This window comes from Caretta caretta, chromosome 14 (assembly GCF_965140235.1).
Source record: "Caretta caretta isolate rCarCar2 chromosome 14, rCarCar1.hap1, whole genome shotgun sequence".
NCBI lineage: Eukaryota > Metazoa > Chordata > Testudines > Cheloniidae > Caretta > Caretta caretta.
The window spans coordinates 27758872-27830138 of NC_134219.1; the positions used below are offsets into that span (position 1 = coordinate 27758872).

A 71267-nucleotide genomic window follows, 5' to 3' on the forward strand; every position below is an offset into this window, starting at 1 on the left:
CTACTGAAACATTTACAAACAATGGCTCTCATCAGGAGCACTGAGGTCACATTACGCAGAGAAACATCCAGGCCTGCAGGGTTCACATTCTCCAAGACATAAACCGCCCCAGGACGGGAATGTCACACACAACACAGCGTGACTGGCCCGGGTTGGTTAGGTGCATGTTTTGCTGTTGCTGGCAAATTGTGCTTTTCTGAGGGTGGGGGGGAGTTATATTTGAAAGGAGTTCTTCATCCTCTCCCACTCTCATCCAGGGGTGCTGGAACAGGGGAGACCAGGGCCCACCACTTTTCACTGGCCATAAGTGTGAGCGACTGGATGATGGGGGAGAGAAGGGAGTGGGGAGGGCAGTGTTTTGGGGGCAAGGGGCGGCATGAAGTGGGAGCTCAGGGAGAAAGGCGGTGTAAGGGGGGGCCTCAGGGAAAAGGGCAGTTTGAGGGGGCAGGACCTCGAGGAGAAGGGGTGGCACAGGGGGTGGGCCACAGTTTTTGTGCCAGCAGCCCCCCCCCCACTTTTAGGAAGCTTTTGCCCATCCTGCCCTCATCCCAAATTAATTTGTTGCAGTAAGAAAACTTTGAGCAACAAGGGGACTTAGAGACCCACCATATAACCGCCAAAATCCTCACCCGCCCCTCGAGCTGGGCAAACAGAATTTTTTGGTCACTGGCAATTCCAAAAAAGAGATGGAAAAAAAACGGTTTCAGGTTGAACAAAACTAACATTTTTCCAAATTTTTGATGAACCAAAAAGCTTTAAAAAAAAAAAAAGACCCAGGAACATTTCAAGGGTTATAACTTTTTGAATTTTTAAAATAAAAGTGAAGGACATTTTTAAATAAAAAATTGTTTCAAACTGAAAAATCAAAATGGTTTGTTTGGAAAGTGTCTAAATGAAATGCTTCGACTTTTTAAGAACTGGGGGAAGGGTCTGGACGTGAACAATTCAGCAGACTGGATACGAATTCGCAAACAGGTCTCCTTCCCCATTCTCCAGGGCTGGGTCTCGATTCCTGTTTCTGGTTCCCTGGGCCTGATCCCCATCCCTGTCACACACTGCGGGGAACTCAGATTCCTGTGAATCCTGCGGACTTCCAGGCGACTGGGAGGGATGAGTCAGCAGCTTCCTGAAGACGAGTTGCGAGTAGGCAAACACTTTCCCTCTACCTTTCCAAAACCCACATAGGTATAGTAAGACTAGCACCCACACCACTGCCACCGCTCCACGCACCATGAGACGATTCCAGGATGCTGGCTCTGAAACAAAAGAGAGAGAAAGGCCCCATGACTAAGGGACTCCGTTAAATCATCCCACTGCTGCCATGAGGATCCCAGAAGATGAAGACGTTCCTGGGGTACAGTAAGAGCTGAGTTGGGTAGAGTGCACATGGGCAGCACTCAGAGCAGCGGGAATGAGATCTCCAGGCTCATTATCCCCATTGGCCAACCTGACGGAGGGAGAAAGGTGAGCCCGGCAAAGCAGCCCCTGTTCCAGAGTCTGGGAACTGGGATTTTTAAGATGCTCCAAGATGGGGTCCCTCAGGTTCTTAAGGTTAGAGGGGATGGTTAGGATCATCTCCTCCAGCGTCTCCTGAAGCGTGGGGAAGGGCTAGCCATGGTGGGAAGGGTGGGGTTTGAAGATGTATAGAGGAAAATGGGGGGTGGGGTCACTAACACATTGCTGATGGGTGAGGGGCACGATTGGTTTCTTTGCCTTGAGGAGGGGGCTCAGCTTTTAAAAGTTTTGGGAAGAATAATTTAGTCTGAGCCCTGGCATAACCCAGGCCAGAGAACGTCGCCTACTGATTCCTGCACCCAGTCCAGTGATTTATGGCACTGACTTGGCATTGAGAAGGATTTTATCATCGGCTTACATCCAGCTGCAGAAGAGAAAGGGCATTAGAAGCTGAAAGACCCCAGAAGTGGCTCTGGTTTTCTACTCAAAATAACCACCCGGGGCTGATTTTCCCCAGCCCAGCGCCTTGCAGTCATGCACCCAGCACCTAGTGAATTTGGTGTGCAGGCAGGCTCCCAAATCCAGACAGTGGCACGTCACATCCGCTTTGCCCTGGTGTCAGGGACTGCCCTGAGCGCCCACCCTGCAAACACTTACGCACCTGAGCCCTCCCACTGCGATCCAAGGCTACTCCTACAGATGGAGTTAAACATGTGGTTAAAGCGTTTGCAGAGGTTCCAGAGAGCTGAGGCTCCATGTAAAAGGAACTATACTTCAGTTATTCCAATCTTGGGTTTATGAGATGCTCCTGCCCGTCCCCTCCCTTCACAGCTGAGTCTCCCACCCAGTGGAATTCTCCAAGGAACTTCCCACTCCGAGACCCTACACACTGTGTCCAGCGCTAGCTGTCCCTCTGGCCCAATCCCATGCTTCAGGACATAGTCTGAACGCCACCGAGGTCAGTAATTAATTCCCCACCTGCATTTACAGCATGGTAAAACTAGCCATGTATGTTACAGCGGGTTCTTGCTTTTCCTGGAAGCATCAGATATTGTCCCCTGGGCTGGACCAGACAGGACAGCAGCCTGAAATGCCCTGCGGCATTGACTTGAACTCAGACTGACCCTGTGGAAAACGGGCTCAGCCACCTGGACAATTAGGTAATCTTGGCGAGCTGTGAGATTTCAAACAAGTAGTATTTGAGTTTGGCTTGGCAATCCTGGGTCAGGGACTGACGTGAGGGGTTGGGAGACAATAAAGGGAAAGGGTCTGAGAAAGGGCGTCCCTCACAATAAATCGTTCAACCAGTCACTGTTGAAGTGAGATGCTTTACAGATGCTCACAGACAGGCTCTCCCACCAGCTAAGAATTTGGACACTCTGGCTCCCTGCTGGGACCAGCTTTGCTATTCACTTGCAAACAGGGTGGATAAAAATCAATGATTTAAAAAAAAAAAATAAAAAAAATTGGATTTTTTTGATAAAATGGTTTTTGCCCCTCAAAAAGCTATCTAAAGATAGTTTTAATTAAGATACATTCTAGCTCAAAGATCTCTCATCATGGAATAGGGATGATAAATTCTAATTCTATAGTATGAGACAATATATTCATGTAATGTTTAAGAAAAGTTTTGTAAATGAGTTCCAATACTTCATGGATTAAGGACCCAATCTTATGGGGTTCCACAGGCTTCTGTATAGATTGTGTAGGTTAATCTTTCTATCTACCCAATGGGATTCAGTGCTCAGTCTAGAAGATACCATCAGAGATGTTTGGTTTTGCAGTTCTCAAACTGTGGATTTGTGTCTCCAGAGGTAACATGCTTGTTAACAGCAAAAATGTTTTCAAATAAATAAATAAATACATATGGAGAGGTGATATACAGCCTGGCAAGAAAATCCTCCAAATATTAACGATTAACCTGTTGAATTGGAGATATTTATGAAGTCATTGGGAGGGGAACTATCTGCTTCAATAACCTTGGGTAAATGAAATAACCAAACAATCATTCATTTTCTGAGATAGCTGTAAAACTCATCTGAAAAGTTTTCAGAATAAATCACCCTTTAAAAATGTAATGTGTGTATATTCTAAAAATGAAACCTACATCTATCTCTGAGTTGTGAAGAACATGTATTAAGGTTATAACAACCAACAAGAATACACTTTTATGTAGAAATCCATGATTAAATGGAGTCATCCTGACTAGTGATTTAAATCAATTTGATTTAAAATCAAATCCACCCTGTTTTTGCTGACCAACAGGCAGTTCTGCTCCCCAGGCCCTTCCGGGGTGTCACTGCCCCAAACTCAGCTGTTAGAAAACCAGGAAATGCTCAGCTGAGATCTTCCCCATGTAACACTAGGAAAGAATCTTAGCACTACAGCGGAAAACGAACCACAGAGCTCTGCTAACCAGGAGGAGCTCAGTTATAGGTGCCAGTTCCCCCATAGAACCTTAACTCTGTCCTCTTGGAATGCCACTTTATTGTATCTTGCAGAGTTTTGCCAACCCACAGCCTTCAAATCTCAGCAGGATGCTTTAAAAATCATGAAATATTTAAAAATAATAAATTTGTGGTGGGGTCTGCTTTTTCATCTTTTGAGTTTTGAGCCAGGGCGGGCGGGGGTCGGGAAAGAGAAGGGAGCAGGGGAAGTCACTTTTTTCAAGTCGTCCTACATAAACCCCATATTTTGGTTTAAACAAATGGATGTGCTTATCACAGGACTCCAGGCTCTGGGGCTTTTAGAAAATCAAACACCAAATACCGTGAGATGCATGACAAAGATCAGGGGAGTTGCCAACGGTGGGAATGAGGAATATTTGCCTAAGTCACAGGGAACTAATTGTAGGGAATCCTCTAATTAATGCATCGTTAGGCTCTTTAGCTCTTCCCCCTGTGGAGGTAGAGGCCATGGGTACCCCGGGAACATCAGTGGTCTTGTGCCTGAAGGTACCTCTCCCCTTGACAACCCTCCACTCCCCACCCATTGCACTTCATGCCATTCTGCTGCAGGGCAGCACAACGGGAAGCGTGCAATGCAATCATTCTCATGTCTTTCCGTCCATTCTTGGTCCTGTAAGGACACTGAAGTGCCAGGCCTTCAGCAGCTGCAGTTAGAGCGAGAAGGTCTCACACTCTTGTGCATCAGGCCACGTTTATAGAGCCCTGTGCGGGTACAACATTTGTTTCTGCACACGATCCACGGCTACGAAGCGGATCTCTGCAGATTTTCAGGGCGCTGCCCATTTATACCTGGATTTAGGAGCCGAACTCTGGGCATTAAATTGCAAAACCTGCTCAAGACTTTTAGAGCTTTTTCGAAGCAAACCATGGCGTTTTTTAAACCCCCGACATTCCATGACTGAGCAAAACATCTCCAGGAACATCAACAATGCTGGCTCGAAGAGAGGTAGGACTCTTCTTAAACAAAATGATTTTAAACGAACAACTTGCTACCAAAAAGTTTGAGATATTTGCTGTGGCAGAACAAAGGGGGTTTTGATCTAAAAGAATGTGACCCCAAGCTTCTTACAATTCGTTCTACAGGCATGGGGCTTGTGCATTTTCTGCTGGGGCTTGTCCGGACAAAGAGCCAGAGCTCAGCCCTAACAATCAACCGGGAGAGCGGAGTCAGAGGTGAGGAAGGCCTGGGAAGATCCTGAGACAGGGAATGAAGGGGTGTCCCATCCACCTGCTCCTTCCTGTAGGTAGATCACAGAAAGATCTAGAGGTGAGTTCTGGGGTTTCCCTGCCATGAGTGGGCAGCGTGCAATTAACAAGGGCTGCTTCTCATACTCACACACACACCCCCCATCATGCCATGCACACCTCTCACGCCGGCACCAGATCTGATTTCATCTCATGCATTTACACAGCACATCTCTGCAAGCAGATTATAACCCCCAGTGTCCATAACTCCAGTTAACTCTGCAGTGAGGACATGCTCCCCCCAGCCCCAAGACCTTAAAACCCAAGGTCGACTCCCCCTGCTCGAGAAGACACACGCTTCAAACCTGCCCCACCCCGCACCCCCAGTTCCCTAACCTGGGCCTTGCCAGGGGATTCTCTGCTTGTGATCAAGTGGGGCTGGCTGGATGCAAGGCGCTGGCCAATCCTCTCTGTCTCCAGCGGCTAAACTGCATTCAAAGAAAGTTTACAAAATAATCCCTCTCCCCCTCCTCTGTATGTTCTTTCCATGCGCTCTTCCCTCCACCCCGATTCTCTGCGTCTCTAAGTTTCACCTGCTCAGCCAGCAGCTGGGGATTTGCAAATAAATAAATAAAAATAAAAAAACTGGACAAAAAAACCCCCAAATATTTTCTGTAAAATCGACATGGGCAGGACCACCAGTGCTGGACCTAGCAGGGCTACCCCCCCCCCCCCCCGGCCTGAAGCGCTTTCCATCCTATCCAGGGTTTACAGTTTGGCTCAGTGGCTCTCTGCCCCCTCACTGTACAAATTGTTCCAGCGCCCCTGGGCGGGACAGGGCCTGAAGAAAGGGGCATGCGGAGGTGTTGGGAACACATGGGCCCTGCAGCTGCCCCCCGGCCATGCACCCCCCCCGCCCCAGCTCTACCTTCTCTAACACCCAGACAACACACCTCCCCCTCCCCTTTTCTGCTTAGGACTCCAGCCCCACTGAACAGTCCAGAAGGGAGATGGAATCTCTTACCTGAAGTGCCCTCCAAAAACCCAGAGGGGCGGGCTGGAAGGAAGAGCCCCAGAAACACCCCGACCCACGGCATGTCAGAGGCGCAAAAGGAACGGGCGAGATCGGCGGCAACTTCACCAAAAGCTAAGGCCAGCCCACCATCACCTGACTCTACGAAAGCGCAGTAAGCTGGTGGTGTAAACGGTGCATGGGCAGTTCCAGCAGACGATCAACAGAGCCGGTTAGAGATTCATTTAACAACTCTGGAATGGCTTTGCAATGGGAGGCGAGTTTTCCGAGCCATGCTTTGCTTCCTGAGGCGGTCAAGATTTGAGCTTTACTAGAGGATTGTACAGGATTCAGGCACTCTCTAGTTCCTCCTTTGTCAGCCCCTTGCCCTAACACCCTGCCTGCCCTGGGTGCTCAGCTGAGCTCTCCCTCGCTGCACGGTGCAAAACCAGAACTATCCCATTACTCTCCCCTGCTGTGTCTCTCTCCCTCTCTCCCCTCAGGCCAGGCTGCTGCTGCCCCAGGGGAGCTCACTGGGGTCGGGGGTGTCTCTGTGCTGGGTCGCCGGGGCTGTTGCAGACGCTTCCTCCTGCTGGGGCTGGAGGCCCTGTTCAAGCTCCCCTTGGAGAGAAGCGCGCTGTGTTCACAGGAGCAGGACCAGCCCCGCAAACCGACCGCCCGGCTGTCCCAGAGGTTCCCGAGCCCAGCGCTCACCCCCAGCCCAGCCGCATCCAGCAGCTTCTCCCTGCGCCAAGGCACCGCAGCCCGTGGGGCATCTTCAGGGCAGCGGAGCTCCAGGTACTGCCGCTTCTCTGCCCAGGAAAGGGATGGGGAGAGGCTGATGCTGACCCTGTGGGGCTGAGCTGAGCAGCAGCAGGTGCAGCCAGTCCCTGTGGGGATCCCCGATGGCTCCCTGGCTCCAGCTGCTGTTTGGGAGGCAGGGAAGGGGCCCTACAGCCAGGCAGGCTGCACAGCTGCACGCCCCATAGGTGCTGGGGCTGGGGCTGGTAGGGAGGTATGAGGAGGTGGGGATTTCACAGCAACTTTAACTAATACACTGAAATGTTTCCATCAACATTTTGTGCTAGGGAAAATTGGGTGTTCGATTCAAGACAATTTTTTGTGGAAAGTGTCATTTTAACAGGAAAAAATCAATTTTTTGTTGGAAAATTCAAAAACCAAAAATGGTTTGGATGATGTGGGGGTTTTTGTTTTGTTTTTTCCCCAATTTGGGACTAACTGTTTTCCGGTGCTGGTAGAAGGTTTTGGCGGGGTTGGCCATTCTTGGCAGAAGTTTTTCATGATCTTGCTCTCCTGGATGGGGAGAAAAGCTTGAAAAGGTGACACCCCCCCCTCCCCCCGCAAAAGGCTCCAACACCAGGAGCTGGAGAACAGAACCCAAACTTGTTGGCTTAAAACCAACAAGACTTTAAAAACAATTGTTTTTCAGGGGGGCTCTGACTTGTGATTTTTTTTTTTGGTCACTTGCAATTGGCCACGTGGGATAGAACCAGCTTGGGCAGGATCCAGATGTTAGCCCATCTAGAGAGGCCTGGCAGTGGCTCATACACAGCGGCTGTGGGAGTTAGGGATAGGAGAATGATTTTCTGAAATTACACCTAGCAAGGGAAGGAGCCGGGGAAATGCAGTATACCCTGGGGAATCAGGGACACTCAGGGGGAGGCCACAAAAATGACGCTGCTCAGGAGTTTTGCTCTGACACGCTCAGCCCTCGTGGAACAGAGCCCCCGGCCTTCCCCTCCACGGGCACTGACTTATTTTCCACCCCTGTTCGGCCCTTAGCCCCTACTCTTGTTCCACCTCTTTCCCAGGGCACCAACTCCTCACCGTGCTCTTCACCCTTGTATCTCTCCAAAGCCAGCCAGCCAGAGCGGGGTGGCACCTCCTCCCACCCCACAAGGACCCCTTGCTGCAACTGTCATGAGTAAGTATCAGGGAGTGAACCCCTCTGCTAGGGCTCCCCCAGGCCGGGATCTCGGTGTCTGAGGGCGGGGGGGATTTGCTGGGGGGTGTCTCTGTTTTGCGCTCTCCCAGCTCCGCTCTTCTTTCTCTGTTAACCCTGCTGGGTTGGAAGCCACCTTCCAGCTCTCCGCTGACCTGCCTGTGCCCCTCTCCTCTCTCTGCCAGGCCTCTGCCTTCACTGGGAGCTCTCGCTGGGGTGGGGCTGCTGCGGACTCTGTTCTGAGCTCTGCCTGCGTATTGGGGAGCTGCACTGGAGCCCCTGGAGGGGTCAGGGACCGCAGGGAGAGCCAGCATCTCGCAGGGGTTCCTATTTCACACCGATCTCTGCACCATTGCTGCACCCAGGGCCCACTGCGCTGGGAGAACCATTGAGGGCCTGACTCTGGGGGGTGGCTTTGCCAGGACATGCGTCCTCCAAGAATCGGCCCAGAGATGTCTGGAAACTAGGCCACGGTCTGAGATTGACTTGCTTATTCTGATACCTGTTGCTCCCAGGCTTCCCCCAGGTGCTCTTGGCCAGCGGATGCAGCTCTTTGTCCCCATCTAGTGGCCACATCCCAGCTTTTCGCTCCCTCTTGCTTTTCTGTCAGTGAGCTCAGCAGTAGGCAAGGCGCTGTAGAAGACACTGTGAGGGGAGGAGAATTAAATTCATGGAGGTGTTGCCGACACCCAGTGCCAGAGGCGAACAACAGCAGGGGGGGTTTGTTACCCGGTGTGCGTCACTTAATAATCACAACGGGGTGGAGAAGCAGAAAAGTTTATTTGCAGCTGCAAACAAGCTACAGGGGGAATAGAATTTTAAATTTTGCACATTAGAGCAGGTCATTACACACACTTTTATATTCCTTAATGCGACTGCACTACACATTAGCTAATTAAAACTTTGCACAAATATTTTGCTTTTTTTATATGGGTTACAACAATGTTTATTTTTTGCAACTTTTAACAAGCATTTTTAGCAACTTAAACAACAAGCACATCTTGTTTGGCCTTGTAGCTGTTTTTTTTATTATTTTTAACTTGGCGCGAGCAAACTTTACACTATGAGGCATTATATGCGGCTGCAACATTGTTTTAAGAGCAAAAGAGCTTACTCAAACCAGCCAGGCCTGAATTTTATTAAGGGGGGTTGAGAAGAAGCTCTTAGGGCTTTCGCAGGGAGACTTTTTTGACCTTTATGGCCTTTTATTTTTTTAATTTAACTAGTGGCCATGCCCTGGGGTTTTTAACATTTTTTTTTTTGAGAATATTTATTTTTATTGCTTGAGGTTTTTTATTTTTATTTACTTACTAGCGGGCTATGCATAAAATTAAGATTTTTAAAACTATGCAAAATAAGCATTTTTACCAGGACTATATATAACATAGTAAATATAACATGATTCATACAGGAAAAAAAAACTTAAATAATAGGCTAAAGAACTTATTTAGCTACGGGGAAAGGCTTCAACTAGAAAATAGAGAGCTTAGCTAATTTTCTCTGGTTTGCTGATGAATGCTCTTTGCTAGCTGCTTTAGGCGTTGGAAATCAGCTTTTACGGATGTCTCTGCATCTGCTATATTAAAGCAACACATGCTTGCAAACTCCTGGCATAGGTGACCATGGCGTAGAAGTAAATAGTCTACAGCCAGCCTGTTCTGTAGCACACCCTGACGTACTTCCCCGAACTCATGTGAGAGTTGGGCCAGGACGGCTGAGGTTAAATTAATGGCCTTTGCCACTGTGCAGGCAAGGTGCTCTACTGCGTGGTAATTATGCACCACAAGCCCAGGGATACTAACTAAAGAAAAGGCCAGAGCTGCTGCCTTAGTCTCTGAGAATAAGGTTCTCTGAGAACGACGTTGCGTTCACTGCACTCTGGGCCAGTGCCAGCCAGGTATTTACGGGTACAATGCTTGAAACAGCAGTACCGGTTAGGCACATGGCTAAGAGGGGGAATAAAATATACTTTTTTATTTATTTTTTTGCTTTTTTGGTGGGCTGCTGTTTAAATAGTAATTTTAGTCTAAGATCTTCACTGGAGGGGGCTGAATGCACGGTCTACCTTTTAGCCGGGGGGCGGGGGGGGGGGTTGACACGTCTTTCAGCTGGGTATAATGAATCTAATTCTTGTGTCCCTCGACCTTTGCTGCCGTGTGGGAGACCAGCAGGACGGTATAGGGTCCCTTCCACTTTTTCTGGAGGGGCTCGTCTTTCCAGGTACGTATGAGCACTGAATCACCAGGCTGTAGGGAGTGGATGGGTGAGTCCAAGGGTAGAGGCTGGGAATCCTTAGTATACCTGTGAAGAGACAAAAGAACAGCAGATAGGGAACACATATACTGAGAGAGAAACTTGTTTTTTAATTTTTACTTTTTTTTTTACATAAGCGGTGTACTATTTATAGGCCGTGTTTTTTTAAACATAATTTTAAAGGGACTGAGTTTTAATTTACCCTTCGGGAGAGCACGGCTGCGGAGCAGAACTAGGGGCAGGGCATCAGGCCACCGTAGGGAGGCCTCCTGGCATACTTTCGAGAGATGTCGCTTAAGGGTCTGATTGATCCACTTCACTACCCCACTGGCTTGCGGTCTCCAGGGTGTATGGAGTTTTCAGGGAATCTGTAAGGTGTCTGAGATGCTTTGGACGATTTTTGACGTGAAGTGTGTTTTATTGTCAGATTTTATTCACTGGGGAAGTCCAAAGGGAGGAATAATCTTTTTAACAAACTTGAGAGCCACTGTCCTGGCAGTGCAATTGCGACATGGAAAGGCTTCTGACCATCTGCTGAATCCATTTACTATGACAAGGAGATACTTGAACTTTTGGGTGCGGGGAAACTTAGCAAAGTCTATTTGCCACACCCGTCCGGGGCCTGGAGTGGGTTCCAGGGCCGCTGGTGGTACTGGGTGTCCTGATTGGGGGTTATTCTTTTGACAGACTAGGCATTTTGTTTGTACTTGGGCAGCTAGGGCTCTGAGTCTGGAGGTTATGAAGTACTTTTTTATTACTTGGATAAGTGCCTCCCTGCCAGCATGAGTGGTTTGATGTAATTTTTGTAATACTGGCAGAATTAGGCCCTTTGGTAAGAGGACTTTCCCTTCCGGCGAATGAAGCCATCCCTCCTTTTCCTGGAGACCAAGTTTGTCAGCTAGCTGTTTCTCCTCCCCAGAATACTGAGGGGTCAGGAGCTTCCCCACTGATGGGATAAGGGCATGCATATAGGTGTTTTTAGTCTGAGGGAACATCAGGGTGGCAGCATGCTTTGCCTCTTTATCTGCCCTGGCATTACCCCTGGTCACATCTTGATCCTCCCTCTGATGGGCCTTATAGTGTCCCACTGCCACTTCCAAAGGGAGTTGCACTGCCTCTAGAAGCCGGAGGATTTGGGGCCCGTACTTGACTGGGGAGCCTTGGGCTGTCAGCATTCCCCTCTGCTTCCACAGGCCAGCAGGAGCATGCAGCACCCCAAAAGCATATTTGGAATCAGTGAAAATATTGACCTGTTTTTTTTTTGGACAGTTCGAGTGCACAGGTAAGGGCCACTAGCTCAGCCAACTGGGCAGAGGTCCCAGCGGGCAAACTTTCAGCTTCCACGGTGTCACTGAGGGTTACAATAGCATAACCCGCCGTTTTTTGCTCATTTATTACCATGCTGCTACTATCAGTGTACCACTCATAATCTGCATTTGGGAGGGGCACATCCTTCAAGTCCGGGCGACTAGAATATTGGGCGGCGGCTAGAATATTGGGCATCTATGATTTTTAAACAGTCATGTTTCTGTTTCTCAGTTTTTGGTAAGAGGGTGGCAGGGTTAAGGGATGGACAAGGCTGCAGCGTGACCTCAGGGTTCTCTAAGAGCTTTGCTTGGTATCTTGCCATACGCGCTTGTGTGAGCCAGAGGCCGCCCTTAACATCCAGTAAAGCGCGTACCATGTGTGGTGTAAAAACCTGTATTGTTCCCCCTAGTGTCAGTTTCTCTGCTTCTGCCAGGGTCAGGGCGGTGGCTGCCACTGCCCGCAGGCACGCTGGCCAGCCCTTGGCTACTTGGTCCAGTTATTTCGAAAAATATGCCACCGGACGTTTTCATGCTCCTAGCAGCTGTGTGAGTACTTCCAGGGCCACCTCCATTCGTTTATGTACATACAACTGAAATGGCTTGGAGAGATCTGGTAGACCTAGAGCCGGGGCTTCCATTAGCTTGTTTTTTAGGATTTTAAATGCCCTGTCAGCCTCTGGGGTCCAATGAAAGGGGTCATGGTCTGCTCCTTTTATACAGTCGAACAGGGGTCTAGCCTATAGTTCAAACTCTGGGATTTATATTCTACAGAAGCCTGCCATCCCCAGAAATGCTCTGAGCCGCTTGCGATTACTCGGGATAGGAACTTGGCATATGGCTTTTATTTTTTTATTTGAAAGCTGGCGTTCCCCCTGCTGTATGTAGAACCCGAGGTACTGTACCTGCGGGAGAGCAATCTGAGCCTGACTTCGTGCTACCCGATATCCTTGGAGTCCCACAAAATTCAGGAGACTCACGGTGGCTTTAAGGCAGGGAGTTAAGCCTACAGTGGCAATTAACAGATCATCTATGTATTGCAAAAGGAGGGCTTCTTTATTTTCCCAGAGTCTTAACCCGTTCATTAACTGCCCTTAGGTCTTGTAGCAGACGGTACGTGCCATCAGGTTTCTGTACGGGTAAAATGGGAGTGTTCCAGGCTGACTGACATTCCCGGAGAATACCGTACGTTAGAAATCGATCTATGGTTTCCTGTAACCCCTTTTTGGCTTCCTTCTTGATTGGCTATTGCTTTACCCGCACCGGGCCTTTCCCGGGTATGAGCTGGACATGAATGGGGGTTTGGTGAGTAGCTTTTCCTGGGATCCCTGATGCCCACACAAGGGGATACACTTGGACTTCCCACTGGTCCCATTTTGGGGCTTGCATAGCCGAGGGTTCAACTGCAAGGGTCATAATCTATGCATTTTCAGGGGGTAAGGTAAGGGTTATTTCATCTGGAGTAAAATGCAGGGTGGCACCTAGGCGACACAGCAGGTCTCATCCCAGCAACGGTGTTGGGCATTCAGGGAGCTATACCAGCTTATGGGATATGGTTTTGTTTCCCAAAGCACATTCTGCTGGGGCATACACTAGGCACTTGGTATCTTTGCCTGTGGCTCCTGTCACAGTGAGGGAGTTTTCTACTGGCAAGTAAAGCGGTTGATTTACAGCAGTTCGCGCCGCTCCAGAGTCCACTAAAAAATCTATTTCTTCATTTCCCACCCGCATTTTTACTCGGGGTTCTGGGGGTTGGATGATCTGTTTTCCCTGACACCCTTATTTTTGTTTTTTTATTGCCATCATAGAGGTACTTCCCCTTTTCTTTTTGTTTGGGCATTTATTTTTTTAGTGTCCCTCTTGCCGACACAGGGCACACTGATTGCGCCCCAGTCGTCTTTTTCGCAAGCCTGGACGTCCGTGTCCACGGCTCCCTTTTTTTTGTTTACTTTCCTTCGTGCCTGCCTGCACTGCCGCTACCATTAATTTTACTTGCTTTTTTTTTTTACTTTTTTTCAACTATGCATTTGATTTGCTGCTTCCAAAATCTGTGCCATGCTTATCAAATCCTCCTTTTTCTGTAGCTTTCTCTTAATGTCGGGGGCTGCCCTGCTTGTAAATACTCCTTTAATAATTGCCTCAGTTTGTGGATTATTAGGATCTGCATTGGTATATTGTTGGATCGTGTTTCGAATGCGCTGCAAAAAAGCTGCCGAGCTTTCCTTTGGATCCTGCACTACCTTCTATGGTTTAGTTTAATTATTCTGTCTGACAGCTGCGTGATGGAGTCTATACAGTAGCAGCTCCTTATAGGAGGTGAGGTGGGTCATAGCCTGATTGTCATTTGGGTCCCACCTAGGATTTTTTATAGGAACTTGATTATCTGGGATCGGGACATTGTTACGGTCTTGGTCATATCGCCTTTTCGCTTTTTTCCTTGCTTTAGCTATGACCTGTTCTTGTTTAACCTCAGTCAATAATGTTTGCAGAAGGACATTACAATCATCCCAGCCTGGCTTGTAGCTGCTAAGACATCCCTCAAAAACCGATACCAACTTGCTTGGGTTGATAGAAAATTCTCCAGCCTGTGCTTTGAAAGCAGCCAGGTCCATAGGATTAAAAGGTGCATGAGTATAGACCTGCATGGTAAGAGCTTGTCCTTTCTATTGCATTAGGGGCGATTTTAGTCTTGGTAAGTAAGGGATATAATCCAGCAGATGGAGCCTGAACCTCACTATGAGCTTCACTAGGAATCTTACTTTGAGCCTTGCTCTGTGTGGGTGTAGGGGCCGAAGGAGCCTCCCTCTATGTGGGTGTAGGGGCCGAAGGAGACACCGGATCTGCCATTACATTTGGGGTGGAGATCCGGGGACTGACATTAATTGCTACAGGGCCAATCAGGGTTAAATTACAGCATTGTAAAATATCAGTACGAGACTATAAGGTTATAAACAAGTAAGCATACGAATGCTTATTCTACTTCGCCGTTCGCTGACAGAACAGGAGTAACTGGAGGATTGTATTATGATTTAGTGATCCTCCGGGAGGCCACTGTTCTTGGTCCTCTAATTGGTACTGAGGCCAGTCAACCGTACAAAATCGCTTCAATTTACCCTTAGCCACTGGATCTGATCCAAATATCTTCCAATTTACTAAAATACACTCTAGGGGCGTGCATCGTACCGTACCTCCGGGGTACCTGTCCCATACCTACAGGGTAACTGTGGGCGTCCCCAGGTTCCAACAGAGCATATAATCCGGATTTCAAAAGGTTCCCACTTTATCCAAGGGACCGGTTCCCCAACATCGCCCGCAGCTGCTCCTCCCCTATATCCAAGGAACCGGTTCCTCACCGTCTCCCACAGCTGCTTCTCCACCATGTGAGTGCGTTGCACCGTCGTGCCCTCCGGGGTCAATCAAACTGCGTCTCCTCTGAGGCCCCCAATGAACTCACTGGTGTGTGCTGGGCGTCGGTTGTCGCTGCAATCCTCCACCTCCAGAAGCGATCTGGGCAAGGCTAAATTGCATCCTCGTCACCCCACGTTGGGACTCCAAAAGCTGTTGCCGGCACCCAGTGCCAGAGGCGAACAACAGCAGGGGGGGTTCGTTACCCGGTGTGCATCACTCAAAAATCACAACATTGTGGGGAAGCAGAAAAGTTTATTTCCAGCTGCAAACAAGGTACAGGGAGAATCTCAAATCCTGCACATCAGAGTAGGTCATTACACACACTTTTATATTCCTTAACACTACTGCACTACACATCAGCCAATCAAAACTTTGCACAAATACTCTGCCTTTCTTATATGGGTTAGAACAATATTTATTTCCTGCAACCTCTAACAAGCATTCCTAGCAACTTAAAGAACCAGCACATCCTGTCTGGCCTTGAAGCTCTCTTTCCTATTATCTTTAACTTGGCGTCAGCAAACCTTACACTATGGGGCATTGTCTGCGGCTGCAACATTGTTTTAAGAGCAAAAGAGCTTACTCAAACCAGCCAGGCCTGAATTCTGTAAAGAGGGGTTGAGAAGAAGCCCTTAGGCCTTTAGCAGGGAGACCTCCTCGACCCTTATGGCCTTCCATCTCCTCAACTTAACTAGTGGCCATGCCCTGGGGTCTCCAAGAGAGGTAAATGGAAAAGGGGATGTAACCAAAGGTAGATGGGGCCAGACTAACCTGAGCTCTTTCTTTGAGCTGAGAACTGGTTGTTTAGAGAAGGGAAATGCAGCAGATCTAATATACTTGGACTTCAGTAAAGCATTTGATACGGTATCACGTGGGAAATTCTTAGCTAAATGAGAGAAGATGGGGATCAGTACAAGAATTGTAAGGCGGGTAAGGAACAGAAAGGAAGCCCTGCTGGAGCTGCGAATGGGTTTGGCTGGTGTGGGGTTGCAATTGGCGTGTTACTAATGAACGGTGAAGCCTTGAGTTATGGAGCTCACTCGAAGTGAGTGCCAAGGAAACCCGCACACCGCCCTGCTGTGTATCCTGTATCTGCCACAGAAGGAGTGAAGAGAATCAAGAGAGCTGTGTGGGGTGACCTAAGGCCAGAACCGCAGGGGGCTCTGGGGTGGGACTGAGGAGTATTGACAAAACTGGGCTAGCAGGGAGCTGCTGGTCGGGATTGAGGGGCATGAGATCTTTGTCTACAGTGAAATGGTTGTCCAATTTGGTTCCTAGTTTGATGTTTTTGCCTTCATCCCTCCACCTGCATGAGCAGCACAAACCTCTGTGCACTTGGCCTCTAACCCAGCCGCGGGGCTCTGTGCTTGTAGATTTCAACCATGCTTCGTACTTTGCTGTGAATATCACATTGCAGCTGCCAATGGGAGATGCTGCCAGGGATTTCTATGGAGCAGCAGATAGCCCAAAAGCCAGGGCTCCGACGGAGCCCCAGGACGACCCTGACAGCAGCGACATGGAGGAGATGGAGGTGGAGGAGATGGGAGAATGGGAGGGCAAGGAGATGGATGTGGATTAGAACATCTCGGATTTGAGAAGTGCTGGGTGTGCATATGGCACCATACGATGCACCCACACGAGAGGGGCTTCCTCACCTCTCACTGTTTAGAGAGCTAGGGGTTTCCTTTTCCGTTGATCTATAACTCTTGAGCTTTCCATTGGGGATGGGGGAAAAAGAGAGTGTTGAAGAAGTTCCTTTGTGAAAGCATGTGTTCCTTGTTTGTAACCCTCACGTGACTCTCCCAGAGTTCATCTGGTGTGGAGGGTGGAGCTCTAGGGACAACATGCCTCTCGGGAGATTTGGGAGGGTTCAGCACTGGTTTTGGGTCCTACAGCAGCTGATCTGCAGGGTCCCACATCCTAAGGAGCATACCAGACAGGGAGTCTGTACTCCAGGAGAGTGCCACAGAGGCCCGAACTCAGGACAGTGTCTGGTAGCTCTTCAGACCCAGTGAGGCTGGAAGCAGGTGGGATCCAAAGGTTGGGTCCAATACAGCAGAATGGGGACTGTCCATTGGGGAGCCCTGACCCAGCGCCAAAAGAGCCTGATTTTTCAAAGTACTGAAGTAACCCAGACTAGAGAAGTGGGGGGGTTTCCATCCCCCTCTAATGGCTGGTCTGCAAAAGAGCTTTATCAATGGGGGGGGTTTCAGTTAAAGAAGTGGATTCTTTCGCTCCTATGGCAGAGGCTCATGCTTCTAGTCCTGAAGTCCCAGGGTCCAAGCTGCGCTGGTTTTGTGATCACACTTGGAGCCCACTGAAACCCATTGCGGGGTGTTGGCTGGGCAGCCATCACTACTGTACCCCGTTCCCGTGGGAGCCCCAGGCGTCCAGCACCTGTGAACCGCAGGCTCCTTTAACATCGGTGCCTTGTTGCGGATTCAGAGGCCTCACCAGCCAAGTCACTCAAACCTGCCGGCTGCAATCCCCAGCGGGACCTGCACCTGCCATGCAGTGCTCGGCATGCTGCCCTCTCTAGCGGCCACTGTTAACCTGAGCTCCCTGCTGCCTCCTTTCCCCGGGGGGGGTCAGACACCCCAGGGACCTTGCTGAAGAGGGCTGGGGGAGAACAGCGAGTGTCCCAGCTGAAATCCCAGCGCGCTGCGAGGGCATCTCTGGCTGTGGCGGGCTCTGTCTCCGGCCCAGCACCGTGCTGCGGGGAGGAGCCGAGAGTTCAGGGACACGCCGGCTCCCATCGGTCTCCGATACACGCAGGACGCGAACGGACCAGGGTCGTGTCTGGTTGTTTCACTAGCACTGAGTGGTGGATCTACCTGAGCTCAAACAGCTCAGACACCAGAATCCCAAGCCCAGGGGATTAGTCCAGAGGGGCGAGAGAGACTCACAGGTGGTTGAATTTGGTGCTGTTGGTCCATTTCCAGGGCTGACCCTGTTCCCTCCGGAGGCCGATCCAGTGGTCCTGGACACCCTTATGGCGCAGCAGGAACGCCTTCAAGAAAGCCGAGGGACAGCAGGTATCAGCCCCAGCTCCGGTGCTTCCCCACCCCCACCCCTCCAGGGCTCTGTGCCGCAGAGAATCCCAGTCGCATATTCATAGAGTATCAGGGTTGGAAGGGACCTCAGGAGATCTTCTAGTCCCACCCCCATCCCCAATTAAATCATCCAACAGATTTTTGCCCCATATCCCTAAATGGCCCCCTCAAGAATTGAACTCACAACCCTGGGTTTAGCAGGCCAATGCTCAAACCACTGAGCTATCCCTCCCCCCATATTGAAGAGTGCTCAGTTTATTTTATTTTGGGGGGGGGTGTTCCCCTGCCTTTTGCAAAGTACAAGATCACCCAGGCAGTATTAACCCTCCCCCTGCACAGAGCAGCCCCACCCCTGTGCTCCCAGTCACCCACACCCCAAGTCCTGAACTGGCTGGGTTCTCAGTCCCACTCCCGCAGCCAGCAGGCCAGGAGATGCCTGAGCCAGCCCTGCCCTAGACAGAAGCTGTCTCCCTATTTGGGGAGGGGGGCAGCTGAGAATGGGCAATCCCTGTGATCACACACAGACAGTAGGGCCCTGGGCCCAGCCAGGGCTGGCGTTCAGCAGCTGGAAGTTCATTCACTCTGGCCTCCCAGCACGGGAGGGCTCAGAGCTGCTCCTCACCCCACGGGGCAGAGCCCAGGTCCTACTGCAGCAGCCACCACTGTGCCAAGATCAGTGTATGGCAATTCGAGAGTCTCTCACCATTTCCTGCTCACTGTCGATCCCAGCCAGGGAGGCACCCGGTGCACAGCAGCGGCTCCGGCTGTCGGTCCAGCTCCCTTCCATCTCTGAGAAATAGTAGCATTTCCCTCGGTATCCCATCCAGCCGTCCGGGCATGAGGGGCCAGCAGGGGGGCACAGATCAGCTGATGAAAGCTGAGATGTCAGCACTGAGAATGAGACAGTCACATGGAGGGTAAGAGTTACACCTAGAATTGGGCATTTGACTGGTACAAAAATTGGTCAACTGACCAGTCAAATCTGTCAAAGAGTGGTCAGATATTTTAAAATACCAATTTATCAGAATTGTTTACCTCCCGCCAGGAACAAAAAAGAGCAAGATGTCATTCTCTCCAGTAGGTTTAGCTTTCGATAGATACGGATCTACCTAATTTTTTTTAAAAAATGTACTTCACTGAGTTATTTTAGCTCAGAAAAAAAAGGCAAAACAATGAAACCAGGTTCCGGAAAACACAAGTGAGGCTCCAAGACGCAATCCGAAAGGCAGGCTGCCTCCTACCCCCAGGGCTCTCGCTGGAGTATTTGACTGTGGCCAAACAGGCAGTCAGTTGACCGGCTTGCCAAGCCCATTGGGACCCCCAGCTGGGGCTGGACCATGGCAATCAGACGCAGGGGGACGGAGACGTTTGTCACTGTAAATTTGCCTGGCAAGAAGGATTCCAGGGACACTCCCAGCCTGCGAGGGACTGACACAGCTCAGAGCATTTCACCCCAGGCACAAGATCAACAGCTGGACGTTCAACCTCGCAACAAACAGCAGGTGAACAACTGAGAAGAACTTGGGAACTTTCACACAGGGACATGAAAGCCACAAGGGGGCGCCAGAAACCACAGCAACCGGAAGTGACCTGTTGCACTGTGGGCCAGGAATGATGGAACTTAATTCACCTCCTACCTGCAGACTTTTCTCTCCCCAAACACAGCAGCAAGAAAGGCACTTTCTGGAAGCCCTCACGGCAGTGTAACCCTTTCAGAGCCATGAAAGAGCAACAGTGGGGTCACCCATAAGTGACACCAAAGAGGATTTGAAAGACCTGTCTAGTGGAGAGGAGTTGGACTCAAACCCCTCCAGATGTTTTTGTGCACGTCACTTTTGTTTGCACCACAGTAACTTGGTAGCTGGTTTTCAAGCCTTCTCATGTGGCTGGCGCTCAGCGAGGAACAGACACTCTAAGTCTGGAAGAGTTAGGAAACGTGGCAGCGGTGATCAGAAAACGAGCATGTGTTCGCCTCACGCACAAGGCATGTCTGACCCTGTAGATTTAACTGTCCAGTGCACGGTAGCCCACACCCCTGCCCTACTGAACTGAGCAGAGAAGTCAGTGACTAACAGTTGATGGCACAGGCTGTCTCCACCATCCATCTCCAGGTCAGATGCCACATGTTCTGCAGAGCTCCCTGCACCTGCAGGTGTGTAACCAACCCTAAGCTCACAGATTCCCACCTTACACAGTGAGAGCCAATACTGCCCATTGCAACAGCCTGCCATTACAGCAGGGAGCTGGGATTCAGGGCCCATCTGTATCAGAGCAAGCTGCACCAGTATAATCACAGTGACGCAGTGACATCAGGGCAAACACCTCCTGGAGATGCGCTGGAGCAGTGCGGCTCGCTCTGGTAACTTCCTGCAGCAAACTGCACCAAGGCAAGCTCCTTTGTGCACCAGTGCAGTGCGTCTGCTTTAGCGGTTTGCACCAATTCAACTGCACGGATGTCATGACATCGGCACAGAGGATTCCTAATGCAGACAGACCTGGATTCAATCCCCTCTGCCAGCTGCTAAACCCTCCTGGGGCCCAGTGATCAGATCCCAGGGCAGTAGAGAAATCCCATCCCCAACAGTCACCAGCACGCCCTGCCCCCGACGACGGGGGATACAGCAGGGTTCATGTGCACGGCAAACAGACACCCTCTGCACGAGCACACGCTGTCTGTCTGTGCAGCCCGGGGGTGTGAATGGTGCTAAGGGACCCTTCATGGCCAAGCTCAGCGATTGGTGGGTTTCCACACTGCGCTGGTGGAGGGGTCTAGACTGACTTCTACGGCTCATTTCAATAACACTGCAGCACCTGCCGCCCGGCCACAGGCGTGACCTGAAGATCCAGGAAGGCCAGGCTGGTAACCTCAGAGCAACACAGGGAAAGCAAAGGGCTCAGGGATGCGCTGCACCCTGTCCCATTGGACACCCTGGACAGGGACTGTTTCATGGCGCATGGCAAAGGCGACTTGGGTCCAAAGTGCTCAGAGGTGGGCTGTGGGGCTAATGTCAGTCAGATCGTCCCGACACAGAGAGTGCCCAGGTGCAGGGGTCTGGGAGGGAGCAGGAGGAGGGTCGGGGAGGAACATCCCCCAGGAATCCTCTGTCTAAGGGGCAGAAGCCGGACAGGCCGGGAGGAGAGAGTAAGCGTGGTAGGTCACGGGGGAATGGGATGCACGGAGATCGTAGATGGAGGGGAAGGGAGCGGGGCGGAAGCTGGGAACTCACCTGCCAGAGCAATGATGGCAGCGATCAAAGGAGACGATACAACTATCAGTGCAACCACAACTCTACGGGTTGGACTTTTCTTGCAGTTACAAGGAGGGTCTGAAACAGAAAGACCCGTCGGGCAGGGCTGGGAGGACACGTCTCACTGACAGCACCGGGGCTGGAGCTGCCCTGGAACATGCACCGTTCTGTCGATTGCTCCTTCCGTCAGACACTCTGGGAGGGGAGCCCAGAGGGTCAGGCAGAACCCCCCACCAAGGGCAGATGGAGGGTCCATGACTCCCTAGAGCTACCCTGGGGCTGTTACCAAGATCCAGCTCTGGCTGGGTAGCAGGGCCTCAGAGCAGCAGCCAGGCCGTGGTAAGACGCAGCTGTGGGGAACTACAGACCCTCCCCTGCTCTGGGCAGGGAGCCTGGGGGGAGGGATACGGACCTGGGGCTGCTCTCAGCCCCCCACCCCAGGCAAGTGGAGGATCATCCACGGCTCCCCGCAACTGCCTGGACTCCAGCTGCCAGCCAGAGGTGGGGTGGGGGGACCTCAGGGGGAAGAGGAGGGGGAGGGGCGGGGCCAATGACAAAAAGTGGGAGGGCCACGCCCCCTTCCAGCACCCCAGGCAGTCTCAGTGTCTCTCTCCAGCCTGCCCCCAGGCAGAGATGCCCCATTACCTGGGTTCCCTCCAGTCTCCAGGTGTCCATTGCCATTAACACACAACTCCTACAGCGGCTCTTCACTCTCAGCAACCCAGCTGCTGGCCCCATTGTCCCTCTCAGCGACACTCAGGCCACAGACGCTGCTGCAGGTGCTGGGCTGGGGTCGGTTCCTCTCGGTCTGAGTGGGTCCGATTTGGCAGCAGCAAAGCCGAGGCAGAGGTCCTGGCCCTGGCTCCCCTTCCCTGCTCCAGACTCTCCAGCCGATCTGAACCCGAGACAGACCAAGCAGGACAGGTCAGGGGTGGGGGAGGCCATTTGTGGTTTCTTGTTCCCTGCCCAGCAGCCCAGCCCCCTGCCAGAGGCGGTGCCATGATGATTAAAACCCCTTAACTCCTATCGGCCCCTCCGCCCCCAGGGCCTCAGAGACCTGATGTCCTACGGGCCCCTCCCACCCGTGACAGGCACCCAGCTGGGGGGTGGGGGAGAAGACCCTCCTCACACACACAATCCTCCTAGAAGTAAGTGTGAGTCGGATATCAGAAGGGGAAGGGCTGGGGCTCAAAACAGCCTTGTCCCTGGTCCAGCCCCCTCCTTGAAGGGCGGGACTTGAACCAGTGTCCGGCGCTCCTCTGCCCAGCCCCTCCTTTCCCTTCCGGGGGGGCTCTCCCGAACCCCCCCCCCGCTCTTCGGCCCAGGGCCTGCCCCCCGAATCACCACCCTTTGGCCCAGAGTCCCAGCCCTTCGGCCAAGGACCGGCCCCTGCCACTGCGCTGCCCTCCCCATGCGGTCCCCAGGCACCGCCCAAGCCCCGCCCCCCCTTTGGAGCCCCGCCCCCCATGCGGTCCCCAGCCCCGAGCCCGAGCCCCGCCACCCATTTGGGCTCCGGTCCCTCCCCCTCCCCATTTGGTCCCTGAGTCCGAGCCCCGCCCCCCGTTCGGGCCCAAGCCCCGGCCCCTCCCCCTCCCCATTCGGGCCCGCGGTCCCCCCTCGCCCCAGTCCGGCGGTGGCTGGAACCGACCCGCAAACCCCGCCGCACAGCGAGCCAGCCACCGCCGAGCAGCCAGCAGCACCCACCCACCTGCGGCCTGGGCAGGGACCCCTGGGACCCGGAGTCTCACCCGCGGGAAGAGCGCCCGGCGCCGCAGCCAAGGGAGGAGCTGAGGTCCCAGCAGCCAGGCGGGCTCGCAGCGGATCCCGCCCGGTGAGTTCGCAGCCGCAGAGCGACCGAAGAGCGACCGGCTTCCCTGTGACCCCCGCGCCAGCTTCATTCCCACGTGGGTCTGAACAGCGGAAACGTCCGTGCCCGGGGGTCACCGCAACAGCGGCCGATCCCCGCCCTCAGCCCCGCCTCCATTTATCCCCACGACTCCCGGCCACTCCACTCCCCACAAACCTTCCCCCTCTCTCCCGGGCTGGCCGGGTGCCCGAGCGGCGTCCCGCTCAGCCCAGGGCAAAGCTCCGATCGGGGCTCAGTCCTCGCCCTCCCTGACCTGCCAGCCCTGCCCGCCCTCCTCCTGAAACCTTGTCCTCCCTCTGCCCTCCCCTGCTCTCCCCACCCCCGACCCCTCTGATCGCTGCTTCCCCTCCTGCCAGCTCCCCGGGGCCCTTCCATAGGCTCTGTCCTTGGTCCCCTGGGGCTGACCAAATAGTATATAAACACATGGGGCGGGGAGGGTCCTGACTGGTTTGTTTCGGTGTAACAGTGTGTGACAAGGAGGGGGGAGGTCTTGAGAAAAAAAAACAAACAAACCAGTAAATGTGACATGGTTTATGTCCAGCCTCCCTCTTCTGTTCTCTTCTCCCTCTGCCCCTCGTCTCTGGGTTGTCTCCTCTGTAAACACAAATTCAACTCCCCTCTCCATGCTGACAACTCACCCATTTGCCTCTCTGCACCAGCCCCATCTCCTGCTGGCCAAATGAACACCTCAGCCTGTCTCTGGGACATCTCCTTGTGCCTACCTAGCTGTCAGCTCAAGCCCAACATGGCTAAAGCAGAGCTCTCTGTCTCTCCCCTCCTGTCCAAGCCCTCTCTATTACCTCCTTTCTCCATCGCTGTGGACAACGCCAGCATCCTGCCTGTCACTCAGGCCCATAACCTGTCATCTTCCACTCACACCTCTCTCTAGGTCAGGGGTGGGCAAACTTTTTGGCCCAAGGGCCACATCGCGGTTGCAAAACGGCATGGAGGGCCGGGTAGAGAAGGCTGTGACTCCCCAAGTAGCCTGGCCCCCACCCGCTATCCACCTCCTCCCACTTCCCACCCCCTGACTGACCCCCATCCCTAACCGCCCCCTCTGGGACCCCATCCCCTAACCAACCTCTGTCCCTGAGTGCCCCAACCCCTGTCCACACCCCTGCTCCCTGACAGCCCCCCCCCCGGATTCCCACACCTATCCAACCCCCCCTGTTCCCCATCCCCTGACCGCCCCCCCCCAGAACCTCCACCCCATCCAACTGCCCCCTGTCCCCTGACTGCCCCTTATCCAACCCCCCCCCCACCCGCTTACCACGCTGCTCAGAGCAGCAGGAGCTCGCAGCCACGCTGACCGGTAGGAGCAGCAGGCCAGAGCACCAGCGGCACAGTGAGGTGAGGCCGCAGGGGCGAGGGGACAGCAGGGAGGGACCTGGGGCTAGCCTCCCCTGCTGGGAGCTCAGGGGCCGGGCAGGACAGTCCCACAGGCTGGATGTGGCCCGCGGGCCGTACTTTGCCCACCTCTGCTCTAGGTCCTCACATCCAGGGCTGTGCTTAAGTCTTGTGGTGTTTTCCTGCATAACATCTCTAAGATACAGCCTTTCCTCTCCATCCACACAGCTAAAATTCCCATCCAGGCTTTGATCACATCACATCTCAGTTACCGCCACATGCTTCTCTTTTCCCTCTTCCCCAGCTCATATCCATTCAGAATATTGCAGCAAGCTGCAAAAATCATTCTCTGAGCCCACTGCTTTCACCATGTCACCCCTCTTTGCATCCCTCCACTGGCTCCCCCTTCTCTGTTGCATCAAACAGAAGCTGCTTGTCTTCTCTTTCAAGGCCCTTAACGTACTGTCCTCTCCCAACCGGACATCTCTCATTCACTGTACCAAGGTGTTGACTCCCACCTCCAATCGGTCCATGCTGCCAGCAACACCCACTTGTTAAATTTTCAGACAACCACCTTCATGCTTTTTGCCAATGCCCTTCATGCTCGGAAGGAGAGCCCCTTAAACATTTGCAAACCTACCTCATTATCCATCTCCAATTCCCAAATCAAAGCTCTTCTTTGCCCTGGTGTCTACCAAAAATTCAACAGCCTGTCTCCTGGGGCGCTCAGACCACTGCCTATCATACCGACCGATACAGTCTCATTATTTCCTTGCACTCCCCTTTCTGTCTGTCTCCATCTGTCTCTTGTCTTATACTTAGATTGTCAACTCTTTGGGGCAGGGACTGTCTTTTGTTCTATTTTGTACAGCACCTAGCACAATCGGTTCCTGATCCATGACTGGGGCTCCTATGTGCTAAAGTAATACATATAACACAGGCTAGAGAATGTCACTATTATGGCTTCAGTGCCCTCCCCCCCCACCACCAAAAAGCAGCAAAACAAAACAAAATCAACCCCCCAGCTCAAAACGTATGTGTTTACACTCAGCTGGCGAACTCAATGTAAAGTACTAGTAGAGGTGAGGGAGAGGTGTCTTTTACCTTGATGTAGCTAGTCCAGGAATGCTATACGCTCAGCCTGGTATTTACCTGGACAAGTGACACAGAGGTTAAAGCCACCTGTGCCTTGTCTCCACTCGGATTTTACATCAAGTTAGCTATCTCCTTGTAAATACACTTTTGCAGTGAAGACAATGCCTGGGAGACTCCTACCTCAAGCCCCGAACTTCTGGTTGAGCTAGAAATTATTTGCAACATTTAAGAGCCCACTGATTGAAAGAGGTTAAACACACACAACATTTCTCCATTTTATCTTTGTGCAACTGACAGCACTCTGTGTAGTCAGTTTCACTGCTTCCCCCAGAGAAGCATTCATCAAATCTTTGGAAGCTGTGCACTGCTTCAGGACAATACAATCAGTCATGTCTCTCTCCCCCCACACCCTCCACATGTGTATTCATCAGGACCTAATCATTTTTATTTATACCTCCTCTGTACCCCTCTAACTAGTGCTTCATACACATCCCCAGGGGAAGGAGAGGGCAAATGAGTGCACCCCACGCTCAGAGAGACACTGACCTGGGAGCGATTTCTAGACACTGTTGAAAATCTTTTCCAAAGGAAGGATTGTCTGTAGAAAAGTGACTATTTTTGGAATGCAAGGGTTTTCAGGAAAGATTGTCAAGACTATAGGACTTTCCTGTTTTCACAATATTTTTCTGACACTTTTAAAATCAATCTTTTGTTCACTATATACTCTCTTTCATGCCTCCACCCCCTTTGACCCAAAACCTGAGTTTGTTCTAAGTGGAAAAAATGCAACTAAATTTTTTTGCGAAAAATGTTGATATACATTTAAACATTTGATGAGTCCCACCCCAGAGATGGCTGCATTTCAGCACTGGATGAACGATCGCTGCGCATTGTAACCATATAGCTGTCAACCAGCTTCTGCACCCAACCCCAGAGGCAGTTATATTTCAGTACTTGGCAAGCAATTGTTGTACCAATAAAATAAAAACCAGCAGGATCTTATAAAAGGGACAAGGCAAAATGCCATTTTTATTGTAAATATAATAAAAAGAAATATAAAACTCACACTGTTGTATTGTTACTTATTCCTTACTTAAATATATATATATATATATATATATATATATATATATTCATTCATTCATTCATTCATACCAGTTCTGCATAGGGGTTATTGTTTCCAGCCTAGAAGTTGCTCGTGACAGAGTACTGGCCAGGTAACCTGTACACGAGAGTGGAGCCGAGTCCGTGTCAGATGCGCATCCGATGCTCCTGAAGGGTAGTGGCAGAACTGGAGACTCAAAGTTCTCAGTCCTTAGTGTCCATTTTTGTAGGAATTTCTTCCTATGCCAGTCCGTGGAATTTGCTTTGTCATATTCTTAGTCATGACTGCTCCAGGACGGCTGTCAGGTGCTCATCAGCTTTCTTCATCCTGTGAATTGGTCGGGTGGATCCTAGTTTGCCCTCCGGTGGGGTTCTCTGGTTGTCTCCACCTGGCGTCTTCTTTGGCCAATTGATGTTAAATTCCTAGGCTGGCACTTCCCTGATTATTCAAAACCCACCATTCATTCACATACATTCCTTACTTTAATAAAAACACATTTCTCATTTCACCGACTATTGTTATTTTATTTGAGACTCCCTGTCTCTTAACATTCCTTCGGTATTGACTTTCTTTTATCATACGAAGGTGTTATTTATTTGATACTCCCCGTTTTTTAACATTCCTGATCCAAACTATAGAGGGTGGGAGTCTCTATGTGGCATTTCTATGAGCGCCGCTCCAAATCGCGGCTCTTCGCCCTGTTACAAAAAATCATGTCAATCTCCATCACAAAGTATCCCTTTGCAAAGTAGAGCCAATTGAACATAACCATTTAAGAAAGTCACGTTAATTGATTAGTTTACATTTATAAGCGTCAATCTCAATTACAATCAATGGAAAGCCTCAATACAGAGAAAGCAGAATCAATTGAGTGGTTTAGTTTTACAAGCGTCAGTCTTAATAACAAGTGAGAGAAAGTATCACTTCAGAGAAAGCAGAGCCAGTTAAGCAGTTTGCAAGGTACGGTTTGCAAGCTTTAATACAGAATTGTAAATCAATATTGCAGATTTACAATTATGTCAAATGGAAGAATTATAAATGTTATAAATGCAGATTTACAAATACTATAAATCAATATTGCAGGTTTACAATTTATTATGAACAGAATCACAAATATTAAGAATATGCCTACACAATCCCTGGGCAACCTTGCTGCATGGCTATTGCCAGCTGCCCCAACCCAGAGGTGGCTGCATTTCATGCACTGGGGCTGTGATATACCATAGGGATTAGGCAAGCTGAAGACTCAGAACAGAGTACTGGCCAGTACTGGTCTAAAAAACCTGTATCTATGGAAACTGAGTCAGTAACACACCTATCCTCCTTTCAGGTATTTTGTTCATCCCTTTCCTGGTGACACATGTGAAACTGGATCATACCAGCTTCAGGGTAGAGACCATGCAGTTCTAACTAAGTGTCTCTACAGCACCTAGCACAGCTCTTCAGGGCAGAGACGGTCTCTTACTACATACAGATACAGCACCGAGCACAATGGGATTCTGTTCTGCTGGGAGCCATAAATCACTGAACATTAAATCCCACCAAATGAGGGTAAATCCAGCCTCATCATGGTATCCACTCATTATACTCCACACCTGAACATACTCATTATATGAACAACATGACCCCATATCTCAATGTCTGTACTTTGACCCATTAAACTTTTACCCCCAATCAGGGAGATTGCAGATTATGTATTCCTTACGCCATCTGTTCCTAAACCAAATTTCGCACCCCTTGGTAATCTGTACCTTATTCCCTGATAACCAGAAACTTCTATGCTTAAACTCTGTACCATTTTCTTTTTTCTTCAACATCATCTTAATAAAATTATTAAATCTGCAAATAATAGTACATCATTCATATGTCCTGGGAGGCCCTTTAGCCCACCTTTGGGGGCTGTAAAAACAACAATAGGGCTGCTGCAATATCAGGGTCTCCCAAAGAACCTCTGATCTCCACCCAAGCCCATGTCCCTCTTTGCAGAGCAGGGGGTTGGGAGTCAGTGTCACAAGCCACTGCTACGTAGGAAGATCACAGCTTCCCTCGTCCAGGGACTTCATGGCTGCAGCACTCCTTGCAGCTCAGGTCCCTGCTCCATCTCCCCCTCTCTGTGCATTCGCTGAGGGGGGAGCCCGAACTCCCCCCTTCACACACATCATGTCTTCCCCCATTGCTAGGGCAAGGAAAAACCCGCGAAAAAAGCCAGCCGCAAGGGGACTGCAATACACACAGGGGCGTGGCCATATACTCTATTAGCATCCTGATCCTGGATTGGACAAGGCCCCAAGAGCCTTAACTACATCCGCTGTTGAAATGAATGAAACTTGACCGGCGTGGCGGGACATTTGTAATGACACTGATCAGATTAGCACAAAGCGCGCCAAATCCCTTCAAGGGGACAGAGCCCTTTGGTTCAGCCCTCCTACGTGTGCAGCAGGAAACAGACAGCATGGGCCATTGCAGTGTCTAACAACCTGCCACGGCAGTAAAGGACCCAGGCGGTCAAGCACGTGATTTAGAGCCGTGATAGGAGCCTCGCGGCTCATGGCCACTTCTTGCTTGCTGGTTGCCAGGAGCCAAAGAGGACCAGAGCATGCAGATCATACGCAGCAGTCAGGCAATGACCAAAACCTGCTGGATTATGCAGGGCCCATGGGTGGCTGGCGGCAGGGCTGGGACAAAGACCCAGGATGGGCTAACAGCCGCGTTGCAGCCACTTGACCTAGGGGGCAGTGTGCGGGGAACGGGGGAGCGAGAGAGGCTGCTGGGGCTTGCAGGCTGAGGCCCTGAGGCGAGGGCAAAGAGGATGCTGGGGCCATGAGAAAATGGCCAGACAATACGCTGCAGTAGCCACTAAGGGAAGTGGCTGACCAGCAGCCTGCAGGTCCCCCGGAAGGGGGAAGCACAGAGTGTGACACAGGCACGAGGCTGTGTGGTCGAAGAGGACGCCCGGCCCGTCACATGTGCAGACTTTTGTTTCTCCTGGTGGGTGCTCCACCCCGAGGCCCAGCCCTCGCTACACCTCTTCCTGCCCCCTTCCCCCGAGGTCCCTCCCCACATGGCCGCCACTCACTCCTCTCCATCCCCTCCCCCAAGGCCCCTCCCCCGCCTGCCACTTGCTCCTCTCCGCCCCTCCCCCGAGCGCCTCCTGCTAGCCGATCCAGCCCCGGGGCTGCTGGAACAACTGGTTGGTGGCCAGCCAGGGAGCCCTGGAGCCACGGCTCACATATCCCACCTGGGCGTCTCTGGCTAGCAGCAAACACCTCCCTGATTCCAGGCAGATGTGGGGAGCTGGTTTAGGTTACATGGTGCATGGAGGGGGGCCATGCTGAAGGGTGCAATTTGACCCCCCAACCCCCCTCAGTGGTTCACCTCTCAGAGGTGCACTTTGATTCCAGGGGCCGCGACTGTGGGTTTCATTCCCACCTCTGGGTTTTCTTTGTCGCAGTCGCTGGGAGCTGCTCCCACCTTCCCTCCCTGATTCTTTCAGGTTTTTCTTCTTCTCCCTCCTCTCTTCTCTCTCTTTCCTTCTCCAGTTCCTGCTTCTACCCTAGTTCTTTCTCCTGCGTTTCTCCTGTTCCCCCTTTTCTCAATCCTCCCTCCTTCCTTTCCTCACCTCAATTTCAATCTCTCCCGTCCCGCCCCGCGTGTTCTCCCCACCCCCTCTCCTGAGTCTGCTCTGCATGCAGCCCGTTCTCTGGGGGTGGGGATAGGAGGCTTTCAAGGGGAGCCCTGCTCTCTGTGATGAACAATGTGCTGTCCTTTGGTTTCCAGTGGACATTTTGTGTTACGGTTGTTACAGCCAGAAACCTTCCCTAATACTCTGTTTACATGGCTATCAACGCCACGCCACCCTCCCCTCCTCCTCCTCTTGTGCCCCCTGGCCCTGAGGTGGGCGGGACCCCAGATCCCACCCAGAAATGGCGGTTACAGGGTTTGAGTTTTCTCACACTGTTTTCAAAGATCAGTCTGACTCCATTTCATGAATTGTTCATTTCCCTCCCCCGCCCACCGGAGGAGGGCCGGGTAAGGAAGGCGGTGACTCCCCAGATAGCCTGGCCCCCACCCCCTATCCGCCCCCTCCCACTTCCTGCCCCCTGACTGACCCCCATCCCTAACCGCCCCCTCTGGGACCCCATCCCGTATCCAACCCCTGTCCCTGAGTGCCCTGACCCCTATCCACACCCCTGCTCCCTGACAGCCCCCCCGGGAATCCCACACCTACCCAACCCCCCTGTTCCTCATCTCCTGACCGCCCCCCAGAACCTCCACCCCATCCAACTGCCCCCGTCCCCTGACTGCCCCTTATCTAACACCCCCCAACCCCTTACCATGCTGCTCAGAGCAGCAGGAGCTCGCAGCCCCGCCACCTCGCTGCCCGGTAGGAGCAGCGGGCCAGCGCGCCGACGGCGCAGTGAGGTGAGGCTGCAGGGGCGAGGGGACAGCAGGGGAGGGACCGCGGGCTAGCCTCCCCTGCCGGGAGCTCAGGGGCCGGGCAGAACAGTCCCACAGGCCAGATGTGGCCCGCGGGCCATAGTTTGCCCATCTCTGCTCTAGGTCCTCACATCCAGGGCTGTGCCTAAGTCTTGTGGAGTTTTCCTGTGTGGATGGAGAGGACACAGCCTTTCCTCTCCATCCACACAGCTAAAATTCCCATCGAGGCTCTGATCACATCACATCTCAGTTACCGCCACATGCTTCTCTTCTCCATCTTGCCAGCTCAGATCCATTCAGAATATTGCAGCAAGCTGCAAAGATCATTCTCCTAGCCCATTGCTTTCACCATGTCACCCCTCTTTGCATCCCTCCACTGGCTCCCCCTTCTCTATTGCATCAAACAGAAGCTGCTTGTCTTCTCTTTCAAGGCCCTTCACGTACTGTCCTCTCCCAACTGGACATCTTTCATTCACCGTACCAAGGTGTTGACTCCCACCTCCAATCGGTCCATGCTCCCAGCAACACCCACTTGTTACATTTTCAGACAACCACCTTCATGCTTTCTGCCACATGCCCTACATGCTCGGGAGGAGAGCCCCTTAAACATTCGCAAACCTACCTCATTATCCATCTCCAATTCCCAAATCAAAGCTCTTCTTTGCCCTGGTGTCTACCAAAAATTCAACAGCCTGTCTCCTGGGGTGCTGAGACCACTGCCTATCATACAGACCGATACACTCTTATTATTTCCTTGCACTCCCCTGTCTGTCTGTCTCCATCTGTCTCTTGTCTTATACTTAGATTGTCAACTCTTTGGGGCAGGGACTGTCTTTTGTACTTTTTTGTACAGCACCTAGCACAATCGGGTCCTGATCCATGACTGGGGCTCCTATGTGCTAAAGTAATACATATAACACAGGCTAGAGAATGTCACTATTATGGCTTCAGTGCCCTCCCCCCCCACCACCACCAAAAAGCAGCAAAACAAAACAAAAAAAATCAACCTCCCAGCTCAAAACGTATGTGTTTACACTCAGCTGGCGAATTCAATGTAAAGTACTAGTAGAGGTGTGGGAGAGGTGTCTTTTACCTTGATGTAGCTAGTCCAGGAATGTTATACGCTCAGCCTGGTATTTACCTGGACAAGTGACACAGAGGTTAAAGCCTCCTGTGCCTTGTCTGAAGCACTTATCCTGAAGCACTTACATGAGAGGAAAGTGATCAGGAACAGTCAGCATGGATTCACCAAGGGAAGGTCATGCCTGACTAATCTAATTGCCTTCTATGATGAGATTACTGGTTCTGTGGATGAAGGGAAAGCAGTGGATGTATTGTTTCTTGACTTTAGCAAAGCTTTTGACACGGTTTACCACAGTATTCTTGTCAGCAAATTAAAGAAGTATGGGCTGGATGAATGCATTCTAAGGTGTGTAGAAAGTTGGCTAGATTGTCAGGCTCAATGGGTAGTGATCAATGGCTCCATGTCTAGTTGGCAGCCGGTGTCAAGTGGAGTGCCCCAGGGGTGGGTCCTTGGGCCGGTTTTGTTCAATATCTTCATAAATGATCTGGAGGATGGTGTGGATTGCACTCTCAGCAAATTTGCGGATGATACTAAACTGGGAGGAGTGGTAGATACGCTGGAGGGCAGGGATAGGATACAGAGGGACCTAGACAAATTGGAGGATTGGGCCAAAAGAAATCTGATGAGGTTCAATAAGGATAAGTGCAGGGTCCTGCACTTAGGACAGAAGAACCCAATGCACAGCTACAGACTAGGGACAGAATGGCTAGGCAGCAGTTCTGCGGAAAAGGACTAGGGGTGACAGTGGACGAGAAGCTGGATATGAGTCAGCAGTGTGCCCTTGTTGCCAAGAAGGCCAATGGCATTTTGGGATGTATAAGTAGGGGCATAGCGAGCAGATCGAGGGACGTGATCGTTCCCCTCTATTCGACATTGGTGAGGCCTCATCTGGAGTACTGTGTCCAGTTTTGGGCCCCACACTACAAGAAGGATGTGGATAAATTGGAGAGAGTCCAGTGAAGGGCAACAAAAATGATTAGGGGTCTGGAACACATGACTTATGAGGAGAGGCTGAGGGAACTGGGATTATTTAGTCTGCAGAAGAGAAGAATGAGGGGAGATTTGATACTACCTGCTTTCAACTACCTGAGAGGTGGTTCCAGAGAGGATGGTTCTCAACTATTCTCAGTGGTAGAAGAGGACAGGACAAGGAGTCATGGTCTCAAGTTGCAGTGGGGGAGGTTTAGGTTGGATATTAGGAAAAACATTTTCACTAGGAGGGTGGTGAAACACTGGAATGCGTTACCTAGGGAGGTGGTAGAATCTCCTTCCTTAGAAGTTTTTAAGGTCAGGCTTGACAAAGCCCTGGCTGGGATGATTTAATTGGGGATTGGTCCTGCTTTGAGCAGGGGGTTGGACTAGATGACCACCTGAGGTCCCTTCCAACCCTGATATTCTATGTTTCTATTCTATGTCTCCACTCGGATTTTACATCAACTTAGCTATCTCCGTGTAAACACACTTTTGCAGTGAAGACAATGCCTGGGAGACTCCTACCTCAAGCCCCTAACTTCTGGTTGAGCTAGAAATTATTTGCAACATTTAAGAGCCCACTGTTTGAAAGAGGTTAAACACACACAACATTTCTCCATTTTATCTTTGTGCAAATGACAGCACTCTGTGTAGTCAGGTTTCAGAGTAGCAGCCGTGTTCGTCTGTATTCGCAAAAAGAAAAGGAGGACTTGTGGCACCTTAGAGACTAACCAATTTATTTGAGCATAAGCTTTCGTGAGCTACAGCTCACTTCATCAGATGCATAAAGTGGAAAATACAGTGAGGATGTTTTTATACACACAGACCATGAAAAAATGGGTGTTTATCACTTCAAAAGATTTTCTCTCCCCCACCCCACTCTCCTGCTGGTAATAGCTTACCTAAAGTGATCACTCCTTACAATGTGTATGATAATCAAGGTGGGCCATTTCCAGCACAAATCTAGGGTTTAACAAGAATGTCTGAGGAACAGTGGGGGGAGGGGGAAGGAATAAACAAGGAGAAATAGGTTACCTTGCATAATGACTCAACCACTCCCAGTCTCTATTCAAGTCTAAGTTAATTGTATCCAATTTGCAAATGAATTGCAATTCAGCAGTCTCTGGTTGGAGTCTGTTTCTGAAGTTTTTCTGTTGTAATATCGCAACTTTCATGTCTGTAATTGCGTGACCAGAGAGTGAAGAAGAGTGAAGCCTGTTGATGGTTCTTTAGCCACTTGGATGTGCAGCAGTGCAGCTGCTCACAATGCACATAGAGGCAGGGGTAGGAAAATGGCAGTCCAGCATCAGAGTTACTCATGCCAAGCCACTGGCCAAGTGGCCTGGACATGAGGAGGGAGCAGGGCCTTGTCAGATGCACATCTGATGCTCCTGGAAGTTGGTTTGCAGAATCAGACCCCCAGAGAAGCATTCACCAAATCTTTGGAAGCTGTGCACTGCTTCAGGACAATACAATCAGTCATGTCTCTCTCCCCCCACACCCTCCACATGTGTATTCGTCAAGACCTAATCATCTTTATTTATACCTCCTCTGTACCCCTCTAACTAGTGCTTCATACACATCCCCAGGGGAAGGAGAGGGCAAATGAGTGCACCCCACGCTCAGAGAGACACTGACCTGGGAGCAATTTCTAGACACGGTTGAAAATCTTTTCCAAAGGAAGGATTGTCTGTAGAAAAGTGACTATTTTTGGAATGCAATGGGTTTTTCGTGAAAGATTGTCAAGACTAGGAATTTCCTGTTTTCACAATATTTTTCTGACACTTTTAAAATCAATCTTTTGTTCACTATATACTCTCTTCCATGCCTCTACCCCCTTTGACCCAAAACCTGAGTTTGTTTTGGGTTAAAGTGGGTGGAGGCATGGCAGAGTAGCAGCCGTGTTAGTCTGCATCTGCAAGACTAACACTGTTTCAGAGTAGCAGCCATGTTAGTCTGTATCCACAAAAAGAAAAGGAGGACTTGTGGCACCTTAGAGACTAACAAAGACATTTGAGCGTAAGCTTTCATGAGCTACAGCTCACTTCATCGGATGCATGCAATGGAAAATACAGTGTGGAGATTTTATATACATAAAGAACATGAAAGAATTGGTGTTACCATACAGACTGTAACAAGAGTGATCAGGAAAGGTGAGCTATTACCAGCAGGAGAGAAGGGGTGGGCGGGGGAGGGGGCGGAGGGTGAAGAAAACCTTTTGTAGTGATAATCAAGGTGGGCCATTTCCAGCAGTTGACAAGAACGGCAGAGGGGGGAATAAACAAGGGGAAATAGTTTTACTTTGTGTAATGACACATCCACTCCCAGTCTTTATTCAAGCCTAAATTAATTGTATCCAATTTGCAAATGAATTCCAATTCAGCAGTCTCTCCCTGGAGTCTGTTTTTGAAGTTTTTTGTTGTTGAAGAATTGCCCCTTTTAGGTCTGAGTTCGAGTGACCAGAGAGATTGAAGTGTTCTCCGACTGGTTTTTGAATGTTATAATACTTGACGTCTGATTTGTGTCCATTTATTCTTTTATGTAGAGACTGTCCAGTTTGGCCAATGTACATGGCAGAGGGGCATTGTTCGCACATGATGGCATATATCACATTCGTAGATGTGCAGGTGAACGAGCCTCTGATAGTGTGGCTGATGTGATTAGGCCCTATGATGGTGTCCCCTGAATAGATATGTGGACACAGTTGGCAACGGGCTTTGTTGCAAGGATAGGATCCTGGGTTAGTGGTTCTGTTGTGTGGTGTGTGGTTGCTGGTGAGTATTTGCTTCAGGTTGGGGGGCTGTCTGTACGCAAGGACTGGCCTGTCTCCAAAGATCTGTGAGAGTGATGGGGCGTCCTTCAGGATAGGTTGTAGATCCTTGATGATGCATTGGAGAGGTTTTAGTTGGGGGCTGAAGGTGATGGCTAGTGGCGTTCTGTTATTTTCTTTGTTGGGCCTGTCCTGTAGTAGGTAACTGCTGGGTACTCTTCTGGCTCTGTCAATCTGTTTCTTCACTTCAGCAGGTGTGTATTGTAGTTGTAAGAATGCTTGATAGAGATCTTGTAGATATTTGTCTCTGCCTGAGGGGTTGGAGCAAATGCGGTTGTATCGTAGAGTTTGGCTGTAGACAATGGATCGTGTGGTGTGTCCTGGTTGGAAGCTGGAGGCATGTAGGTAAGTATAGCGGTCAATAGGTTTCCAGTATAGGGTGGTGTTTATGTGACCATCGCTTATTAGCACCGTAGTGTCCAGGAAGTGGATCTCTTGTGTGGACTGACTGGTCCAGGCTGAGGATGATGGTGGGACGCAAATTGTTGAAATCATGGTGGAATTCCTCAAGGGCTTCTTTTCCATGGGTCCAGATGATGAGGGTGTCATCAATGTAGCCCAAGTAGAGTAGGGGCATTAGGGGACGAGAGCTGAGGAAGCTTTATTCTAAGTCAGCCATAAAAATGCGGGCATACTGTGGGGCCATGCGGGTACCCATAGCAATCCGGCCGACTTGAAGGTATACATTGTCCCCAAATGTGAAATAGTTATGGGTGAGGACAAAGTCACAAAGTTCAGCCACCAGGTTTGCCGTGACATTATCGGGGATAGTGTTCTTGACGGCTTGTAGTCCATCTTTGTGTGGAATGTTGGTGTAGAGGGCTTCTACATCCATAGTGGCCAGGATGGTGTTTTCAGGAAGATCACCGATGGATTGTAGTTTCCTCAGGAAGTCAGTGGTGTCTGGAAGATAGCTGGGAGTGCTGGTCGCATAGGGCCTGAGGAGAGAGTCTACATAGCCAGACAATCCTGCTGTCAGGGTGCCAATGCCTGAGATGATGCGGCGTCCAGGATTTCCAGGTTTATGGATCTTGGGTAGCAGATAGAATATCCCAGGTCGGGGTTCTAGGGGTGTGTCTGTGCAGATTTGTTCTTGTGCTTTTTCAGGGAGTTTCTTGAGCAGATGGTGTAGTTTCTTTTGGTAACCCGCAGTGGGATCAGAGGGTAATGGCTTGTAGAAAGTGGTGTTGGAGACCTGCCTAGCAGCCTCTTGTTTATATTCTGACCTATTCATGATGACGACAGCACCTCCTTTGTCAGCCTTTTTGATTATGATGTCTGAGCTGTTTCTGAGGCTGTGGATGGCGTTGTGTTCTGCACGGCTGAGGTTATGGGGCAAGTAATGTTGCTTTCCACAATTTCAGCCCGTGCACGTCGGCGGAAGCACTCTCTGTAGAAGTCCAGTCTGTTGTTTCGACCTTCAGGAGGAGTCCACGCAGAATCCTTCTTTTTGTCGTCTTGGTAGGAAGCTCTCTGTGGGTTAGTATGTTGTTCAGAGGTGTGAGAAATATTCCTTGAGTCGGAGACATCGAAAATAGGATTCTAGGTCACCACAGAACGGTATCATATTCGTGGAGGTGGAGGGGCAGAAGGAGAGGCCCTGAGATAGGACAGATTCTTCTGCTGGGCTAAGAGTATAGTTGGATACATTAACAAAATTGCTGGGTGGTGCTAGATAGTTTAGTGTCCTTTTTCGTGTCCTTTTTCTTTTGTAGAGAAACAAAGTGTGTGTTGTAAATGGCTTGCCTAGTTTTTGTAAAGCTCTCCAACACCACTTTTACAAACCATTACCCTCTGATCCCACTGAGGGTTACCAAAAGTTAGTGCCTGTCTCACCTCCCACAACCTGCAAGGTCTCGTGCCAGCAAAGGGAAGGTGCATTCTGCAGATCTGGAGCTGCATTCGCATGTTCTGAGGGCTGTCCTGCACCATGGTCACCACGGGCAGGTAGGTCATCAACCTCCATCTCTGTCCCAGCTGCAGGATGGCCTCTGGTGCCTGCTTCCTCAGGCACCTGGAGATGCTGAAATAGGGGTAGGGTTGGCAGAGCAGGAGAACACCCCATGAGGTTAAGAAATGGCAGTGAGAGCCTTTTCCCTCCCTGGAAGATTACGGTGTCCCTCTGTGGGGACTCCCTTTCTGGCAGGTGCTGTGCTTTCGTTCCTGGACACTGCCAGGAGGCCCAGCTCCCAACCCTAGCAGCTTGGCTGTTCCATCCCCTACTGTGTACTGAAACTGACTTGAAAGGACTATCCAAGCCCCTCCCAGGCCTGCTCCCATTGCGGGTCTCTCTCGTGGCTGAACACAGGCTGTTCTTATATCGCCCAACAGGCCTGGATCCTAGTTACATGCTGCTCCTTCCCATGTGACCCCTGCACTTATTCCCTTCACCTGGGGATAGGTTCAGTTGAGCTACTACCCCTTTCATGGCCATCTCCCCCTGGGACAGCCTGAAACTGGAAACCTGTGCTCGAACAGGAACTGTTTGCTAGGAAAGGTACTGAAGACACACTGGAAAAGGAAATCCTTTGGACTGGATTGAAATTATTCCAAAGGAAAGTGAATGAGAGAAAATGTCCAGCGTTATCCTCCTAGCGAAAGAAAAAAATGAAGGTTTTTAAGCATTAGAGCCAGCTGGTCAGAAACAATCTTTCTTCTCCAGTGACGTGAAGTTAAAGGACACGGAGAGGAAGAAAACCTCCACTCGGGTTGTTACTGGAGCTGAAGCAGAGAGGCCAAGACAAACACGGCTAGGGCCCAGGACTGACTATCAGCAGATTGGCCATTTTCTATTCCTGACTTTTTGACCATGAGCGAATCTCTTTGCTTCTGTGTGCCTCAGTTTCCACGACGATAAAATAAAGCTACTCAAGGTTATGTTTTTTTGTCTTCTGTTTTTCAAGGCGGGACACTTAGATACATTTGGGGCCTGTCTATGCTACCGGTCTAGAGTGTCTTTGTAAGCTGATGACCCCCACATGTTGTTGAGAAGCTATGGATGACACAAGCTCCTACATTTGTTCTGTGCTTAGCCCCTAGGGCACAGCTGGGCTGGGCGGCCTTTTCTCACTGTGCTGTGTGGAGCAGGTTATGGGCACAAGGGATATGAAGAGGCTCTCAAGGACTAATTCTTGAAAATAAATATCAATGAACTGCAACCCAAATAAAATATCACTGCTGCTAACGTTGGTGGGTGATAAAATAGTAGCAGAGTGGTAATTAATGATGAGGAGAGGGCAGTGACACAGAGCAATCGGATCCCTTGATAAAGTGGAGCCATTCAAAGAAAACAAGTTGGAAAAGAACCAAAGGAAGGGTCCTATAGCGAGCAACAAAGCATGCAGGCCACACCTACAGAGTGCGGAAGTGTATCCAGGAAAGCACTGACTGTGAAGAGGATTTCGGGGCCATGCTAGGCAAGCCATTCAACATGAGCACCCAGGGTGATGCTGTGGTGAACAGGGCTAAAGCCATCATTAGATGGATGAAAAGAGCAGTGAGGAGCATAGGGAGGTGACACACCATGAGGAAGAAAAGGAGTACTTGTGGCACCTTAGAGACTAACCAATTTATTTGAGCATAAGCTTTTGTGAGCTATAGCTCACTTCATCGGATGCATACTGTGGAAAGTGAAGAAGATCTTTTTATATACACACAAAGCATGAAAAAATTTGGATTTGTGCTGGAAATGGCCCACCTTGATTATCATACACATTGTAAGGAGAGTGGTCACTTTAGATAAGCTATTCCCAGCAGGAGAGTGGGTTTGTGTGTGTGCGGTGGGGGGTGGGGGGTGAGAAAACCTGGATTTGTGCTGGAAATGGCCCAACTTGATTATCATACACATTGTAAGGAGAGTGATCACTTTAGATAAGCTATTAGTAGCAGGAGAGTGGGGTGGGAGGAGGTATTTTTTCATGCTTTGTATGTATATAAAAAGATCTTCTACACTTTCCACAGTATGCATCCGATGAAGTGAGCTGTAGCTCACAAAAGCTTATGCTCAAATAAATTGGTTAGTCTCTAAGGTGCCACAAGTACTCCTTTTCTTTTTGCGAATACAGACTAACATGGCTGTTACTCTGAAACCATGAGGAAGACTGATCATGGAATCCTGCATGCAGTTTTGGCATCCACCTTTGAAAAAAGATTTGGAAATATTGGAGATAGGGCAGCAAAAAGCAATGAAACCTTTTGAGGGCTGGAGAAAAATGCCTGTGAATAAGCTATTGAAAGAGCTCAGCCTGTTTAGATGATAAAAAAGATTGGGAGGTGACGTCATTGAAGTGTTGAAGTGACTTCATGGAGAGAAAATATCGGGTACGAAAGGGCTCATTAATCTAGCAGAGAAAAGAATAACAAGACCCAGTGGCTGGAAACTCAAAAGAGACCAATTCATATGAGAAAGAGGGCACACATATTCAACCGTGAGGATGAATCACCAAAGGAACAAACCAGAAGGGGAAGTGGTGGGGATTCCCCACCTCCTGATGTCTTCTAATGAAGACTAGATGCCTTTCTGGAACGTGTGTAGTCAAAAACTAGCTCCTATGCTCTACAGAAAGCATGTGATATGCAGGGGGTCGGATGACATGCTCTAATTGTGTCTTCTGTCCATAAAGTCTGCTAATTTATGAAAAACTGAGCATAGCATGGGGAGATGCCTCTGATGTTTTACTGTGTTCAGCTTGAGCCCACAATGAACGCTCATTGAGAGGGGTGATCCAGGGGAAGCGGCTGAAACATCCAATGTGGCTGGACAGGGGCAGGACATCAGCACTGCAGGGGAGGGGTGGGTGTGGCAGTGACATCACAAGGGCCTTTGGCAGGACCTCAGCCTATTGGACAAAGGTGGTGGGGAGGCGATGATCTCACAGAGAGATCTTGACATCAGCCAGGCAGGACAGGGATGCAGGACAGGGGCAAGCTCGGAGATCCCTGTGGCTTTGCTTCAGCACGTCTCCTTCTCGAGGTCTCTCCTGGAGGACTGAGAGAGCATTCACTTTCACATTTGTGAGCGCAAGGAGGACCCTCTTCGGAGTTTTCTCCTTTTCTTGTAGTGGTTTTGCTCAAAAACAGACGTTCCTGTATAGAAGGTAAGAGCCTCGGAGAGGTTTGGAACCTGACCAGTCTGATCCATCAGGTGCCAGCTGATTTTTAGGAAAGGAAAACACTAGATTGTGGGGGCAGCATTTTAACTCAGACCTAGGACTTTGTCCCTTAGAATTACTGGGGACACTGGGGTTTCTCCTTTTTGTTTTCCCTTTTCCTGTCTCTCCCTCCTTTCTCGTCTTCTCTTGCATCTTTGTCCTTTTCCCCTGCTTTCCTTTTACCACCAGGACCTGTCTGTGCATGTGGAGTTGGGGATGGGGGGTTGCTCCCAAAGACATGTGGCTGGAATGGTGCTCTAAGAGTGACTCCCTCCGGTGGTGACCCGGGACATCTGGTGAGGACTCTCAGCTTTCTGCTTCTCAGAGTCTCAATGCTGATTGGGGGAGCTTGGGGCTATTGTGAGGGAGGAGACTCAGGTCCTCCTTACTCTCTTTTAAGACCAAGGAAATAGGCCATAACCAAACATGTATTTGATTGCTCTTGCCACTTTTCTCCATTCATTGTCTTGGAGTAATTCACGATTCTCTCTCTAACGGGCTAGTTCTTCTAAAATACTTACGAAATAATTAGGTTTAAATAAAGCCAAATGCAACCCCATAGCTTCAGTAACAAAGGAGTCAGGTGGCACCCTACAGAATGGGGGACAATCCGCTGGAAAGCAGGGACCCTGAAAAGGATTTCGGGGCCATAGAGGACGAGCTGCTCAGCACGGTCTGTCAATGTGAAACTGTGTTAAAAAAGGTTAAAGCCATTCTTAGCTGGATAGAGTAGTGAGAATGGAAAGGGAAGTGAAAGAGCATTGGTGAGACCGATGCTGGAATGTTGAATCCAGTTCTTGTGTCCACATTTTGAAGATTATGTTAAAACAATTGGCGAGGGTACAGAAAAGATTCATAATTGAGTGATGGGGATGATGCCTTCTAATGAGACATTGAAAAAGCTCAATCTGTTTAGTATACACAAAAGACAAATGAGAGGTGAGTTGCTTGACTTCATGGAGAGAAAATGTTGAGTATAAAAGGGCTCTTTTATGTAGCAGAGAAAGGCATGACAAGACCCCATGGATGGAAGCAGAAATCAGAAAAAGTATAATGACAATAAGACCCGGATTTGTAAGAGGGTGATTCTTCATTGGCACAAACTGCCAAGAGAAATGATGGATTCTCCATCTCTTGATCTCTTCGAATAAAGACTAGATGCCTTTCTGGAAAACATTTGAGTAAAAGAAAAGCCCAGCTCTTCTGATATACAGGAGGCCTTAGGATACGCAGGGGATGAGATTAAATGCTCTAACGGTTGCTTCTGGCCATAAAGTCAACTAACTTGTGAAAACCTAATTGCGGCCTGGGGAAGAAGCTCTGTGTTATACTGTGTAGTGGGTGTCATCCCCACAAGGAATAGTGATTGAGTGGGGTGATCCAGGGGAAGCGGCTGAAACATCCAATGTGGCTGGACAGGGGCAGGACATCAGCACTGCAAGAGAGGGGTGGGTGTGGCAGTGACATCACAAGGGCCTTTGGCAGGACCTCAGCCTATTGGACAAAGGTGGTGGGGAGGCGATGATCTCACAGAGAGATCTTGACATCAGCCAGGCAGGACAGGGGTGCAGGACAGGGGCAAGCTCGGAGATCCCTGTGGCTTTGCTTCAGCACGTCTCCTTCTCGAGGTCTCTCCTGGAGGACTGAGAGAGCATTCACTTTCACATTCGTGAGAGCAAGGAGGACCCTCTTCGGAGTTTTCTCCTTTTCTTGTAGTGGTTTTGATCGAAAACAGACATCTCTGTATAGAAGGTAAGAGCCTCGGAGAGGTTTGGAACCAATTCAATCTGATCCATCAGGTGCCGGTTGATTTTTAGGAAAGGAAAACATTAGATTGTGGGGGAAGTATTTTATTTCTGACCTAGGACTTTGTCCCTTAGAATCACTGGGGATGTTGGTTTTTCTCCTTTTTGTTTTCCCTTTTCCTCTGTCCCTCCTACCTTTCTCTTCTTGCTTCCTTTGTCATTTTCCTCTGCTCTCCTCCCACCACCAGGAGCTCTGTGTGTGGAGCGGGGGCCGGGGGGGGTTGTGGGAGGCCCTCACAGAGAGGTGAGACTGGAATAGGGCTCCGAGAATGATCGCCTCGGTGGTGACCAGGGCCATTCTTTGGGCTATTTGATGAGAACCCTTAGCCTCCCACCCCTCAAAGTCTCAACCTTGATTGGCTGAGGAGGGAGCTATTGACAGGGAGGAAACTCTGGTCTTTGTTGTTCTCTTTTATGACCAAGCAAATAAGTCACAACCAGTTATATGTCTGGCCAATGTGGATGCTGCTCTCCATTCATTGTCTTGGAGAAGTTCAATGTCCTCTCGAACAATCCAATTCTTCTCAAATACTTGCTGCATAATTACTATGAACAATTGCTGGTCTGTAGCTCATTTGAGAGCAATTCTGCTACTGACTGGCAGCATCAGCTAAGACAAGTCCCTGCTCCTTTCTCACCCTTCGTTTCTCCTTCTGTCAAGTACGAATAACAATCCTCTCCCACCTACCTCGCCATGGGTGGATGCTGGGGATCCACTGAAGAGTGTCACTTGGAGCAGTACAGACTAGGAGGTGTCCGATCACACTGAGCCATATCAGATTATGACCTAATATTCTCTTTTATTTGTATTTTATTCTTTTGAAATTGTGAAGAGCAGCAACTACTTAGCTCAGACTGAAGCCTCTCATCTAATTTTCTAGATCATAGTTGGTTTCAGAGTAGCAGCCGTGTTAGTCTGTATTTGCAAAAAAGAACAGGAGGACTTGTGGCACCTTAGAGACTAACCAATTTATTTGAGCATATGCTTTCGTGAGCTACAGCTGTCGTGAGCTACAGATGCATCCGATGAAGTGATCTGGAGCTCACGAAAGCTTATGCTCAAATAAATTCGTTAGTCTCTAAGGTGCCACAAGTACTCCTTTTTCTTTTGCTAGATCATAGTGTCTCCCCTTTGTGTACGACGAGACAGTTGAATGCACTGTGACAAACAGGAGATGCTCTTGTTTTGCAAACAAATATTTTTGCAAAGAATTTTCATCCGACTTCTTATGATTTCAAGAAACAAAGTGGTTTTATCTGAATGGATTTTCAGACAGAAAACGGTTTCCATGAAAATGTTCACACCTTATTTCCCGGGCTTTATCCCTGCCTCCGGGGGGGTTGTTGTCTGTTAGTTAGAACAGGAGTCAGGATTGTTGTCTTCTCTTTCTGGCTCCGTCACGCTTTGCTGTGTGACACCTTGGGTAGGTCCAGTGGGAATAGGGTCAATTCTCTAATTCCAGGCAGCAGGGAGCCTGGGTGAGATAAGGGATGTTAAGGCCGTCTGCGAAGGAGAAAGGGATGTTTCCAGGTGTTGAATGTCAAGAATTCTAAACTTTGCTGAAATGGCTAGTCTCGAGAAACAAGAGCTAGTTGGGGCCAAACTTTAACCATTGTTTTTCTTAAAGCCCATTCAGGGATGTGAGTCCCAGAGAGCCATGGAGAGGGGGAGCAACTTGCCCAAAGTCCCACAGATCAAGAGGCAGCAATGGAAGCAGGAGTGACCCTCCCTCTCAAAGGCAGGGGGACCAGCCATTAGGGCCTTGTTGCAATTGCCAGCTGTGGAGGGAGTGTGCGGCAGTGGTTAGTGAAGGGGTCCATCCATGGCTCTGACACTCAGTGTGACCCTGTGCTCCTAGCTGAGGCCCGTTTGCCGTCAGTCGGGTTGGGGTCCCATGGCTACAGCTCAGTGGGTTTGGGAGGCTCCAGGAAGGTGTGTAAAGTGCTGGGATGTCAGGATCCTGGAGGCGCTGTCACCTCTGCCGTAGGGCAGTGTTCTGCACCCCCCTGCTGCTGGCTGAGTTTCTCCGTCCCTTGGCAATAAGACAGACTCTTGTTTTCACAGCTAGTCGATCGCCCTAGTGTCATCACCCTGCCTGCTGGCTGGGCAGGGTAACTCCTGAGGTCACCACCCTCTCCAGCCTGCCTTGGGCTTGGAGAGTGAGGAGGAGGGCGTGGGACGTCTGCTGACCCTGAACATCCGCCATCCATCATCCCATCACTGAGAGCAAGTAAGTGGCATTCGGGTTCCCCGGTGGCTTCCCCTGTCTGTCTAGTGAGAGGCAGAAATGGGGAGAGACGATCTCCAAAGGGGGATTTCCTTTGCAAACAGCCCCCAAGAGCCCCTCACTCTTAAGCCAGGCAGGGGCTTCTCCAGAGCCGTCTCCAGTGTGTTTGGAAAGGTTCCAGCAATGGGGCTCCCAGCCCTTCCCTTGTGGGACACCGTTCCCCAGGCTGAGAGTCTTGGAGCTGGGCCAGACCCTGTGAGCTGCTGAGTCTGGAAATAAAGCGGGAACGAGGAGGGCCCTGATCTTCCTGTGCCTAGGGTCTTTGTGACTTTGACGTGGGGAATGGTTTCCCAGGAGAAGTCCGGACTCCTGGCTTCTGTTCCTTCTCTAGCGTGGGTGGGAGAGTGGCCTGGGACGACAGGAGGGGACTGCTTGTCCAGAGGAACCGATGGTCTTAGAGACTGATCCCATTGCTGGAAAAGGATGAGACTTCCTGGATATTGCAGCAGCAGGGATTAAGAGGGGGAACGTTGGGAAAATATCATGCAATGAACTCCTGCCCGTGTGTGTAGATGGCACTCCCTGCACTCCTGTGGGGGCAGAAGGGGCTGCTGTGGTTGGAGGAGGGAGGAGGAGGGACGGAAAAGGGCCAGGAGTGAAAGGCTGCCTTGAGCCCAGTCTCACCCCTGCTCCCCGCTCGGTTCCAGGATGGCCAGGCTCCTGCGGATGTTGCGGAGGAAGGCTCTGCAGGTGGCCCCAGAGCCTGAGGGAAGCAGCTGCCACCTTCCCAAGGGGCAGAGCAAGCCCTGCGTCCCCGCTGGCGGGGAAGCAGCTCCCGTCCAGGCCAGACGGCGGAAGTGCCCGGCCTTCTGGAAAAGGAACCCAGCTCCCGGCGCAGGCGCCGAGCTGGGAGAGGCCCCGACCAGGCCCCAATGGAGCTGGCCCAGGCTGCGGTTTTGCAGACAGGACCCAGCCCAGGAGGGGCGCCGGGCAGGGTGGCTCTGGGGCTTGTTGTGTGGGCAGCAGCGGCCCCAGGAGCCCAGCCCTCCTTCCCATCAGGAGGCATCGCCCTGCCCGGTCTCTGAGGCCCTTCCAGCCCCCGCCGGCCAGGAGGGGGAAGGTCCCTGTCCCAGCACGGGCAGCTCAGCATGGGACAGTGGCAGCACCTGGGCCTCTGGCAGCAGCCAGGCCGATGGAGGCCACTGCTTTGTTCCAGGTGAGGAGCCAGGCTGGGCTGCGGGAGGGGTGAGGACGGGGATGTGAACACCCTGGGCCCAGACGCTCTCCCTGGGATACGGGGGGGGGAGGTCCCCATCCCAGGTGTCTGGCCTGAGCCACGGGAACCCCACGGACAGCAGCAGCGGTCACACAGCTGCCCCTTCCGCATGGGGACCTGGGGATGGGGGCGTGAAGAGCTGCTGCCACATAGGTCCTTGCTGCTCCGGGGCTGGGGGAACAGGCACCTGCCCTGGAGTCCTGGCCAGTGGAGGAGAGGCTCTGCTCTGGGCTTCTGAAGCTGTTGGGGCCTGAAGGCATCCCTGAGAGGGAGGTTTGGGGCCCGATCTGCCCTGGGTGCCTGAGGTGGGAAGGGGGGTCTTGAATCCTGCTCTGCCCACCACGCCCCTGTCCTTCCCTCCCTGGTGCAGGGACCCCCCGGGATTCGGAGCAGGAGGAAGGGGTGCACATGGCCAAAGATGAAGCTGCTCTCAAGGTCATCCGAGAGCAGCTCCAGTGCAGAGATAAGGTACAAATGTTCCCCACCTGGGCTTGAACCAAGATTGCCCTGTCCCTTCCCAGCATCCCCACCCCCTGCCGAGGGTCTTGTCCCTCATGATCCACCACCCCTAATGGGGCCCTTTTACATCCATGATGTGGGACCCCCAAGATGGGGGTGTTTGTCCCACAACAGCCGAGGTCATTTCCCCCCACAGGCACTGTCCCACTTCCTGATCCTGCTTGTGTAGGAGTGGTGGGGGATTTGGACAATAGGCGGGTCCCCACAATCCCCCATTGAGGCCTGAGCCCTGGAGCTGGTTTGGGTGGGGTAGGAAGGTCCCTAGCTAACAGGTTCTCTCTTGCTATACCCCACTCCCGGTGGGTACAGGATGAGGGGCAGCAGCTCCTGTTCCTTCAGGCCATCTACCCCGCATGTCTGGCTGCACGGGAGAGAGGGGAGGACACGCTGGAGCCGCCCTGCTGCAAGGCGGCTGTGGTGAAGAGGATTGTGGTGAGTGAGACACGCCATACGGCAGCTGGAGGGAGGAGAGAGACATGGGTTTGGCAGGGGTATGGCCGGGCTCATGGGTGGGGACTGGGTGGTGTTGGAGGGGGCAGCAGAGGACAAGGATTCCTCGGGCTGAAGACTTGGGAGAAGAGAAGGGAGAAATTGTGAGATTGGTCAGTAGTGGGCAGGGGGGGAATTGTGGGGCTGGAGGACAGCTGAGAGTGGGGGCCAAGGAATCACATGGTCCCAGCTCGGTCATCGGGATGGGGCTGAATGGGGGCATTTTTGACAGGGAGGAGGAGAGAAGGAGATTGGGAGTGAGCTTTGCAGGAATCCGGGAAGGGGGACAAGTTTGATGGGCAGGAAGGAATGGGAGGAGCGGGAGGTGGTGGGGAATCCTGCTGGCCATGTGGGGCACTGGCTGTGTCATCTCGTCATTGGGAGGTGTGAGTCGGGCCTGAATCTCATACGCTCCTTTGTCTCCTTCGCGTCTCACAGGAGCTCATCGAGGAGCTTCCCGATGACTCGTCACCCAGCGGTGTCCTCGCCCACTCCCTGGCTGCAGTGGGCAACCTCTGGTACCGAGACAGCCCCACCCCTCCACCCCGCCGGCTCCCCTCACCCCAGTGCTGCTCAGGCCCAAGGCTGGGAGTCACCGTCACTGTCCCTCCCAGGTCACCTCCCAAGAGTGGCGCCTCTGGCAGAGATGGTGGCGTGGGAAGGGTCACTCTCTCCTTGTGGGGCTCTTCTTTTCACTCCCATAACATGACAGGGGCCTTGGGGAGGAGCTCACTCTGGGGATCAGATACAGGAGGGGCAGCAGGCTCCAGGGAACAGCAGCTATTCCTGTCCTGCCACTGTCTGTCTGGGACGCCTTGGCCTTGTCATTCCCTAGCTAAGTGCCTCAGTTTCCATTCTCGCCAGCCTGTGCCTCTATCCCTGTGGCTTGGTGTCTGTGTTGGCGACAGTCCCACCCCCATACTGCACAGTCCAATAGCAGCTCCTCTCTCTTGCCAGCACCATGAAACCTGCCCTGGAGCCAGCCCTAGAGACCCACCTCTTGCGAGCTGCCCTTCACTCCGTCTTCACCCTGGGCACGGAGAAGGACACCACCGGCATCCAGGTACCTCCTCCTCCTCCATCCTCCTCCTCTTCCAGGGTGGTCCTTGGTCCCTGCTCTCTTGATTCACTGGAGCTCCAGCTTTAGGGGTGAGGGAGTGGAGATGGAACAAGCTGCAGGCTTGGATCCTTCCCTCCAGCAGGGAAGAGATTACGCCACCCTGGGGGATTGCTTTCTTTCTTTCTTTCTTTCTTTCTTTCTTTCTTTCTTTCTTTCTTTCTTTCTTTCTTTCTTTCTTTCATAAGCCGTGTTTTGCCCAGAAGCCCAGCTTCCATCCATAGCAACTTGGCTGTTTCCTACTCTTCTGCCTACAAGGCCCTCTGCAGAGACCTGCTAAGCTCATGGATCAAAGGTCCAGGGGTCATCAATTCTTGCGAATTGCCTGCAGTGGGATGTGAAGGAGAGAGGCTGGGAGATGTGTTTGGGAGTCTCCCCAGTGCTTCCCAGAGACCCCTCTTCCCATCCTGTGGCAGGTGTAGGCCCAGGTTCCCTAAGTCTGACCCATGCTTTGCAGACTCTGCACAAAGTCATCCCAGAGGTCCTGGATGCCATGCTGGGGAACCTGCTGGCAGAGTCCCCAGACACAGACAGGCTCCACTTCATCTTGGAGGTGAGCCCCATTTCACCGTAACTCTTTGGGGGACTGGTAAGGAGAGACTGGAAGATCCATTTTCTACTCTGTCCTCCTAGCTGGGTCCCCAGTGGGCCGTCCTTGCTTGGGGAGGTCAGTGCAATGTAGTGTCAGGTCCTTCCTTTTTGAGGAACAGAGTAAGGAGCTGGGACTCCAAGCCAGAGCTCTGCCTGGTTCTGCTGAGCACTAAGCACAGGGCTCCTGGCTGTCTTGGGGAGTGAGAGTCGGAAAATCCACCCTTCCCCCTCCTCTCCAACACACAGAGCCCATGAGATTAGGGAGATAGTTCTCAGAGAAGAGGCACATGCTCCTTCCTAGAGAAACAGGAGGGCCCCAGGGAATCAGCCCTTCCCTCTGATCTGCTCTGAAATTCCTGGGGGGATTGTGCTCTCAGGCACTCCCTACATCCCCCCAAGGATTTGCATAGCAGGGAAGGGCCGAGGGTTCAGTCTTCTTTCTGGTGAACTGTTCAGGAATCAGGAATTCTGGGAGGATGGGACCAGCCCCGACCCCAAACATTGTCCCATCTAGAGAGACGCAGAGAAGTTGTGACCTGAAGGGTACAAGCTGCATCCTGGGGGAAAGAATCCCCTTCTAAAGCTCTGCCATCAAGGACTCAGATATTCCCCCCTGCGCAAAATGTCTCAGGCCCCTGGGGCTGGGGGCGTGGGGGGCTCATTTGCAAAGCAGGAGAAGCTGGCCACTGAGTCTGACCTGCCTCCTTTCCCCACAGCATGTCAACCTCTGGGTCGTGTCCAGGGTGTCCCAGGAGCGAGCCAGGGCCATCAGGAGCAGCACAGCCCTGCTGAGATACACAGTCACCCTCCCTGAGTTTGATGTAAGTGAGCTCCGAGCCCAGCTTGCTGGCTCCAGGCGGAGGTGGGCTGGCTCCAGCGGGCTGCAGGATCTGCTGCTGCTGCCAGGGCTGTGGCTTAGGAGGGTTCTTCATGGGGAGGCAGAGTCAGAGCAGGATTGAGCTAGCCTTGAGTCAAGTTCTTCTTGTCCTGGTTCAGTGTTGTCCCTGGGCCTTTAAGGGGACCATGCTCCAGCCCCTGCTTGGCATCCCGGGCTCCCTTGGCAGCAGAGCAAATGAAGGCTCGATCTCAAGCTCCTCTCCCCCAGCATCTCCTGCAGAGGGGCTAAGGGGAAGGAGCCCTCTGGCCCAGGGCGGACAGGGAGCTGAGAGGAAAATGCTGATGGAGTCCCCTCTGCTCTCCCTTCCATTAGATCTCAGCCGAGTTCCCTCGGATGGGGCACCATGTGGCCCAGCTGGCTCTGTTTGTCAGCGATCCAGACAAGGACATCAGCCGGCAGGCCAGGGAGGGGACTTACCGTCTCTACCAACTGCTGCTCCAACAGAGGGGTAAGGAACCCAGCTGGGATGCGGAACCCAATAGGGGACTGAGAGTGACCACAGGTTGATAATGGGACCCCAGACCATTTCTCTCAGACTGACCCCAGCTGGAGGACAAGTCTCTCTCTGCCTCTGTTCTTCTCCACTCCACTGTGCAGCCACCAATGGGATTGGAAGGACACAGAAACTGCAACCAGAATGAGGAGAAAAGTCTCTCTCTCTCTCTCTTTCTTCCAGGCCTGACCATACATGAGGCGGAAGATCTCTGGTGCTACGACTGGCACCAGGACAGCAGGCTGTTGGGCTACAAGAATACAGCCAGAGTGGGGGAGGTAAGGGCACTGTGCCAGGGCATGACACAGCTCAGGGAGTGTAGCTGGCTGGGTTCCCTGCAGTGGATGCCTCCTGGAGACAGGAAAAGAGCCCGCTCCTTATTTCCAGTTCAGAGTTCCTCATCCAGCAACCAGTGGGACACGCTGGTGCTAAAGGTCCCACACTGGGACTGGGCCATGAGTCTCCTTGTTCTTGTCAGGCTGCAGGTTGGATTCCCCTTGAAGAAACCAAGGAGTTGCAGAGGCCATAGCCAGCAACTAGAGAAATCACTTAGCTCGGGGAAGAGACCTCCAACCCCCTCCCCCCGTAACAACACACGCACACTCCTCTAGCCGCTGAGGTGCAGGAGATCTCTCTGCTGGAAGCAAGACAGGGTCCCCTGTCATCTCTGTGCCCTGCACAGCAGAGTGGGCCTGCTCACACACATTAGAGATCCATTTCCAGCCCATCCTGGCCCCTGCCATAAATTGCCTTCCTGAAAGAGCCACTGGAGGCTTTGGTCCCTCAGCATCTGCGACCTTTTAATAAAGGGGCTTCCCTGAGCCCTGGGAGCCTGAAAGCCTCCTGGGGAATGAACTGCCTTGGCCACAGCAGCTCTCTTCCCCGCCCTTTGGGGCACTAGAGGCCATTGTACCGCCAGGACTTGGAGGCTGGCCCTGGGCAATCTGCTCGAGCCTCATGTCCTCTTGGTTTTAGGTCTTTGGGAAATTCTTCTCCGTCGGGCAGAGAAGATCCTTCGTGCAGACAGCTTTGCTGGCCATCCACGACCCCCTGCTGCGTGTCAGCCAGGCTGGGCTGGTGCTCGTCTACTCCCTCCTGGGGGAAGCCCAGCAACTGATGGGGGACACGGTAAGCAGCTGCAATCGACTCAGAAGCTTGGGGTGGGGCCCAGGGCCTCCTTCCCATCCTCTCGCCATGTGCTGGCCTGGTAGCAAGGAGCCTAGTGGGGACTTCTGGACTTCATGGACTTCTGTTCTTAGGATGTGGTGCTCTGCTATCACTCCTGGGAAGGACAGGAGAGTCTCCTAAGTGCCCTCTGGGAACCTTTCCTGCCCCACAGAGCTGCACCCATTTCCCCATGGCCTAGTGTCCATGTCACCCGAGCCACCATCGAGAGTTGCTCCCATCCCTGGCAGCCTGGGAGGCCAAGGACTGAGTGGTGATGGTGACTGACTGAGGCACATGGGCGTGGGAAGCTGGTCTTGCTGCTGGTAGGGCTGGACCCGCTCTCGAGAGATTGGGAGGATTCAGTTGGCAGGGGCTGCTGACCTGCCCCGTTCAACAGGGCTGCCATCCTATGGTTTCAGCTTTTGTCACTGGGGTGTGTTGGGGAAAGGTCTCGAGCTCTCCTCATCCCACTTCACTGCTGCCAGAATCCCTCCCGCCACCCTTCTAGAGCCCCCTCCATGCCCTACCTGGGTGGGGATGGAGGTAGGGGTGGAAGAGAGGGTTCTCCGAACTTGAGCGGTGTCCCCAGGTGGGTTGGAGGTGGAACAGCTGTCACGGGCACTGATGGGGAGGTGGCAGGAGCTCACCCGACAAGGAGGGGGGTTGGCACTGGAGGTCACTAGAGAGGACAGCAAGCCTCCATCCTGGGGGTCAGGAGGGTGAATCTACCACTCAGACATGAGCAGCTGCTGGGTGGAAATGATGGTGCTGGTTCCAGGTGCCCTTCATCCTCCCTGATTCCTGGGGAGTGTCTCAGTCTCTGACATGTTCTCGTCCCCCTGCAGCACGAGGATGTCACAGCCAAGGTCATGTGCCAGCTTCACATGATTCGGCACTTGCACCAGATGCCCGAGGCGCTGCAAGGGCTGTGGCTCATCTGACGCTCTTCAAGGTTCCCCTCCCTGTTCAGCAAGTCCTGCTCCCTGCTGCAGGTACTGCTCTGTCTCACTGTAAATGCCAGGCTAGTGGAAGCGGAAATGGAGGCCCTGGCATTCACAGAAACTCTCTCCCCTCTCTGTGGAGCTGTGTCCTTCCCTTGGCCCCCCAAATTCCTTCATCTGGGGCAGGAGCTCTTTCCCTCACACCCATATCCCTCCCCTCTTTCCTTGATCTCACCCCCATCCCATTCCCCGTGCTCCCAGGCAGAGATCTTCCTGCCCCATATGGCGCAGAAGGACCTTTGGGTCAGGGCTACAGACTGCGTGCCCAACTGAAGCTCAGGAAGCTCCACATTTGAAGAGGTGAGGATGGGACAGAGGCTCAGGGCTAGCTTCATCTCCTGCCCTTTATTCTTCCTTTGGCCCTTCTCTGGGCTCTCCGAGTCTGAGATAAAGAGGAGCCTCCTCCCCCCGTGTCTTCTAGGCCCTGGGGTGTGTGACAGCCTCCCAGATGGGTGCAGTCAGAAGCTGAACCACCTTAGGGAGCAGTGGGGACAGGTCCCTTGTCCGAGGAAGCCAAGCAGTGGTAGTTCTCAAAGAGGCTGAGAGGGAAGACCCTGCTCCCTCTTGGAGGTAAGAGCCATTGACTTCTTTGGGCATCTGGGTTTCTTGGGGGAGAAATGGGATCCCTGCTGCATAGCCTGGCTGGGAGCTTCCCCCATCCCTGGGACAGAGACATCTCCATCAATGTGCCACCCTTGTTTTTTTCCAAGCAAGAGGCTCCCCAGAGAACTCCTCCTCAAACCTCTTCTCCTGGCAGGGTTTCTGGGAGGAGGCTCCCGTCCCTCAGTCTCCAACTCCATCATGCAGTCTCTTTCACCTAACATCTCCGCCCTCCAGCTCCACTTCCCGCAGCAGGACAAACGGACCTTCAGCTCCTAGAGAACAGACTCTGACCTCCTTCTGATCAGCAATGGGGTTTCCCCATCCCCTCAGCAAACCTGTCAGCCGGGCTGGACCGGATTTGAAGGAGGAGGTATCTAACAGGGTGGCTTGGCCTATGGCTGCCTAGCCTGGGGCTAGGCCAAATTGATGATCAAGTGAGCCCCACCTGAGAGGAAACAAGGGAAAACAGCATCAAAAGTCCAGAAGCAGAGTGAGCTGTTCAGTAGACGGCCTTGGGCCAAGCCCTGGAGTCCAGGGTAGGACTGGCTTCTCTCACCGTCCCTAAGGAAGGGGACACAGAAGACCAGAGAAACCCAAGAAGGGCAACCCGAACCGAAATCAGGCTGAGGCAGAACTCCCCATGAGGGTGGAAGGCCTTGTTTCTGTTCAAGACATTTTGGGACTTTGTTTGCAAGGAGCACAACCCAGGAAGGAGTGGAGTAAAGGACAGTCACCTGGTTGGAGGGCTGAGTTCCCAGCCAAGAAACTGCAAGAGTGAGTATCAGCGCGGTTGCTCGCCCAGGGAGAAAGCGGTGACACGAGGCCTGGCCAGCATCTAGCGGTGAGTGAACTCTGGTACACACCCAAAGTGGCCGTGTCTAGAACCCTGTGTAGGCTCTTCTGTGGGAAGTCCCCAGGGGTCAGTGGGACCAGAATCTCTCCTGCTCCTTTGGTCTCTTTGGGCTTCACAGGATATGTCTGGTGAACTGCCCTTGGACCCTGGGCCCAGCACCGCTCAGAAATTATTCGCTACCTTCAGAGAGACAGGGCACAGCTCAGCCTGTTGGGTAGGCTGGAGAATCTCACTTCACTCGAACACACAACACTGAGGTGGTTTGGGAAGCATAGTAACAAAGAAGAGATTTAAGTGATACTAAGCAAGAGAAAGAGACACATTTCAAAGAGAGAAACAAAACACAACACACTTTGTAGTGACTAAAACTGAATCTTAACAAGTCACAATCTTTGCCTTAGCAGTTTCTAGAGTAACATCTCAGCTTTCCTAACAGACCTTCTTTGATGTCCCTGTAGGGTAGAAAACTTCTCTGTCGAATCCGCTGATTTGATTGCTTCGTCTTCTGGTTTCAGACCCTCTGTTCTCCTTCTGGGCTGCCTGGACCCTGATTGTAACATCTCTCTGGCCCAGCCTCTTACACAGATGTGTGCTGCAGCCAGCCCAGTGCAGGGAGCAGTGGGGACACATGATCTCCTCCTGTCAGACCAAGCAACAGGGGTCCCATTGAGGCTTAGATGGAAGATCCCAGGCATCTCCTGCAGGTAAGAACTGTCCACTCTTCTGGGCACTTGGGGCTGTTGCAACAAAGAGGGGGCTCCTGTTCCATAGCTTATTTGTCCTCATGACTGTGTTTCTTTCTTCTCAGAGGATGCGCCCGGGACCCTGGAGACTGTTTTGTGCAGGAGGTTTGAGCGGGGAGAGATCACTCACTGTCCTGACCCCTGGGTCATTAACCCGGGTCTGCAGGGTTCCTGGGAGCAGCCACCCTCCAGCACGCCACCTGGAAGCCGACGAAAAACTGCTTACCTAGGACTGACGAAGTCCAGACCCAGTTTGAGGCTCCTATTGGCAGAGTCCCGGAGCAGCTAATTGGCCCCCAGGACCTCCTTAAACCAGCAGCAGGAACAAGAAGCTGTCTGAACAGCTGAGCTCCTCCCCGGCTCTGGACCGTGTGTTGGCTGTTCCTGCTCCCACTCCCCAGGCTTGATTTCCTGGCATCCTGACTCGGGGTGACTCATCTGACTTGAGGTGCTGAACACAATTTGGTCTTTTGCTTCTGCTCTTCCAGTGTCCTGACCCAGCTGACTCTCGACTCCTGTCTTGTGAGTGTGGACTCTGCCTCTGACCACTAGGTCTGGCTGCCCATGACCCGGCCATGACACTGACTTTTCTACAATTCCTCCAGTGCCCTTTTCTGCTCTCCAGCTCTGTTCTCCCTGCAAGACACACCGATGCCTTGGCTCCCAGAGTCCTGCTTGCCTGCTAGTCAAGGGCTCATGGGGAGTGTTTGTCTTGCCCCCTCCCCCACCACAGCTGCTTGTCCTCGGGGACTCTCCCTAGCGCAGAGGAGAATCCGTCCTGGCAGCAATTCAGGAAGTCACAGAGGGTGGTCTGCTCAGCTCTCTCTGCAATGCCACTGCCCGAGAGCATTACGAGTGGGTGCCCAGTGACTGCGCCGGCAGCTCCTTGAGACACTCCTGGGGGCAGGGTAGTCGTGTTTCACGATGACCGCGGGAAGCCATGCGAAGAGTGCGGCATTGAGAAGACTCTCCTGCTGTCCCAAAGGGTTTCTGTTCTCCTGCACGGTCAGACCATGGGGCCAGGTTGCAGAATGGGGAAGAGCTGGTTGGTGATGAGTCGGAGGATTCACCATACAGGTGGTAGCAGCTGCAGATCCTGGAGTCCCTGTGGTCGGGTTACCATGCATCCGGAGTTTCCCGGACATGTCCGGCGTTTTGGGTTTTAAATTGCCCTCAGGGAGGAATTGGTAAAACTCTCCAAAGGGCCGGGATTTCCCTCCCAATGCAGCACTCTGGGGGCTGGGGGGGAGCTGCGCGCTCTGCGGGGGAGCACGGCACTGTGTCTGGCTCCGCACCCCAGACACACTGCTCTGAGCAGCAGGGTACGGGGTCCGGGGGGGCTGGAGAAGGGGCATGGGGTCCCAAGAGACAGTCAGGAGACAGGGAGCAGGAGGGGTTGGATGGATGAGGGGTTCTGGGGGGAGCCTGTCAGAGGGTGGGCATATAAAGAGGGGTCGGGGGAGTCAAGGGACAGGGAGCGGGAGGGGTTGGACGGGGCGGAGGTTCGGGGGGGAGTCAGGGGCAGGGAGCAGGGGGGATTAGATGGGTTGGGGATTCTGCGGGGGCAGTCAGGGGACAGGGAGTGGTTGGATGGGGGTGGGAGAGCCAGGGGTCTGTCAGGGGGCGGGGGTTCGGATAGGGGGCGGGGCAGTCAGGGGACAGGTAGGGGGTGGAGTTCAAGGGGGGCAGTTAGGGTGGAGGGGTCTAAGGAGGGGGCAGTTGGAGACAGGGAGAAGGAAGACTTAGATAGAGGGCAGGGTCCTGGGAGGGGGTGATCAGGGGACAAGGAGCAGGGGGGGTTGGATGGGATGGCGGTTCTGTGGGGGGCAGTCAGGGGGCAGGAAGTGGGAGGGAGTAGATAGGTGGCAGGGCTACCACTCCTCCCCCACCCTCGGAGTGTCCTCTTTTTTGAAAGTTCAAATATGGTAACCCTAACCTATGGGCCAAGCCTCCACTCCTGAGAGTTCAGGCGAACCTCCCCCTGTTCTCAGGGAGCCTTTGGCTTTCGCGGCTGGGCCTGCCTGCCGAGACAGAGGACTCAGTGCTTCCATCAGGCTGCTCACTTGCAAATGCAGCCATCCAAAGAGGTAAAGAATGGAAGCGAAAGAGCAAAGCTGGACCCTCCACTGAGCTCCTGCAATCAAGTGAGCACAGCCTGGGAGAGACGAGAGAAAGCTTCAAGGTGGCTGGTGGCTGCATGGAGCCAGGGGAGGAGAAATAAATAGTTCATGATGAATCCTATGGGCTTTGTCTTGTGTGGTGAAGGGTTTAAAATGGGTCTAGTTACTATCACATTCAACTTTACAATCGCTGTGTCTGATTGAAGGGCAGGTCTAGAAAGGTCAGAGGTCGCTCGAGGAGCTTCAAGTCTCAGATTCTGTCCCTATTGCCTGCTTTGACCAGCTGATCTCAACCCAACACCGCCCTCAGGTGGTCGCAGTGGTGAGCTTTTCCCTCTTTTTCTGGATTCGCCGCTGGCATGGGGACAGGATACATGTGGCCAAGGAAACGGAGAGGCATGGGGGTCACTTGCAGAGGCATGCAGAGAACTTGCAGAGTTGCCTGTTCATGCAGTTCCTATGGGGGAAGCACGGTAGGGTACCGTGCACTCCAGGGCACCATTTCCAATTTTGGTGGTGGCGGGGAGGATAATTTCACCATGATTCCAGGGGCTACTTAGGCACCTGAAAACTCTAGTGTTTTGACAGATAACTTAGCAATGAGCTGACAGGAACACTTGCCAGACTGCTTTCTGGGGAAGACAGCTAGAAGCATGGATCCAGGGAACGGTTCTGTAGCTCTGAGCTGTTTGGACACTTTCAGGGAACATTCCCGATGCAAGACAGAGATCCCCAAAGTTATCCTGGGTAACCCTGAGAGACTTATGGAAAACTAGCAGATCCCACATCTCTGCTGTCACTTTGCACGGACAAACTCGGACTGTCCGAACCTGTTCATGTATTTTACCTGCTTTAACCTCTCAAGAACTTTCACATATAAAAGAAAGAAAATTAAATAAATGACATAGGTACACCGATACAGGGCCGTAGTGTAAAGCCGATCTCAGAGTTGTCCCATTGAAATGGAATTATTCACAGCAGTAATTAAAGTTAAATATGCACGTAAGTGTTTCCAGGCCCAAGATTAAGGCCACAGCTTATGAGAGGTTTGATCATTAAAATTTGATCATTGAAAACATTTCCAAATAAGTTGGAAGATTATGGGGGGGGGAGTGGTTTCTTCTTCAATTTTCATGACCCTCGCCACCCTCCCTATTTTTGACCAGTTCTAATTGTGAATAAATGTCTGTCTGTACATGAATGATAAATATGTCTGCTACTGAAACATTTACAAACAATGGCTCTCATCAGGAGCACTGAGGTCACATTACGCAGAGAAACACCCAGGCCGGCAGGGTTCACATTCTCCAAGACATAAACCGCCCCAGGACGGGAATGTCACACACAACACAGCGTGACTGGCCCGGGTTGGTTAGGTGCATGTTTTGCTGTTGCTGGCAAATTGTGCTTTTCTGAGGGTGGGGGGGAGTTATATTTGAAAGGAGTTCTTCATCCTCTCCCACTCTCATCCAGGGGTGCCGGAACAGGGGAGACCAGGGCCCACCACTTTTTACTGGCCATAAGTGTGAGCGACTGGATGATGGGGGAGAGAAGGGAGTGGGGAGGGCAGTGTTTTGGGGGCAAGGGGCGGCATGAAGTGGGAGCTCAGGGAGAAAGGCGGTGTGAGGGGGGGCCTCAGGGAAAAGGGCAGTTTGAGGGGGCAGGACCTCGAGGAGAAGGGGTGGCACAGGGGGTGGGCCACAGTTTTTGTGCCAGCAGCCCCCCCCCCCCCCACTTTTCGGAAGCTTTTGCCCATCCTGCCCTCATCCCAAATTAATTTGTTGCAGTAAGAAAACTTTGAGCAACAAGGGGACTTAGAGACCCACCATATAACCGCCAAAATCCTCACCCGCCCCTCGAGCTGGGCAAACAGAATTTTTTGGTCACTGGCAATTCCAAAAAAGAGATGGAAAAAAAACGGTTTCAGGTTGAACAAAACTAACATTTTTCCAAATTTTTGATGAACCAAAAAGCTTTAAAAAAAAAAAAAGACTCAGGAACATTTCAAGGGTTATAACTTTTTGAATTTTTAAAATAAAAGTGAAGGACATTTTTAAATAAAAAATAGTTTCAAACTGAAAAATCAAAATGGTTTGTTTGGAAAGTGTCTAAATGAAATGCTTCGACTTTTTAAGAACTGGGGGGAGGGTCTGGACGTGAACAATTCAGCAGACTGGATACGAATTCGCAAACAGGTCTCCTTCCCCATTCTCCAGGGCTGGGTCTCGATTCCTGTTTCTGGTTCCCTGGGCCTGATCCCCATCCCTGTCACACACTGCGGGGAACTCAGATTCCTGGGAATCCTGCGGACTTCCAGGCTACTGGGAGGGATGAGTCAGCAGCTTCCTGAAGACGAGTTGCAAGTAGGCAAACACTTTCCCTCTACCTTTCCAAAACCCACATAGCTATAGTAAGACTAGCACCCCCACCACTGCCACCGCTCCACGCACCATGAGACGATTCCAGGACGCTGGCTCTGAAACAAAAGAGAGAGAAAGGCCCCATGACTAAGGGACTCCGTTAAATCATCCCACTGCTACCATGAGGATCCCAGAAGATGAAGACGTTCCTGGGGTACAGTAAGAGCTGAGTTGGGTCGAGTGCACATGGGCAGCACTCAGAGCAGCGGGAATGAGATCTCCAGGCTCATTATCCCCATCGGCCAACCTGACGGAGGGAGAAAGGTGAGCCCGGCAAAGCAGCCCCTGTTCCAGAGTCTGGGAACTGGGATTTTTAAGATGCTCCAAGATGGGGTCCCTCAGGTTCTTAAGGTTAGAGGGGACGGTTAGGATCATCTCCTCCAGCGTCTCCTGAAGCGTGGGGAAGGGCTAGCCATGGTGGGAAGGGAGGGGTTTGAAGATGTATAGAGGAAAATGGGGGGTGGGGTCACGAACACATTGCTGATGGGTGAGGGGCACGATTGGTTTCTTTGCCTTGAGGAGGGGGCTCAGCTTTTAAAAGTTTTGGGAAGAATAATTTAGTCTGATCCCTGGCATAACTCAGGCCAGAGAACGTCGCCTACTGATTCCTGCACCCAGTCCAGTGATTTATGGCACTGACTTGGCATTGAGAAGGATTTTATCATCGGCTTACATCCAGCTGCAGAAGAGAAAGGGCATTAGAAGCTGAAAGACCCCAGAAGTGGCTCTGGTTTTCTACTCAAAATAACCACCCGGGGCTGATTTTCCCCAGCCCAGCGCCTTGCAGTCATGCACCCAGCACCTAGTGAATTTGGTGTGCAGGCAGGCTCCCAAATCCAGACAGTGGCACGTCACATCCGCTTTGCCCTGGTGTCAGGGACTGCCCTGAGCGCCCACCCTGCAAACACTTACGCACCTGAGCCCTCCAACTGCGATCCAAGGCTACTCCTACAGATGGAGTTAAACATGTGGTTAAAGCGTTTGCAGAGGTTCCAGAGAGCTGAGGCTCCATGTACAAGGAACTATACTTCAGTTATTCCAATCTTGGGTTTATGAGATGCTCCTGCCCGTCCCCTCCCTTCACAGCTGAGTCTCCCACCCAGTGGAATTCTCCAAGGAACTTCCCACTCCGAGACCCTACACACTGTGTCCAGCGCTAGCTGTCCCTCTGGCCCAATCCCATGCTTCAGGACATAGTCTGAACGCCACCGAGGTCAGTAATTAATTCCCCACCTGCATTTACAGCATGGTAAAACTAGCCATGTATGTTACAGCGGGTTCTTGCTTTTCCTGGAAGCATCAGATATTGTCCCCTGGGCTGGACCAGACAGGACAGCAGCCTGAAATGCCCTACGGCATTGACTTGAACTCAGACTGACCCTGTGGAAAACGGGCTCAGCCACCTGGACAATTAGGTAATCTTGGCGAGCTGTGAGATTTCAAACAAGTAGTATTTGAGTTTGGCTTGGCAATCCTGGGTCAGGGACTGACGTGAGGGGTTGGGAGACAATAAAGGGAAAGGGTCTGAGAAAGGGCGTCCCTTACAATAAATCGTTCAACCAGTCACTGTTGAAGTGAGATGCTTTACAGATGCTCACAGACAGGCTCTCCCACCAGCTAAGAATTTGGACACTCTGGCTCCCTGCTGGGACCAGCTTTGCTATTCACTTGCAAACAGGGTGGATAAAAATCAATGATTTAAAAAAAAAAATCAAAAAAATTGGATTTTTTTGATAAAATGGTTTTTGCCCCTCAAAAAGCTATCTAAAGATAGTTTTAATTAAGATACATTCTAGCTCAAAGATCTCTCATCATGGAATAGGGATGATAAATTCTAATTCTATAGTATGAGACAATATATTCATGTAATGTTTAAGAAAAGTTTTGTAAATGAGTTCCAATACTTCATGGATTAAGGACCCAATCTTATGGGGTTCCACAGGCTTCTGTATAGATTGTGTAGGTTAATCTTTCTATCTACCCAATGGGATTCAGTGCTCAGTCTAGAAGATACCATCAGAGATGTTTGGTTTTGCAGTTCTCAAACTGTGGATTTGTGTCTCCAGAGGTAACATGCTTGTTAACAGCAAAAATGTTTTCAAATAAATAAATAAATACATATGGAGAGGTGATATACAGCCTGGCAAGAAAATCCTCCAAATATTAACGATTAACCTGTTGAATTGGAGATATTTATGAAGTCATTGGGAGGGGAACTATCTGCTTCAATAACCTTGGGTAAATGAAATAACCAAACAATCATTCATTTTCTGAGATAGCTGTAAAACTCATCTGAAAAGTTTTCAGAATAAATCACCCTTTAAAAATGTATAGTGTGTACCTTCTAAAAATGAAACCTACATCTATCTCTGAGTTGTGAAGAACATGTATTAAGGTTATAACAACCAACAAGAATACACTTTTATGTAGAAATCCATGATTAAATCGAGTCTTCCTGACTAGTGATTTAAATCAATTTGATTTAAAATCAAATCCACCCTGTTTTTGCTGACCAACAGGCAGTTCTGCTCCCCAGGCCCTTCCGGGGTGTCACTGCCCCAAACTCAGCTGTTAGAAAACCAGGAAATGCTCAGCTGAGATCTTCCCCATGTAACACTAGGAAAGAATCTTAGCACTACAGCGGAAAACGAACCACAGAGCTCTGCTAACCAGGAGGAGCTCAGTTATAGGTGCCGGTTCCCCCATATAACCTTAACTCTGTCCTCTTGGAATGCCACTTTATTGTATCTTGCAGAGTTTTGCCAACCCACAGCCTTCAAATCTCAGCAGGATGCTTTAAAAATCATGAAATATTTAAAAATAATAAATTTGTGGTGGGGTCTGCTTTTTCATCTTTTGAGTTTTGAGCCGGGGAGGGTGGGGGTCGGGAAAGAGAAGGGAGCAGGGGAAGTCACTTTTTTCAAGTCGTCCTACATAAACCCCATATTTTGGTTTAAACAAATGGATGTGCTTATCACAGGACTCCAGGCTCTGGGGCTTTTAGAAAATCAAACACCAATTACCGTGAGATGCATGACAAAGATCAGGGGAGTTGCCAACGGTGGGTATGAGGAATATTTGCGTAAGTCACAAGGAACTAATTGTCGGGAATCCTCTAATTAATGCATCGTTAGGCTCTTTAGCTCTTCCCCCTGTGGAGGTAGAGGCCATGGGTACCCCGGGAACATCAGTGGTCTTGTGCCTGAAGGTACCTCTCCCCTTGACAACCCTCCACTCCCCACCCATTGCACTTCATGCCATTCTGCTGCAGGGCAGCACAACGGGAAGCGTGCAATGCAATCATTCTCATGTCCTTCCGTCCATTCTTGGTCCTGTAAGGACACTGAAGTGCCAGGCCTTCAGCAGCTGCAGTTAGAGCGAGAAGGTCTCACACTCTTGTGCATCAGGCCACGTTTATAGAGCCCTGTGTGGGTACAACATTTGTTTCTGCACACGATCCACGGCTACGAAGCGGATCTCTGCAGATTTGCAGGGCGCTGCCCACTTATACCTGGATTTAGGAGCCGAACTCTGGGCATTATTTTGCAAAACCTGCTCAAGACTTTTAGAGATTTTTCGAAGCAAACCATGGCGTTTTTTAAACCCCCGACATTCCATGACTGAGCAAAACATCTCCAGGAACATCAACAATGCTGGCTCGAAGAGAGGTAGGACTCTTCTTAAACAAAATGATTTTAAACGAACAACTTGCTACCAAAAAGTTTGAGATATTTGCTGTGGCAGAACAAAGGGGGTTTTGATCTAAAAGAATGTGACCCCAAGCTTCTTACAATTCGTTCTACAGGCATGGGGCTTGTGCATTTTCTGCTGGGGCTTGTCCGGACAAAGAGCCAGAGCTCAGCCCTAACAATCAACCGGGAGAGCGGAGTCAGAGGTGAGGAAGGCCTGGGAAGATCCTGAGACAGGGAATGAAGGGGTGTCACATCCACCTGCTCCTTCCTGTAGGTAGATCACAGAAAGATCTAGAGGTGAGTTCTGGGGTTTCCCTGCCATGAGTGGGCAGCGTGCAATTAACAAGGGCTGCTTCTCATATCACACACCCACCCCCCATCACGCCATGCACATCTCTCACGCCGGCACCAGCTCTGATTTCATCTCATGCATTTACACAGCACATCTCTGCAAGCAGATTATAACCCCCAGTGTCCATAACTCCAGTTAACTCTGCAGTGAGGACATGCTCCCCCCAGCCCCAAGACCTTAAAACCCAAGGTCGACTCCCCCTGCTCGAGAAGACACACGCTTCAACCCTGCCTCACCCCACACCCCCAGTTCCCTAACCTGGGGCTTGCCAGGGGATTCTCTGCTTGTGATCAAGTGGGGCTGGCTGGATGCAAGGCGCTGGCCAATCCTCTCTGTCTCCAGCGGCTAAACTGCATTCAAAGAAAGTTTACAAAATAATCCCTCTCCCCCTCCTCTGTATGTTCTTTCCATGCGCTCTTCCCTCCACCCCGATTCTCTGCGTCTCTAAGTTTCACCTGCTCAGCCAGCAGCTGGGGATTTGCAAATAAATAAATAAAAGTAAAAAAACTGGACAAAAAAGCCCCCAAATATTTTCTGTAAAATCAACATGGGCAGGACCACCAGTGCTGGACCTAGCGGGGCTGCCGCCCCCCCGCCCCCCCCCCGGCTTGAAGCGGTTTCCATCCTATCCAGGGTTTACAGTTTGGCTCAGTGGCTCTCTGCCCCCTCACTGTACAAATAGTTCCAGCGCCCCTGGGCGGGACAGGGCCTGAAGAAAGGGGCATGCGGAGGTGTTGGGAACACATGGGCCCTGCAGCTGCCCCCCCGCCATGCACCCCCCCCGCCCCAGCTCTACCTTCTCTAACCCCCAGACAACACACCTCCCCCTCCCCTTTTCTGCTTAGGACTCCAGCCCCACTGAACAGTCCAGAAGGGAGATGGAATCTCTTACCTGAAGTGCCCTCCAAAAACCCAGAGGGGCGGGCTGGAAGGAAGAGCCCCAGAAACACCCCGACCCACGGCATGTCAGAGGCGCAAAAGGAACGGGCGAGATCGGCGGCAACTTCACCAAAAGCTAAGGCCAGCCCACCATCACCTGACTCTACGAAAGCGCAGTAAGCTGGTGGTGTAAACGGTGCATGGGCAGTTCCAGCAGACGATCAACAGAGCCGGTTAGAGATTCATTTAACAACTCTGGAATGGCTTTGCAATGGGAGGCGAGTTTTCCGAGCCATGCTTTGCTTCCTGAGGCGGTCAAGATTTGAGCTTTACTAGAGGATTGTACAGGATTCAGGCACTCTCTAGTTCCTCCTTTGTCAGCCCCTTGCCCTAACACCCTGCCTGCCCTGGGTGCTCAGCTGAGCTCTCCCTCGCTGCACGGTGCAAAACCAGAACTATCCCATTACTCTCCCCTGCTGTGTCTCTCTCCCTCTCTCCCCTCAGGCCAGGCTGCTGCTGCCCCAGGGGAGCTCACTGGGGTCGGGGGTGTCTCTGTGCTGGGTCCCCGGGGCTGTTGCAGACGCTTCCTCCTGCTGGGGCTGGAGGCCCTGTTCAAGCTCCCCTTGGAGAGAAGCGCGCTGTGTTCACAGGAGCAGGACCAGCCCCGCAAACCGACCGCCCGGCTGTCCCAGAGGTTCCCGAGCCCAGCGCTCACCCCCAGCCCAGCCGCATCCAGCAGCTTCTCCCTGCGCCAAGGCACCGCAGCCCGTGGGGCATCTTCAGGGCAGCGGAGCTCCAGGTACTGCCGCTTCTCTGCCCAGGAAAGGGATGGGGAGAGGCTGATGCTGACCCTGTGGGGCTGAGCTGAGCAGCAGCAGGTGCAGCCAGTCCCTGTGGGGATCCCCGATGGCTCCCTGGCTCCAGCTGCTGTTTGGGAGGCAGGGAAGGGGCCCTACAGCCAGGCAGGCTGCACAGCTGCACGCCCCATAGGTGCTGGGGCTGGGGCTGGTAGGGAGGTATGAGGAGGTGGGGATTTCACAGCAACTTTAACTAATACACTGAAATGTTTCCATCAACATTTTGTGCTAGGGAAAATTGGGTGTTCGATTCAAGACAATTTTTTGTGGAAAGTGTCATTTTAACAGGAAAAAATCAATTTTTTGTTGGAAAATTCAAAAACCAAAAATGGTTTGGATGATGTGGGGGTTTTTGTTTTGTTTTTTCCCCAATTTGGGACTAACTGTTTTCCGGTGCTGGTAGAAGGTTTTGGCGGGGTTGGCCATTCTTGGCAGAAGTTTTTCATGATCTTGCTCTCCTGGATGGGGAGAAAAGCTTGAAAAGGTGACACCCCCCCCTCCCCCCGCAAAAGGCTCCAACACCAGGAGCTGGAGAACAGAACCCAAACTTGTTGGCTTAAAACCAACAAGACTTTAAAAACAATTGTTTTTCAGGGGGGCTCTGACTTGTGATTTTTTTTTTTTGGTCACTTGCAATTGGCCACGTGGGATAGAACCAGCTTGGGCAGGATCCAGATGTTAGCCCATCTAGAGAGGCCTGGCAGTGGCTCATACACAGCGGCTGTGGGAGTTAGGGATAGGAGAATGATTTTCTGAAATTACACCTAGCAAGGGAAGGAGCCGGGGAAATGCAGTATACCCTGGGGAATCAGGGACACTCAGGGGGAGGCCACAAAAATGACGCTGCTCAGGAGTTTTGCTCTGACACGCTCAGCCCTCGTGGAACAGAGCCCCCGGCCTTCCCCTCCACGGGCACTGACTTATTTTTCCCCGTGGATGCTCCACCCCTGTTCGGCCCTTAGCCCCTACTCTTGTTCCACCTCTTTCCCAGGGCACCAACTCCTCACCGTGCTCTTCACCCTTGTATCTCTCCAAAGCCAGCCAGCCAGAGCGGGGTGGCACCTCCTCCCACCCCACAAGGACCCCTTGCTGCAACTGTCATGAGTAAGTATCAGGGAGTGAACCCCTCTGCTAGGGCTCCCCCAGGCCGGGATCTCGGTGTCTGAGGGCGGGGGGGATTTGCTGGGGGGTGTCTCTGTTTTGCGCTCTCCCAGCTCCGCTCTTCTTTCTCTGTTAATCCTCCTGGGTTGGAAGCCACCTTCCAGCTCTCCGCTGACCTGCCTGTGCCCCTCTCCTCTCTCTGCCAGGCCTCTGCCTTCACTGGGAGCTCTTGCTGGGGTGGGGCTGCTGCGGACTCTGCTCTGAGCTCTGCCTGCGTATGGGGGAGCTGCACTGGAGCCCCTGGAGGGGTCAGGGACCGCAGGGAGAGCCAGCATCTCGCAGGGGTTCCTATTTCACACCGATCTCTGCACCATTGCTGCACCCAGGGCCCACTGCGCTGGGAGAACCATTGAGGGCCTGACTCTGGGGGGTGGCTTTGCCAGGACATGCGTCCTCCAAGAATTGGCCCAGAGATGTCTGGAAACTAGGCCACGGTCTGAGATTGACTTGCTTATTCTGATACCTGTTGCTCCCAGGCTTCCCCCAGCTGCTCTTGGCCAGCGGATGCAGCTCTTTGTCCCCATCTAGTGGCCACATCCCAGCTTTTCGCTCCCTCTTGCTTTTCTGTCAGTGAGCTCAGCAGTAGGCAAGGCGTTGTAGAAGACACTGTGAGGGGAGGAGAATTAAATTCATGGAGGTGTTGCCGACACCCAGTGCCAGAGGCGAACAACAGCAGGGGGGGTTTGTTACCCGGTATGCGTCACTTAATAATCACAACGGGGTGGAGAAGCAGAAAAGTTTATTTGCAGCTGCAAACAAGGTACAGGGGGAATAGAATTTTAAATTTTGCACATTAGAGCAGGTCATTACACACACTTTTATATTCCTTAATGCGACTGCACTACACATTAGGTAATTAAAACTTTGCACAAATATTTTGCTTTTTTTATATGGGTTACAACAATGTTTATTTTTTGCAACTTTTAACAAGCATTTTTAGCAACTTAAACAACAAGCACATCTTGTTTGGCCTTGTAGCTGTTTTTTTATTATTTTTAACTTGGCGCTAGCAAACTTTACACTATGAGGCATTATATGCGGCTGCAACATTGTTTTAAGAGCAAAAGAGCTTACTCAAACCAGCCAGGCCTGAATTTTATTAAGGGGGGTTGAGAAGAAGCTCTTAGGGCTTTAGCAGGGAGACTTTTTTGACCTTTATGGCCTTTTATTTTTTTAATTTAACTAGTGGCCATGCCCTGGGGTTTTTAACATTTTTTTTTGAGAATATTTATTTTTATTGCTTGAGTTTTTTTATTTTTATTTACTTACTAGCGGGCTATGCATAAAATAAGGATTTTTAAAACTATGCAAAATAAGCATTTTTACCAGGACTATATATAACATAGTAAATATAACATGATTCATACAGGAAAAAAAAACTTAAATAATAGGCTAAAGAACTTATTTAGCTACGGGGAAAGGCTTCAACTAGAAAATAGACAGCTTAGCTAATTTTCTCTGGTTTGCTGATGAATGCTCTTTGCTAGCTGCTTTAGGCGTTGGAAATCAGCTTTTACGGATGTCTCTGCATCTGCTATATTAAAGCAACACATGCTTGCAAACTCCTGGCATAGGTGACCATGGCGTAGAAGTAAATAGTCTACAGCCAGCCTGTTCTGTAGCACACCCTGACGTACTTCCCCGAACTCATGTGAGAGTTGGGCCAGGACGGCTGAGGTTAAATTAATGGTCTTTGCCACTGTGCAGGCAAGGTGCTCTACTGCGTGGTAATTATGTACCACAAGCCCAGGGATACTAACTAAAGAAAAGGCCAGAGCTGCTGCCTTAGTCTCTGAGAATAAGGTTCTCTGAGAACGACGTTGCGTTCACTGCACTCTGGGCCAGTGCCAGCCAGTTATTTACGGGTACAATGCTTGAAACAGCAGTACCGGTTAGGCACATGGCTAAGAGGGGGAATAAAATATACTTTTTAATTTATTTTTTTGCTTTTTTTGGTGGGCTGCTGTTTAAATAGTAATTTTAGTCTAAGATCTTCACTGGAGGGGGCTGAATGCACGGTCTACCTTTTAGCAGGGGGGCGGGGGGGGTTGACACTTCTTTCAGCTGGGTATAATGAATCTAATTCTTGTGTCCCTCGGCCTTTGCTGCCGTGTGGGAGACCAGCAGGATGGTATAGGGTCCCTTCCACTTTTTCTGGAGGGGCTCGTCTTTCTAGGTATGTACGAGCACTGAATCACCAGGCTGCAGGGAGTGGATGGGTGAGTCCAAGGGTAGAGGCTGGGAATCCTTAGTATACCTGTGAAGAGACAAAAGAACAGCAGACAGGGAACACATATACTGAGAGAGAAACTTGTTTTTTAATTTTTACTTTTTTTTTGACATAAGCGGTGTACTATTTATAGGCCGTGTTTTTTTAAACATAATTTTAAAGGGACTGAGTTTTAATTTACCCTTCGGGAGAGCACGGCTGCGGAGCAGAACTAGGGGCAGGGCATCAGGCCACCGTAGGGAGGCCTCCTGGCATACTTTCGAGAGATGTCGCTTAAGGGTCTGATTGATCCACTTCACTACCGCACTGGCTTGCGGTCTCCAGGGTGTACGGAGTTTTCAGGGAATCTGTAAGGTGTCTGAGATGCTTTGGACGATTTTTGACGTGAAGTGTGTTTTATTGTCAGATTTTATTCACTGGGGAAGTCCAAAGGGAGGAATAATCTTTTTAACAAACTTGAGAGCCACTGTCCTGGCAGTGCAATTGCGACATGGAAAGGCTTCTGACCATCTGCTGAATCCATTTACTATGACAAGGAGATACTTGAACTTTTGGGTGCGGGGAAACTTAGCAAAGTCTATTTGCCACACCCGTCCGGGGCCTGGAGTGGGTTCCAGGGCCGCTGGTGGTACTGGGTGTCCTGATTGGGGGTTATTCTTTTGACAGACTAGGCATTTTGTTTGTACTTGGGCAGCTAGGGCTCTGAGTCTGGAGGTTATGAAGTACTTTTTTATTACTTGGATAAGTGCCTCCCTGCCAGCATGAGTGGTTTGATGTAATTTTTGTAATACTGGCAGAATTAGGCCCTTTGGTAAGAGGACTTTCCCTTCCGGGGAATGAAGCCATCCCTCCTTTTCCTGGAGACCAAGTTTGTCAGCTAGCTGTTTCTCCTCCCCAGAATACTGAGGGGTTGGGAGCTTCCCCACTGATGGGATAAGGGCATGCATATAGGTGTTTTTAGTCTGAGGGAACATCAGGGTGGCAGCATGCTTTGCCTCTTTATCTGCCCTGGCATTACCCCTGGTCACATCTTGATCCTCCCTCTGATGGGCCTTATAGTGTCCCACTGCCACTTCCAAAGGGAGTTGCACTGCCTCTAGAAACCGGAGGATTTGGGGCCCGTACTTGACTGGGGAGCCTTGGGCTGTCAGCATTCCCCTCTGCTTCCACAGGCCAGCAGGAGCATGCAGCACCCCAAAAGCATATTTGGAATCAGTGAAAATATTGACCTGGGTTTTTTTTGGACAGTTCGAGTGCACGGGTCAGGGCCACTAGCTCAGCCAACTGGGCAGAGGTCCCAGCGGGCAAACTTTCAGCTTCCACGGTGTCACTGAGGGTTACAATAGCATAACCCGCCGTTTTTTGCTCATTTATTACCATGCTGCTACTATCAGTGTACCACTCATAATCTGCATTTGGGAGGGGCACATCCTTCAAGTCCGAGCGGCTAGAATATTGGGCGGCGGCTAGAATATTGGGCATCTATGATTTTTAAACAGTCATGTTTCTGTTTCTCAGTTTTTGGTAAGAGGGTGGCAGGGTTAAGGGATGGACAAGGCTGCAGCGTGACCTCAGGGTTCTCTAAGAGCTTTGCTTGGTATCTTGCCATACGCGCTTGTGTGAGCCAGAGGCCGCCCTTAACATCCAGTAAAGCGCGTACCATGTGTGGTGTAAAAACCTGTATTGTTCCCCCTAGTGTCAGTTTCTCTGCTTCTGCCAGGGTCAGGGCGGTGGCTGCCACTGCCCGCAGGCACGCTGGCCAGCCCTTGGCTACTTGGTCCAGTTATTTCGAAAAATATGCCACCGGACGTTTTCATGCTCCTAGCAGCTGTGTGAGTACTTCCAGGGCCACCTCCATTCGTTTATGTACATACAACTGAAATGGCTTGGAGAGATCTGGCAGACCTAGAGCCGGGGCTTCCATTAGCTTGTTTTTTAGGATTTTAAATGCCCTGTCAGCCTCTGGTGTCCAATGAAAGGGGTCATGGTCTGCTTCTTTTATACAGTCGTACAGGGGTCTAGCCTATAGTTCAAACTCTGGGATTTATATTCTACAGAAGCCTGCCATCCCCAGAAATGCTCTGAGCCGCTTGCGATTACTCGGGATAGGAACTTGGCATATGGCTTTTATTTTTTTATTTGAAAGCTGGCGATCCCCCTGCTGTAAGTAGAACCCGAGGTACTGTACCTGCGGGAGAGCAATCTGAGCCTGACTTCGTGCTACCCGATATTGTTGAAGTCCCACAAAATTCAGGAGACTCACGGTGGCTTTAAGGCCGGGAGTTAAGCCTACAGTGGCAATTAACAGATCATCTATGTATTGCAAAAGGAGGGCTTCTTTATTTTCCCACTCCTCTAGGTCCCTGGCCAGAGCCTGGCCAAAGAGGGTGGGGGAATTTTTAAACCCCTGGGCTAACACTGTCCAGCAAAGTTGCTTTTTAACTCTGTTCCGGTCCTCCCATTCGAAGGAGAAAATCTCCTGTGCTGAGGTGTCAGCTGGGATGGCAAAAAAAGCATCTTTTAAATCAAGAACTGGA

The 71267-nt window shown here is 51.3% G+C and overlaps 1 long non-coding RNA gene across 1 annotated transcript; it reads right to left on the minus strand.

Moving 5' to 3' along the window:
* Window positions 1–8844: 8844 nt before the first annotated feature.
* Window positions 8845–17307, minus strand: LOC142069060 (uncharacterized). The gene is made up of 2 exons (XR_012664934.1): window positions 14994–17307; window positions 8845–10384 (listed from the first exon to the last, which is right to left on the minus strand). It is a non-coding gene; the product is annotated as an uncharacterized LOC142069060 (long non-coding RNA).
* Window positions 17308–71267: the final 53960 nt, after the last annotated feature.